Here is a 71,810-nt window from a genome sequence, read left to right on the forward strand (position 1 = left end):
AATAGGATCTGTAAGCGAGCACAGGACTGCTGCAGGATAGTGGGGAAATGTATTTATTTATTATTCAGAATGCACAGAAAATATATTTAAAGGAACATTTCAGGAGGCTCAAGATAATTCATGTTAATGCAGAGAACATAATTCATTGTTTTAATCAATTGGCAGCCATAAAACGTAGTAATAATCTGCATTTTCATGTATGTAGATGTGCTAAAAGCTGTGACAGGAAACTTCTGAGATGTAATAAGGAGAACGTGGAAGTATTTGTGCAAGTAGTCCAGTGGCACCTTTGTGTAACATGGAGATGTAAAAGATGCTGAAGAAGGCGAAGAAGACCACAAAAAGAAACCATTTACTGTAATTAATGTGTTGGGGTCAATTTTACCTACACTCTAATTTCAAACTGTTCAAAATACTGTTAAACTATTTCTTCTTGAAATGTTATGAATATTTATTATTTAGGGTCATACATGAATGTGCATGCAAAGTTTAAATGCATAGATGTGTTTTGGAAGGGCTGGACAGTGTGTGTGTGTTGGGGTGAAAAAGCAACGCCAAAAAAACAATATTCAAAATACTATTTTAAAACACTTTTTAAACACACATCACAGTCAGGTAAACTTTAAAATTAAAACAATATTTTTGGTTGTTAGGTTTATTTTTGGATCTCAATTACTAGACTGTTACAACACTGAAAAGAAGTGTGAGAAACCCGTTTTATCCTTACAAGCAGTGGCGGTTCTAGGGGGGTGGCCAGGGGGGCCGGTGCCCCCGTGTCAACAAGCCTGGCCCCCCCTCTGGCCCCCGTAAATTTGGAATCACATCGCACCAAACAATGTTCTGAAACTGGTTGCAATGTGCGTTTTTTGCTGTGGCGGTGTGTGATGAAAAGAGCACTTTATCGTGTCATAACCATAACCAATGCAGAGAAGCAATGAGGAGGCTGCGCGCTGTGGCGCGCAAGTGATGTCTGTTTATGAATGATTCGTCACTCAGTCTGCATTCGCTCAAATAGTTGTAAAACGCGGGCTATAGCGGTTGCTACGCTCTTGATTATAGATAAAATAAGCTCTCTTTATACACGTTGTGTTGAATGTAACTGCACCCTTACGCAGCAGTGATAGCTACTGGAGATTAATTTTACTGACTTGACGACTTTGAATTCCATTCAGTCATTTCGTTCATTTACTGGTAGTTAAAATATATTTTTTCAATGGCTAATTTCTCCGAACACGTCCACATATGTAATCTTTGATCATATTCCGAATTAGGAAGATGCAGCCAAAGATAAATTATGACCAACGCAATGAAAGAACCGTTCATGTGCGAATATGACAGAGATAGGCATACCCGAGAAAAGATACAGAATAATGTAATTTCAGTCTTGTTCACATATAGCGAGAAATAATATTATTTTATCCAATTGTCCAGTGTTGCTTATAGAGTATTAGATGTTTGTTTTGATGTCTATGCTAACTTTGCGAAGAGTCTGCTAACAGAGAGCAGGTAGGCTACAAAACATGTAAAATAAATGGTTTAGTTTTACTTTTATAAATTGAGCATGCATGATCATATTACAGATACATTACTTTTCAAATAAATAAATGAACTTGAAATGATTTTACTTCACGTGTAGAGACTGCAGATCGAGTGATACAGTACATGGCCAAATAAAAGACTTTCAATAATCTGGGAATAAAATAAAGGGTTAGTTCCCCCTAAAAGAAAATAAAAACACCTAATGTCACCCTCGTGTTGTTCCAAAACCTGTATTGTTAGAATGTCGTTAACCAAACCATTTCAGTGCCAGAATGTCCATAAAATTCAAGATATGCGGCAGAAATGCCCCTGTTTGAGTTTTAGACTCAGAGCGTTTTTACACTGGGCACGTTTGTTGTGGTCCGCGTCAGAGCGCGTTCTACACCGCGAATACACCGCAGGCTCCCTCTCGCTCGTATCCAAGGTAAATCATCAACACTATCATCCCTTACACATGTGTTGTATTGAACTAAATACACCGTCATCTGATAAAATGCATGCGCAGGTTACTTTTCTTGCGCACCCGAGTCTTAAGGCCTGTACACACCGGGACGAATATCGCGCGCGCTTATCGCCAGCGTTTTTCGTGCCGTTTTTCGGCGCGTCTTGAGTGTTCACACCCAAGCGATTTTCACTGGCGCTGCGCCGAGTGAACGTGCACATTCAGTCAATGCGTTCCCGGTACACAAGATGGTGCTGCGGCACTTTAAGCCTCTGACACTCGCTTGTCACACAGAAGGAGAAGAGAGACAGTATTTACGTGCTTGCCAAAACCATAGACATATTATGTATATGGACAAAACCATTCACACACTTTTTGCTAACTGGCAAGCAGCATTAGCAGTTCATCTTCTTTGTCTACTTACTACTTCTTCGTCGTATCAATGTGTGCTCGGCAAGACCGTTTTGTGCTTGAGCGCCACCAAGTCGTGTTTTACTGTCACTTCAGCAGCTCCAGGCACGTGAACAAAAGCGCCGATCTCATTGGTCGGACAGTTTTTTACGCGCCGCGTCAAAATAAAAAAACAAACCCGAGGCGTTTTTTTTAAAATGACGCTTTTACGCCTGGCGTTTTGCGCGTCGGTGTGAACACTCACATTGGCGCCCATTGTTTAGTCCCGAGGCGTTAAACGTCGGCGATAAACGCGTGCGAAAATCGTCCCGGTGTGAACAGGCCTTTAATCTTATAATATATAATACAGTCTTATGTATCCTGTTTATATATATATATATATATATATATATATATATATATATATATATATATATATATATATATATATATATATATATATATATATATATATATATATATATTAACAAAAGTACATATTTTGAATAGGCTATCATAATGTTTATAGTTATTTTATGTTTATTTCCATTTGTTTAGCTACGCATTTGTGTTGCCTCTATCCAAAAAAATACATATAGGCCTACAATGGTTATTAGCAGTTGTGTACTTTGTTTTTGATTCATTATTGCATTAAATATTATTATATTGGATCTAACTATAATTAGCGGACCACTGTCGGAAAAGTGGTGGCTGCCGCCGGTGGTCCGCTAGGAAAACAATGAGCAAAATGCCAGCGGGCCGCCGGTGGGCCGCCAACTTTGCCTCCAGTGGTCCGCCACAGGCCCGCTAGTCGTATTAGCTTGTTGCTTTCAAATACCCATGAATCGCAGCACAGCTCGAGCGCAATTTGCGCAACCGAGCTCAGACTACCTCCTTCAGGCAGTCTCGAATTCAGTTCCCCTGAGCTCAGCTCACCCGGGTCCGCATGACAACTTTCACATTACCAATTATTCAAACTAAACTGCCAGTGTGAAAACGCCCTCACATTTACATCATGATATAGACTAAGCAATATAACATGAGTAACGAGTGCAATATCACACAAGTTCTGTTTTTCTACCAGAATAGCATGAGTGCAAATGCGATAGGCCTACTGATCTTATACAACAGTTTAATAAAATAAATAAGTTAATATTGTGTTCAACATAAGAAAGTCCTATTTGGAACGACATGGGGGTGAGTAAATGGTGATAGAATTTTCAGGTGAACTACCTAATTATCTACTGGTTAAGATAAATGTCAACGTGTGCACCCTAAAAGCACAAGTGGCCCCTGCCTGGCCCCCATAGTTACCGTGGTCTAGAACCGCCACTGCTTACAAGGGTTTGAGAACTACAAAATGGCAGAGGAAGTAAATAGCAATAAATACATACAGTAAGTACAAATAATGTTAGATACTGTTTACACTTTACACTTGTTATTTGCACCTCAGTGTGTACAGCTAATTTTGAACATAAAATATGAGGGTCAACTCCTAACACAATAAAAAAATATGGGAATTATTGCATTTTTCACGTGTGTGTGTGTGTGTGTGTGTGTGTGTGTGTGTGTGTGTGTGTGTGTGTGTGTGTGTGTGTGTGTGTGTGTGTGTGTGTGTGTGTGTGTGTGTGTGTGTGTGTGTGTGTGTGTGTGTGTGTGTGTGTGTGTGTGCGCGTGTGCGTTTTATGTTATTACTTGAAAAACATACAGCATGGGAGAAAAACTACTGTACTGCAAATCACAAATCCAACCACTACCAGTGGAGCTTTGCTGGCATCTAATGGGGAAAATCTTACACTGTAAAATAATGAATCATGGGTCTTGTAATTTTCACAAAATAAATTGTTTATATTTTCTTAATAAAATTGTGGTTCAGTGTTGTATAGAACATTTTGAGAACATTTCACTAATAAAAGAGATACATTTTCCAATTTTTTTAAAGAAAATGTTAACAATTTTGAGGCTTGAATTGAGGAACCGATTAAGCTGATAAAAGGAAGGGAAAAGGCTACCTATTTATTTTAAGAGAATTAGCTCAATTGTGCCATTGTTAGTTCCCAGCATGCTTTGCATATGGCTGGAAATGGAGAGTTAATATTGAAATTAAGTGTTATTTCATGTGTTTTTGAGTGAAGGGAAACATCTGTTAATGTTTAATGTTCAGTTATGTTTGACATTTGAAAGAGTTTCTGTTATGTTGAAGTTTTGACCGTTACCATTGTGCAGAAGAGTAGAGCTTATAGTTAGATTGTGGATAACTGTATGTGCTACTAGTATAAAGCATGTTGCTTTGTTCAATGAGTAAAGGGTTTGCTAATGCCAGAGTAGTAACAAGTTTGTTTGTGCTGTGCTTGTGCTGTGTTGGTTGTGATTAGTTTATTAATTGTATAATGTAAGTAAAATATGAACAGCTTATTTTTCTAATTTATACCTTTTTTTAAAGTCAACTTAAAATGAATAAGCACATTTCACTAAAAATATTAAATTAATTGTTTCAAAGACTAAATAATTAAGGAGATTTTACAGGATTTATTCAGGTAAATTCCAAGTAAATAGCACATAAAAAATTTTTTTACAGTGTACTAAAAGCTAATTTTTTTGAGAGATCAACCTCAAATTTGGAACAATCTGTTCTAGCAGATTGTTAAAAAATATTTCATAAACTTTAAAATAACTCTAACTTTTTTTGTTTCACTTTTTAAACTTTAGTTTTTTTTACTTCAAAATCAGCCAAGGGTCTTCTTTAAAATGAGGCCAAAGTTACGTGCTCCAAAGCTTCAAATTTGTAGGTAACTTTTTTAAATTGATGCACAAGGCATGCATTTACAAATTACTACTATTGCAAATTATCAACGTGTTAATGTGCTATTTTAATGTCCTGTTTCTTATTCATCATAAATGATTGCTCTGTTCACATGAGGCATTTAGATTAGTTGTGTGTTTTGTGTAAGACTCATTACAGTTTTTTACAATCGCTATGACAATTTTTTCAATACTTTTAACAAATTTCCTAAACTCTTAACGCACCAACACACCTACATCACACAATTGCCAAAACGATTACTTTCATGCTCAAAATCACACATTGTAGCCTAAACTAATCTCCAAAACTAATATTCAAAATACAATAAAACACTAACACAATACACTATGTCTACCAAAACCCTAACACGTGTTCTCTTCCACAACCCATTCTCACTCCCAAGGCGTCAAATTCCGAAGCATGGTCAAGTGCCTTCCGCGTCACATCGAAGACGCTAAAGTCACCCTTAGGCATCACTATATCGACGCGCTGAGTGCTCCATTCATTTCAGTTGTTTACCCAATGCGTCAGATCAAGACGCATGTTATTCTTTGCATTTGTAAAAGCAGACATGATTTTATTAATATTTTATTCATATTTAAAGGTTACTTTTATATTTTGGAGCTGCTAACACAACTCCTACCCTAAACCTACCCACTTCTAAACAATATAAAACACATAACAGGCAAATACAAGTACAGTCACATCTATTTATTGCAAAAACTGACCCAAAACAGTATAAAAGTATTAACTCATGTTGCATTCCAAGTCTTCTGAAGTCCCACGATGTCTTTATGTAAAGAACAGAGTTGATCTTAATGTTTTAATCGCTGAGATGATGATCCCGCCGCTCCGTTAAAGGGTTAGTTCACCCAAAAATGAAAATTCTGTCATTAATTACTCACCCTCATGTCGTTGGACACCCGTAAGACCTCCGTTCATATTCGGAACACAAATGAAGATATTTTAGTTGAAAGCTGATGGCTGAGAAAGGCTTCAGATAGGCCTCCATTGGCATTCAGTACATTGACACTTCCAAGATCCATGAAAGGCACTTAAAACGTCGTTACAAAGTCCATCTCACCACAGTGGCTCTACAATAACTTTACGATGCGACGACAATAGTTTTTGTGCGCAAAAAAAAATCAAAATAACACCTTTAACCAACTTGTTCTCGACTTCCGTGTATGCCTCCACGACGCATGCGCGAGAATATGACGTAGCGCCGGCGTTCGGGAATCCATGAAATACACACTTTAACTCCATTTTGAGAACTACGCCGAGACCTAAAGCACGATCAATGTAGAATCCAACAGCTTAGACACGCGCGTCTTCCTCTGCTCGTAAACAAATCGCTTCTGGGTCATATGTCCGAACGCCGGATCTGCGTCATATTCTCGCACATGCGTCGTGGAGGCATACACGGAAGTCGAGAACAAGCTGGTTAAAGGTGTTATTTTGATTTTTTTTGCGCACAAAAACTATTGTCGTCGCATCGTGAAGTTATTGTAGAGCCACTGTGGTGAGATAGACTTTGTAACGACGTTTTAAGTGCCTTTCATGGATCTTGGAAGTGTCAATGTACTGAATGCCAATGGAGGCCTGTCTGAAGCCTTTCTCAGCCATCAGCTTTCAACTAAAATATCTTCATTTGTGTTCCGAATATGAACGGAGGTCTTACGGGTGTCCAACGACATGAGGGTGAGTCATTAATGACAGAATTTTCATTTTTGGGTGAACTAACCCTTTAACGCACTCATTCATATCTTATTCAAATAATACACACACGCCTCTTTAGCATGACGCATTAGGTCACAAGACACATGAGAACCAATGACATTTTACAATCAAAGCTGACGTAATGACGCAATTGGTCATGAGACTTACGAGAGCCAATGCAATTTCACCATGAAAACTGAGGCAATATTTGAAATTTAATGTGTTCGTGATCTTCTGTGGATGGAGACGCTGATAGCTTTTGGGGATTTCCTTTACACAAATCAATCGCTTGGCCTCGGAATATTTGGAATATTTGTACTTTTTGAATAAATTGTGCATGCAGTCGACTCTGCCTGTTATATCTGCGTTTTATACCACACAAATGGGTAGGTTTAGGGATGGAATGGGGTTGGGTTACATGTTAAAACGTGTCTAGATAGCGTAAATAAAATGATGCTGGCTGATTAAATTGAGAATCACAGTCCAACATGTCATAATGGCAAAATCATAACCCAATATATGATCATCATGACGATAACTTTCCCATGCCCAACGCGTCTGTTTCTGACGCCAAAGGTTTCTCATTGAAATGAATGGAGCACTCAGCGCGTCGATATAGTGACGCCTAGGGGTGCCTTTAGCGTCTTTATTGTGACGCAAAAAGCACTTGACCATGCGTCGGAATTTGACGCCTTGGGAGTGAGAACGGGTTGTCTTCCAACAGGAACATTTAGTCAATCATAGCACAATGTCACAAAAACAGATTACAGAAACTGCATTATTTTATGTGTCAGGTCTGCCCTTATAGACAGTACATTTTATTGATCATAGATGATGTATCTTTTGAAGACTCTCCACATTTTTGTTTTGTTGGGTTTAGTAAATGTATGTATTTTGTTTCTTTTGCTGCAGAAATTCAATACAAAAAATGAATGACCCATCTCAGAGTAGCTTTATAGAATGCCCTTCAGTTTTATTTCATTATCAGCTATCACTGTGTTGACAATAGCAAGTTCCTATGCTTCATTTGGGAGCTTTCCTCTGCCCCCTGAGAGAGGTAGATGTTGAATCCTTAGATAGACACAAAATACAGTTAAGGACCAGAGGCATACAGTCACTGTAATATATGGTAAAAGTATTTACACTTTGCAGTAGGAGAAGCCCTTATACAGAAACCGTTTTCCTCGAAAATTCTGGATAATGGATAATTCTGAGATTTGGCTGTACTCATTCACCAGCCTCTCTGTGTGATAGCCTGTGGTTTATGACATGGTCTATGATAGTAGCTCTTATTTCATCAGTTACCCTAATTCTGGCCCTTCTTTGAGCACCACCATGCATTCTAACTCCTCAATCCCTACCTTGCCCTTGTCCAGGCATTCCTCTCCCTTGCCCTGGTACTCGTCTTCCTCTCCCTCATGCAGGCCTTTTTCTGACTTTCTTTGTGTTGCTCTATATTGTTCCCTTTTCACACAAGATCAGCCCAAAGATGTCCTCTTTTACTGTATACCATATGGTCATGTGAAAGAACATCAACACCTGAACAATTCCTAGATGGGAATCAGCTGTGATTTATATATTTGCACAAATTCAATCAGCTGTTTATCAGTAGCAGTGGGCATAAAATACAGGGGATATATTTGTGTTTCAATTCTCAATATATACAGCTGTTCATTGGTGTTGGTTGAGCTTGTGTGTATAAGAAGTTAAAGCATTTTAAATTTGTGTTAACTGTATGCATTTTGTGTAAAAGCAACAATAAATGTGTTAATTGTATAGCCTACACAGACAGATGCTGTGCTAACTGCGTTAAGAGTTTAAGAAATTTGTTAAAAGTATTGAAAAAATTGTCATAGCGATTGTAAAAAAATGTATGCTCCAAGTATTACATATATGCAGTTTTCATTCATGTTTTAATAGATAAAGTGATGGAAGCTAATACCAAGAGCATGTTTTTAAAAAGTAATTAATTATGATTTCATGTTGACTTTGTCGTCTTCATCAAGAAGCTAATGAGCCAGGGATTGCAATGCTTTATTTAGTTCAGAAACAATGATCATACACCACATCAGACAGTTGAGAATGTGTTTCAACGACACACCGATCAGTAATTGACATTGTATGCCATTTTCCATGCAGCAAATGTGTGTTTATAAATTATTGGACATTACAGGTGTATTATTTCCAGCTTGTTGTTTATTTCATATTTAATTAATTATTTATTAAATATTTCTATTTGGTGAAAATTGGTGAAAATAATGAATCATCAATTAAACTTGTTGAGATGTTTTGCCCATGCCTAATTGTTTTTTGGAGTTCACCCAAAAATATATTTTTTGTCATCATTTACTCATACTAATGTTGTTCTAAATAAGACAACAAAGAATTCTTATATTAGTGAAATAACATAACACACATGAAATATTGATTATATCATTTGCCCATTAAAAAAAATCCCAATTATCTGATGAAAGCAACGAGAACATTAATTTCTTGATAAACCCACTAACTGAAAAATCTTAGGTAGGCGTATTGAATTTGATGATCATTTGAATCAAGTTAAAGCCTGGAAAGTCCATGGCTATGATCCCAAAACAAGGCTTGGGATTCTTTTCAAATTCCGTTGCAAGATGATCATACAACCAAGGATTGATTTCCTCTGCCAATGATTTTGGCAATAAACAAAACCTCTTATATGTACCTAAGCTCGTGCCACTTGAGTAGATCAGACTCGGACCAGCACCTGTTCTACAGTTCTCAGCAGCTTTTTCCAGATGCTTTTGAATCTTTTCCTCTTTGACTGTAACTTTAGTTACTTTATAGTCTCCTTTTTCGTCAGTTTCAGACAAAGGAATGCCCAGCTTAAAGCTGTCTTTCTGAACAAAAACGATCTTTCCTCTTACTTCACCAATCGTCGGAATTGTTGACTGATCCCAGATATCTTCCGCATTTGTAATCAAGTTTTTAACTAAATTCGGAACACTTCCCTCTTTAAGTTTAACGGGCTTAATTCTGACAAGCACTACCTCATCTTTGAAATCAGTTAAAAATTCCCTGATTGTTCTGAGAACTTTTGATAATGATATCCATTGGATCGTCGGCCCATGCATAATTATTAATCCAATGCCAGACACTCTCAAGTCGAAGTAGCGTATCCCGGCCTTTAACTGGTCCTCTAGTGACCATGCCTGACATTCTGCAAATGGTCCTCCATGACGAGCCAAGGAGTCATGGGTACCAGGAATAGTGATGTCAGAGATTAACTTTTCATCATTCAGAGTTTTCATCCAATTTGTATTAGTGTCAGGTGGCTCTGTCTTGCATCCATTAAATGTTTGTTTTTTGTCTTTGCATTCTTCAGATTCCTGAATCCGAATGACAGAATCTTCACTTTCTTCTGTTTGTTGTAGTTCATCTATTTCTCCTTCTTTTCCTCCTGATTGAACACTACTCTTGAGCAGTCTGTGGAACAAAACCCAATTATCAAGTTAACAATGCCCATGGTAAAAAGGATCATTATTAAACTGCACAAAAACTATTAAAACCTTTTTCAGGCTCAAATTCATTTTTGTAAGCAACAATGGTCCAACATATTCAGTCCCTGCCATGATAGACTGACCCTCCGTTGTTCTTCAGGTGATAACGTGCAAAAAATAAGACAGAGACGCCTGCAATTAAAAGGCATTTGAATGTGACAGAAATAATATTTTATGGTGTTCTTTTATCAGTGTTTGGTAAAGATTAAAGAAGAACCCAAACGTTTTTACATTCGAAAGTGCGTTTCTTAGACTAAATATTCATGTAGCCTATATAGGGTACAACGGGGCTAAAGACACACCTTAAGAAAAATGTGCTTTTCACTACTCCTATAATGTATGATATGCAGAAAAATATATGTTTGTATTGAACATTTATGGAGCAACAGATTTTGCGTGAAAATAAATCATAAAAGTGGTTTATTTTATTTAAAGATCTATGGGGTGTCGAGGGGGGCTTTTTTTTTACTTTTTTTTAAGTATTGATACAAATACTTTAGCTAAAATAATGTTTTTAATAATGTCTAAGTTAATACTTGTTCAAAATAACCACTTTAGCAAAGTTTGAACTATTTTCTGTTTATTTTGATCAATAAAATAATTCATTTTTGATCAATAAATATGCTGTCATCAAAATATGTTGAAATATAGAAACAAATTTATTTAAAAAAGTAAAGATTCTGAAAGCATTGAGATCCCATAATAATTTAATATAGATTTATATAGCCTAAGTAACAATACATTTTATTTTATTATATGATTAATATCACATTTTTAAATATGATAGTTTCATTATAAATATGGTGATTATCTCAACTTGATATATGATATTTACAATCTGAATCTAACCATGTCATGTCAACAACTGGAAAAGTCAGCCAGCTGTTTTTTATCATGCTAAATATGGTGCCTTTTACCCCAAATACAATACTTTTACATATTCTTCCGTTATTGAAAAACTGTTGCTTTAATTACCTTGAACAAAACTGACAAACATTAACAAGACCTTCGTTTCAAAATATGAAATAATTTTCAGCGATTCTTATTTGCTACTTAAATCTTCAACATTTTTAAAAACATCAAATATTAGATCAAATGAGCGCTGAATCAACTTTGCGCTGCTGCCTAATCACCTAAAAAATCAGACAAATTTCCACGTGCATCTTGAAAAGCCGTTGTTTTGGAAAGTGCTGAGGCAGGTTTTTGTGCCATCTAGTGGTTTAGAGGAAAATAAAATCAAAGGAGCCTTTTACCCTGTGGAGCCTTTAGCCCCGTTGTACCCTATACTAAAGGGATAGGGGTCAAGTCAGCTAAAATGGGCTATCATGCAGGTAAAACAGGCAAAATAAGATTTTAGCATCACATCTCTTAATTTTGACAGCCAACACTTGTTGACATGTAACAATATTTTTGATTGGTCTGAGTTTTTTATGTTGGGCAGAGCAGAGTGTTGAAGCTTGTCAGAGAAATAGTAAGATAAGTGAGCCTGCATACATTTCATCCATCATTAATAAGAGTACTAAAGCAATTATAAGCTTACCAACAAAGCAAAGGTTTATGAACAATGTTTTGACATGCTCTATAAAATAAAAATAAAAAGTTTAATTTAAAAATAATTTTTTTGTGAAAAGTGTGGTAGAATTGGCTGGTTAAGCTAAAATGGGCCACCGTTTTCAGCTAAAATGGGCCGCATACACACACACACTTTTACACAGATTTTTTGTTTAGTTTTTTTGTCAAAGATATTTTAATCTTTAACAAAATGTTTGACAAATATTTGACAAGCATGCATGCACACAAAAGACACCAATGCACAGAAACACAAACCTATACAACATGATCAATTCATTTTTAGTTGGATTTTTTTAATGAAATATTCGTTCAACTTTCTGTTTAATGAAATCGATTTATGGTGTTGTTGTGGCACACTAAAGACAACAGTGCCACTTTACTGTTAAAACTAAAATGATTTCAGTCGAAATGACCTGTGTTGTTTTCTTTTTATATTGGCCCATTTTACCTGAATGTTATGCCGTGGTTCAAGAAGGTACCTGCTTATACTCTAACTCTCATAATTTTAAAACAATTATACTTTTTTCACATTTAAAATGTATATAAATGTTTAAGAGACCAATGGCAATGTATAAAAATATCATTAGATATCATGCATAGCTTATTTGATGGTATGAATTTACCAAAACATGGCCCATTTTAGCTGACTTCACCCTCTAGTTCACCCAAAAATGAAAAATCAAACAAAGAAACTCATACAGGTTTGGAGCAACTTCAGGGTGAGTAAATGATGACAGATTTTTTTTTGGTGAACTCTCCCTTTAATAATAAAAACACAAACCTTAGTTCTTGTTCATAAACTGTTTCTGTTTGTTAGACAAACCAATTTTCTAACTTCTGTGATTTCAACAAGTCATCATGAAGCAGACTCCTATTTGATATTTTTTCCTACTTACAGCAGCATCAGAATAAACAGAGTTTTCCCAGTAATTGTCTTCATCTTTACCTGTGGTTAGCAGAGAAAAAAACAATACATTAGCAAACTAGCGTTTAAACAGAAAAGTGAGTTTAGATGGTTCCACAGACAACAAAAAGCAAATGACAAAAAAAGAACAAACATGAGATTCTGCTGCGGTGATCACTGCCTTTAATCCCATTGTGACCCAAAATCCGGTGTGTTATTTTTTTTGGTTTATTTTGATGGTCCACATTCTACTAACTATAAGTAACTTTGCAACTAAATGTCAACTAACTCTTTAGTAGACTGCTAGGTTCGGGTTAGGAGAATAAGCTGACTTGTGTTGCAATAGAATGTCTGTTGGAGGAGCATCAAACTAAAGTGTTATCAGATATTAAGCAGACAGTCAATAAAACTCTAATGAGAATTATTGACATGAAGGGGCAAAGTTACTTATAGTTATATGTACTGATAGTAGAATGTCTAAAGTGGACTATAAGAATAGTCACCCCTTTTTCTTTTTAACAGAATTTGGTTTTCCAACTCACCTCAATTCATCAAGTGCTATATTTAGCTCTGTTTTTAAATATCTATTTATTGGAATGAGTTACCATCAGAGTAAAATGTTAAATGTAAAAAGTAAAAACTCACACTTCCAGATGGATAACCAGAAACCCCTTTGAACTTGTTGAGCACGGTTCTGATACTTATATAGTTCTGCATAAAGGACTTATCAGAACTTGATCATTTTATTCAAACATTTGGACATCCCATTGGCTGTTATCTTTGATCTTTTGCATGTTTCATATTCCATCTGATGAATGAGTTCACTCCGTTCTAGCTTAACAGAGTCAACATTTTCATATTATGCATACACTTTTCATTATATCTCACTGTCTGCTCAACCATGTTTTTATTTAAGCTATTTTATTTATTGTAGTAGTTGTGCTATTTAGTTTTTTTCCCATATATACAGTGTACTGTATACTGTATATATCCCCCTTTTGCTGCCAAAACAGCCCTGACCCGTCGAGGCATGGACTCCACTAGACCCCTGAAGGTGTGCTGTGGTATCTGGCACCAAGATGCTAGCAGCAGATCGTTTAAGTCCTGTAAGTTACGAGGTGGGGCCTCCATGGATCGGACTTGTTTGTTTAAGTTGCTAAACTATTTTACTGAGAATATAGGCCTATGTGCTTTCCATAAAATGCTGGGTTAAAAACAACGCAAGTTGGGCTGAAAAAGGACAAACCAAGGACAAAAGCCAATCAGATTGAATCATTCAACAGCCCTGAAGTATAGGGACTTTAATCAGCAGATGGAACAGCAAGTTCCGCAACGGCCACCGGAAGTAAACTGTTTCCTGCCGACGCCAAAGAACGCAAAAATCTCTAAGCAACAATAAAGAGGACAGCGTAATGGATCATTTAATCTTTTAACAAAATACAAATAAAATGTAATTTTAAAAAAAGTAAGAGAAGGGTTGCTTTTGGCATTAAATTAGATACTAATTAAATACTAACAACTAATTTCCTTTTTATTTAAAAAAAGGAACTATGCGCTATGGCAAATAAAAGGGCAGGCTTTAAGGTAGCCAAATGATGTGCTGTTTTTAAGAGAAACGGCATTTGAATGTCCCTCCAAAACTTTCTTTCCCCCAGTCACCCTCACACTGAAGACACCTGAAGTGCTCCAGAAATTGCTCTATAACCCTCATTTCTAAACATCTCTTTTTGCATCATCTTTGATAAGGAAATTAGATATTTTTATTCATAAATTAACCTCCATAGCTGGGGCGATTTGGCCTCCCCAAATTGAAAAGTTTTGCATATGTCATTTTACAGGAAACCCTTTGAAGTTACATAAAACACTGCTAAAAGTGATAAACATTTAAGTGTATGTTGTCTGAAACCCCCACCCCTCCCAAAATGTTTTTGGTTATAAATTTATTTTTGAAAGTGTATAACTCAGGCCCTGTGCATGGGCTCTAGCACCCTGCAGACACTTTTGGCCAGGGGCTTTCAAACTGGGGTCCGGGGACCCCCAGGGGTCCTCCAGAAGGTTCTAATGGGTCCCCAGAAAATTTCAGAGAATAAAAAGATAAAGCAAAAATGGATAAAGTCTACCGAACATTCTAACTGTTTCATTTCTAAATGTCTCTTCACTTTCTTGTAGTATACATACTTTCCAGAATTCCATGTTTGCTTTGTATCTTTAGTGAGTTTCTCTCACTATAGTCCCCTTTATCTCGCTCACTGGGGTTGTAAGGCGGTTTTCTTCCCGCAGGACCGACGCTACTTATATACATTTATTGTGAAAGTTGCTTAAACAAATAATTTTTTATTGAAAATGTTCTTCTTCAGGTTTATACATCCAACTTTAAGTATAGTTAATTTAAGTTGGGAAACAATATTATATTTATAATGTCACACTATTTATCTAGTTTAAAAGTTTTTTCATGCATAAAAATAGACGGATTTTAGGAAAGGGGTCCCTCATAAAGAATCATCATATTTGGGGGTCCTTGTCATCATAAAGTTTGAAAACCCCTGCTTTTGGCTGTTTCCTCCACAGACATTTACAATTTAAAGTATATACTTGACAATGTCATTCCTTATCAGGGTCCTTGGGGTTTAAGAAGTTAACTTTGTCTATCATAGTTTTACTGTAAATTGAGAAAATATCAATGTTTCCATATGGCAACGCTACATTGAGGTGATGTATTTCCCCATTGGGATTTTTTAAGATAGTAGCATCAACAATATGATTACAGCTAGGCCTTTGTGTTTATTGTTGTATAGTTGTGTTTATGTGTCGAAGTATCAAAATTATTTCTTCTTTCCAGAAAATGAATACAGCAATATTTTATGGAAAGGGCAATAGGAAGAGTGCAGAGTTAGAGGATGAGGATGAGTTAGCCAAATTATAGGGAACGATAGGGATTATATGATGGGGATCTACTTATTTTTGGTTTTTAAAAATCTTTTTTGGTTTGTATGATTGTGATAAAAACTTTTTGAAAAAATATTTCATGGTTAGATATAATGCGTCCCTTAGACGTCACCCTGCTGTTGTTCCAGTGCCCTATGTCCTTCTAACCTTTTCGGACCTCAAAAGCAGAAATTAAAAAAAAATAGTCCTGCACATGCTCATTCCTAGGCTATAACATTACAAAAAATATACAAAAGTATCACGCAATGATACAGTGAGACACGCGCCACATATGGAAAGTGTTCAGGAGGCATAAGGTTTTGCGAGAAAGAAACCATATTATTCAGCCAAAATACTGAGCTCAGCCGTTACTCTTTGCACGTTCCTGTGAGTGCGTGCGAGCCGTCAGCAGGCATGCTTACTATAACCCGCACTGTTGTCATGGTACCCAGGATAAACACACATACGTGCACACACACAGCATTTTGAGAAATCCAGCTCAATAGAAACAAACGCGACTCTCGTCTTTTCTATAAGGTATTTGATAAGAAATAATACAATAATACTAATAATAAAACCTCCTGAAGTGAATGTTGTGTACCGGTTGTCATGACAACATGGCGTGAGCACCTGCTGATGGCTCACACTTACTCACAGGAACTCTCACTCTCAGTAACAGCTGAGCTCAGTGTTTTGGCTGAATAATACAGTTTCTTTCTCGCAAAACCTTATAGTATGCCTCCTGAACACTTTCCATATGTCGGCCGCGTCTCACTGTATCATTGTGTGATACTTTTGTATAATTTTTTGTAATGTTTTAGCCTGGTCGCTATTCACTGCCATTATAGGAAGGAGCACGTGCAGGACTATTTTAAAATATCTGCTTTTGAGGTCCAAAAAGGATAGAAGGACATAGGGCACTGGAACAACAGCAGGGTGAGTAAAAGATGGCTTTATTTTCATTCCAGGGTGAACTATCCCTTTAAAGCTGCAGTCCATAACTTTTTGTGCTCTAGCGGTCAATAAACAGAACTGCAGCCGGAGCTACTTCTCTCTGTTTATGTCTATGGCGAGTCACGCAGGGACTGTGCTCCTCCGCAGCAGTTCCTACCAGACCGGCCTGAAATAGTCCCAATATAAACACTTATTATAAGTGTACCATAATGATTCAGGGTAAGACAAAAACGCGGTTTGGAAAATGGATTCATGTTGTACATTCTCATTATATAATATTTGTAAATCTTGAACACAAAAAAAGTTACGGACAGCAGCTTTAAAGTCCATAATAATAACAACGTAATGGGGTATTTTCAGAAACAGTACAACAAAAATATTTTAAATGCCACCTATCAATTTATAATAATAAGTGTAGCCTACATAAATTGAAATGGCTTTAAAGCTTTTATTTGAACTGGATGTCACATTGTCAATGCTCAAAAGCCTGCGGTCCCCTCCATGATAAACGGCATAATAAAAGCACACACCTGCTCTTCGGGTGATAACATGCAAAATTTAAAAGGCAGAAATGCCACATGCTCAGATAATGTTTTATGATGTTCTTTTATCAGTGTTTGGTACCACAGTTATTGAAATTAAATTTGAACTGTCACTCGCCACCATAATATCAATGGGGGAAAAATGGAAACCAGTGAATTATAGAAACCAGAGCAAAATATTAAGGTGAAATATTGTTCTTGAAGCTGTTTTTCCTTTAATAAAAGACTGATCCTTGTGTACAACTACATTTTTATGCAGAAGCTATAACACACATTACGGTTAAAAATTGTATATGGTTACTGAATACGTTTTCTGCTACTGGATTGCAATTAGTTGTATTATTATTATTATTTAAATGTTTTAACCTCTTAAACTCTGCGGACCCTGTACAGAATGACATCATCATTTACGCAGAGTCTCTATACTTTCTGGAGACATGCATCACTTTGACATTTGTTTTACACAAAGTAACTTATTTACAGTAAATTACTCTGGGACCATTTCCACCTGGATTTGGCCTACCCAAATTGAAAAGCTTCCTATACTCACAGAGGCGCTTTTTGATTTTTTTTTGGTTATAAATTCAGTTTTGAAAGTGTGTAACTCAGGCCCTGGGGGGGGGGGGGGGGGGTCTGCAGGGTGCTAGAGCACACAGGGCCTTAGTTACACACTTTCAAAAATGGATTTATGACCAAAAAATCAAAAACGGCTATTTTGTTCGGGGGCTTGGGATATTAAAGCTCAGACAACATATTTATCACGTTTATCACTTTTATCAGTGGTTTATGTAACTTCAAAGGGTTTCCTGTAAAATTACATTTGATAAACCACTGATAAAAGTAATAAACGTGATCAATATGTTGTCTGAGCTTTAATATTATTTAAATTATAAATTTAATTAAATTATAAATATATATTAAATAATAAATGTATATATATATATATATATATATATATATATATATATATATATATATATATATATATATATATATATGTATGTATATAACAGGAAACCCGAGAAGTCTACTAACCTTTGGGTAGTCTCGGGTATAATAAGGAAATAACTGTACAAATAATTATTTTATTTATTTATTTATTGCTTTTCTATGTATATTTGTGTATATCTTTTTTTTATTAGTGCTTTTTTACATTTCTTTGTATATGTATATATTTATTTTTAATATTGGCAGCTTTGGAATTCCATACTCTATGCCCATGTATAATGTTTTCAATTATGAAAAAAAAGTTTTAAATATGATTAAAATATGGTTAAAATCGCACACACAAAAAAATGTATATATATATATATATATTTTTTTTTTTTTTTGCTAAAGTGCAGAAAGGGACGTCGATGACACGCCACACCACCAGAGGGCGCTGTGGAACAGGCGGCGTTTGCAGCACTTTTCCCCGCTGCTTGTTGGTGCGATGATGTAATGAAGTAAAAGAAGAGTAAAGATGGCGGAGAATAGCGGCACGGATCCGGCCGTGGAGACGAACACTGAAGAAAATGCCGCTGCTAGCGCGACTATCATTAAGGTTACCGTAAAAACACCGAAGGATAAAGAAGAAATAGCCATCGCCGAGGATTCATCTGTCGCACAGGTGATTTTTTTCGCGATTTCGTGTTGTTTGTGTCACCCGGGCGTTCGTTACAACAGCGGCTAGCAGCTTTAGCCGGCGAGCTAACGATTGACGACGAACACCCAGAGCCGAAAATCTTCGCAGTGGATATTTAGAATGACTTTCGCTTTTGTTATTACTTAAATAGGGTTATTCTGAGCATCTCATTCATTGTATTTTGTTTTTTATAACGTATGTAAAGTGTGAGTTTCTAACTCGCGGTTGTCGTTAAAGAAACGGCCTGCTCATGTAGAAGGTTCTAGTCTGTCATCTTTGGTCGCGCTCTTTCTGTTTTGCTTTGTATTTTTGACTTTAAAATGTTGTGGATAAACTAAATAGCATGTTAAATGACTTTTCCTTTAGATGTGGTGCTATGCTGCAATGTTTGTGCCAGTTTATTTGACGAATTGCTGTTTTATGCTGCTGTTTACGAGCTCAGGCTTGATAAAAGGGACTGTTAATGTTATCCAGAAGTGAGATTGTATTGATTTGATCTAATGTATAGCATCATAACCCGCATGTTTTGACCTCTTAACAGTTTAAAGAAGAAATCTCCAAAAGATTCAAGGCGAAGCAAGACCAGTTGGTTTTGATTTTTGCCGGGAAGATCCTGAAGGATGGAGACACGCTCGGTCAGCATGGCATTAAAGACGGACTCACGGTTCACCTGGTCATTAAAACCGCACAAAAGTAAGACGACCTGCTTTTAGGTTCACAACAGAACCGGTATTTTCATATGCAAAGCCATATTGTGTGGTTAGATAAGGCCTATGCAGTTTGAACGGCTCACTTTTAAGAGTGTTTTGTGTTTGTAGGACTTCAGGTGGTGGTAGTTCGCAGACCTCTGCTTCTTCTGGCCCTGGACCATCAGAGGGCAACAATGGCGGAACTGCTAACCCAAGCCCGGCCGGCAACCTGGGCACACCCCAGGGCATTGGGACGGCCACGACCCCTTCACAGCCAGCCAATATTCTAGGTGAATTATACTTTTAAATTTGTGTTCATTGGCGGTTTTTAATGTAATTCCACAGTAATGTTGTGGTGTTGTGACTATTGATGTTAACTAAACTGTTAAAAATGTGTTAATTCAAATATAAATGTGTAAAACTTGAACTTAAATGAAAATTAGAAATCTTTCATTGGCAGCTGATTGAAAAATTGGAAAAAGTTCAGGTACTAAAATCACTAAAACTGAGATATAAATTGAAGCTTTTTAAAAAATATATTTAAAAAACAAAAATGTAATAGTACATAAATAATACAAAGTACCACTTTTTGCAACATACAAGAGAGAGTATTTGTTCAGTATGCACCACCCCTCCCTAATTTTGTTAATTTCATACAAATAATAGTGTGAACACTGTGACTTGTAAGATAATTCTGCATTTTCTTATTGCTTTTGTTATACTCTGGCTCTCCTTGTGTGTTTTCAGCTGGTTTTGGTGACCTGTCGGGCCTGTCTAATCTCGGTATGGGATCTGCCAACTTCATGGAGCTTCAGCAACAGATGCAGCGGCAGCTCATGTCCAACCCCGAGATGCTGTCTCAGATCATGGAGAACCCCCTTGTGCAGAGCATGATGTCCAACCCTGACCTGATGAGGCAGATGATAGTGGCCAATCCACAGATGCAGCAACTAATGGAGCGCAACCCAGAGATTTCACACATGCTTAACAACCCAGAGCTCATGAGACAGGCACGTTATTGGTCATGTACTACAGCGTGAAAATGGACGTGTTGATTTTGCTTGATATTGATTTTTAACCACACTCTTTTTTGATCTTTAAGACAATGGAGTTGGCAAGGAACCCAGCTATGATGCAAGAGATGATGCGTAACCAGGACCGGGCGCTTAGCAACCTAGAGAGTATTCCCGGGGGTTACAATGCTCTTCGGAGGATGTACACAGACATTCAAGAGCCCATGTTTAGCGCTGCACGTGAACAGGTCAGATTTATGTAATCTAAAATATTGTTGAATAGCAATACTGAATTGAACTGTCTTAACTCTAATTTGATATGACAACAGTAAATGTTGAATTGCATTATCTTCTTTTGAATAGTTTGGAAATAACCCCTTCTCGGCATTGGGTGGAAATGGTGAGAACTCCGGAACACAGCCCTCCAGGACAGAAAACCGAGAGCCCCTACCAAATCCCTGGGGCCCTCCAGACACCACCGGCGCCGCCACCACCACCACCTCTGGGACGGCTACCACGACCAGCTCCACCACAAGCTCAACCACACCCAGTGTGTCCAACCCCCTGGGCATTGGCTCCTCTAGCCTAGGAAACGGTAATAGTATTTTATGTAAACATTTGCCTTTTAACTGTAAAGCAAGCTGCATGAATTGGTTTGAGGATATGTTGCGGAGAATTTGCAAGCAGATAATTTAAGTGCACATATTATTATTTTCAATAACTGGCTACTGGAGTGGGATGAGTGTTTAAACAACAAACTACATGAAATAAATCTTGGTGTAGGAAAAAAAAAAAAAAAATGTTACATTTTGGGATCAAGTCTTTTACACAAGATGCAAGATTACACTTTTACAGTGTTCATCTTGTCTGAATCCACTGTCCATTAAACATATGTTGCTGGGCTGTAATACTTCTACCCCTTTGAGAAACTTGTTTTATTGTATTGATCGGTGTGAAAATGTTTTTAAGTAAATCCAAATTTGGTTTTTAGAAGGGAAATTAATCTTAAACTTCTTTTGTTTTATTTTTGAATAACTAAACCTGGCTCTTGCCATGAACATAGCCATAGAAGCTGGAATGATGTTCAAGGAAAGAAAGAAGAAAAATATTTTTGCAATAATAAATCAAATTTATTCTAGTCAAATACTGCATAAAAGGGTGAAATTTACATTGCCGTGTAGAATTACAAAGGATCTCAAATGAATTGATTTCATGTTAAACTTTTTGTGTGTGTGTGTGTGTGGTTCACTGTTAGGCATGTTCAACAGTCCTGGCATGCAAAGCCTAATGCAACAGATCTCTGAGAACCCTCAGCTTATGCAGAACATGCTTTCTGCTCCTTATATGCGCACTATGATGCAGTCCCTGGCCCAGAATCCTGATGTCGCCTCACAGGTAGCAAGACCATAAATTGCTAGTTCTCCAAAAGTTTTGATTTGCTATGGTTGTTCTCGTTCTAATAAAAAACCTTCTTTTTTTTCAGGTATTGATGAACAACCCTCTCTTTGCGGGAAATCCACAGCTGCAGGATCAAATGAGACAGCAGCTTCCTGTATTTCTACAGCAGGTGTGTCCAGTTTGTGTCTTTGGGATATGTGACTGGATTTGGGTTTCATGTGCTAACTGACTTGATTTCTGGCTCGCTTGCAGATGCAGAACCCAGAAGCCCTTTCTGTAATGACAAATCCTCGAGCCATGCGAGCCCTAATGCAGATCCAGGAAGGACTGCAAACCCTTCAAACCGAAGCCCCTGGTCTCATGCCCAGGTGCAGTTCCATTTGTCAACCACCATAAAAAAACATGCTCTTTTGAAACTATTTTTGAATGATAATCCAAATTAAACCCTGAATTGGATTTTTAAATTGATATATTTAATAGGATAGTTTGAAGTATACTTTTTTGATTGCCCACTAGTACTTCATTCTCTACAGCGTGAGAAACCTAGGAGAACACATCCTCTTTTTACAAGTAATTTCCCTCTTGGCTTTGTCGCCAAGTAAATGCAGCTTCCTCCAGATTACAGCACGCATGTTTGCCTATTAAACAAGTTTATGTAAACAATTAGTTGTCGGATCCAACAATTATACAAGCACCATGTCAATATCTGCTCTTTCCCTATTAAATGTCTTGTCTCTTTGTAGTCTGGTCCCTGGTGGGATGCCTGCGGGGTTGCCTACTGGGTTGCCTACTGGGTTGCCTACTGGGTTGCCTACTGGGTTGCCTACTGGGTTGCCTACTGGGTTGCCTACTGGGATTCCTGCTGCCCCACTGCCCACAGGTGTGAATGTGACTCCTGAGAATCCTCCGCCCTCAGGCCAGGGCCCCGCTCCCACCCCCGCTGCCGGAGCTAGTCCCGCCCAGCAGCAGCTCATGCAACAGATGTTACAGATGTTTGCTGGAGGGAGTGGATCGGTACTCTTGTTTCTTTGTTGTTGCTGTTAATTACACATCTTAAAGTTAGTGTGGTTGATTGTACTCACTTTCTTTTGCTTCGCAGACTCAGACTCCAGAAGTGCGTTTCCAGCAACAGCTGGAGCAGCTGAGTGCCATGGGCTTCATCAACAGGGAAGCTAACCTGCAGGCCCTCATCGCCACCGGGGGCGACATCAATGCCGCCATCGAAAGACTGCTCGGCTCCCAGCCTTCTTAATTCCATCAGCTGAGAGCGTGCGAAGGGAGACAAGAAGCAACCATAGTCCTTCATCACATAAAATCTGACAAGCCCTACATAGACAGAATTCCAATTACTCCAATCTTGTTTTTTTTTTCTTGTTTTTTTTTTGTTGCTTCGATCAGTTGATCTCTGAATCAAAAGCAAAGAGGTTTCAAATTTGTTTCCTTGAACAAAAAACCAAACCAGAATCGCTGTGGAATGACGTCACACTAACCCCTCATCACTAGTAAGATGGGACAAAGCTTACATTTGCTGAACCAAGTTTAAGTTACCATTCCTTACATTTAGATCATGCTCACCTGAGGCACTACTCGGTGGTTAGGGGAATAAAATCCATCCGCTTGAATTCCGAGGCCAGAGAGATTCTTGTCTTCTGTGAGAATGCTTGGTTTCCTTAATTTCTCTATTTCTCCTAATTCATGCCTGATCAAACCAGTATTTATTGCAGAAATGTAGAGCTTACCCTTTACTCCCTTTCCACCTTCCTCAGTTGACGTTGATTTGAGCGTTCCTTGACATTTGATGTGTTAATCGAAATCTAATAGACATGAAAATGTTGGAGCACTATAACACCTTGACTCTGATTGCTTACACTTCAGCTATTTTAGAAAAAAAGGAATGAGTTTTGGAGGGGAGATTTGGAAAAGATGTTCAGTCATCTCTTTAGTCGTTTGCCTTTTGTGAGGAGTGTACCTCAATTGACCGTAAAGGCTTGTCTTGGGTAAGGCTGTAACAAAGCATCAATAAAATATTTCTCAGCTTAACAAGCCGTGGAGAACGCAAAAGCCATTTGTTTTGATCATATCTTTATGCTTTGACATAGGAGTATTCTAGTGCCTGGAACACACTTGTATTGTATACTGGATCCATCATCCTCAAGTTTCTCTGGCAAAAGAAAAACTGGTTACAGCATGATAGTGATGCTAGCTTCTCTCAGTGCTAACCAACGGCTATCTACTAACAGTTTTGATGTGAATTAAAATGTTCGACTCTTTTTGCTGCACATCCATAATCCACTCTTTATTCTACTTGAATTACAATGCGGAAACCAACATTAATTGGGCTTTGTTGTTCCTTTAAGCCGACATCTGATTTTTGTCTTCAATTCAATGTGAATCACTCTCTGCAATGCTTTTATAATGATTTTAGAAGTATTGCGTGATCATATTCTCTAATAACCACCTGAGGGTTACAGGAATTGTCAAATTAGCGGAGGTCACACAAAAGTCATTTGTCCGTCTTGATACATTGTACATGCATTTATTTCTGCTATCACAAAGCTTTAAGCATTAAGATTGCTTTGGCGGGATACCTTAAATAACACATCTTGGTAATGTACTTTGGCACACAATATGATGAGAAGTTGGCCTTTTGAAAACCTGGAATTTTCAAATTGTGATTTCCGGGATTGGAAACGTTATGGTGAATTCAGATTCTGTTATGCTAAGCTGTAAAAATTGTTCTTTGTGGGTGCAGTTACTATAAAAATTATTTTTAAAAGATTATTTAAAAATTATGGAAATTCATTGGTCCGAGTCTCGAAACCAGGCACTCTTGAAAATAAAGGTTCAAAAGGGTAATGACATTGAAGAACTATTTTGGGTTCCACAAAGAACATTTCATTAAACATTTCTTTTTTTTTTTTGGTGTGAAGAATATTTTAATTATCTAACATACAGTTCCCCAACACAATAAATAACCTTTAGTGCATTGGAAATGTTCTGTGGATGTTAAAGGTTCTCCATAGATGGCAATAAATAACCTTTATGTTTAAGAATGTACAGGTTATGAATTGGGGCGAGATTTTGCAACAAACCTCTGAAGCTAAATCCGTTTTTGATATATTACCCATACAGTTTTAACTAAAGGCTGTACTTGAAGCTCTACCCTAAAGCCCTCACCCCCCAAAGGAACTCCAGACCAAAGGTTGGGAGGTCTTAAAAGTATATAATGTGTTTACACGCAAGTAAAACAGCGTTAGAAACTAGACTTTTAAAGCACAAAGCAACACGGTATAATCCTTATCAGACCGACAAAAGAACTGACATTATTTGTGATTTTATAACACTATATATATATATATATATTTATTTATTTATTAAAGGGTAACTAAACCCCTGCTCAGAGCTTAACTCCACCCACTGGCAATTTTCAAAAAATGCTGGAAAAGTGGGCAGAGCCCGGCGGACACAGAGGGGATGAACCGAGGGCGGGGCTGAGCGGAGGGTGTGCACCTGAGACCCGCAGTGACGGATTGACTGACAGCTGTCAGACTCGCGAGTTGCAAAGATGGAGAATGACTGGAGTGACGCCAGCTTTGCAACAGAGCGGTCATTTCTCCTACCTTCACCTGAAGTGGAGGAGGGTGGATTGTCTGTAACAGACACAAACCCGGAGCCTTATCAATGCGAGCCGCTGCTCAAACTGCGTTAACTCCCGATGCCGACGATGCTAGTGAAGCAGCCGCGCAAGAGAACTGACCTAATCTATCTGCGTCCGCGGCAAACACTTGCGTGTCAGGGTTTGAAAGCGCGTCTCATGTATGAAAATTATCTGTACACATGACGGGCGGCAATAATATCGCAAGAAAAGCCTGACGTGTACTGACAACTGCATTATTTAACCGTATTTTCTTCAATACAATGTTAAAGCAAGTGTCAAGTGAGTTTCATTCATAATGTTTACTTCATGTAATATGACAGTTCATACTGGAGTGAAGCCGTTCTCATCGTGTGATTGGGGGAAACATTTCTGAGGGCGTGGTGAGCTCATGCTAGGGGCGCGGATAGAGAGCCGTTGGAGGTACCATCCTACGTCACGATGTACCACAACGTCCAATAGGAAAATTCAACTGCAGTAGCCACCGTTCAACCTTAAGAGGGCAGCACTTTGGCGGTTTTACACCATATTTTATAGAATTAAAACACTTTATACTCAAATGTCAAAACATTTACTCGAATCAATGAACAGCATTAATAAAGCCCCATTATTACAGATCATTAACTAAAAAAAGTTGGTTTAGGGTTTAGTTACCCTTTAAGCGCCAATATATAAGAAAAGTTGTATAATTTGCCAAAACATGACTAGAAATTCCCTTAAAATAACCATTTCATTGTTTCCTTTATTTTAATAATGCCCCGAAAACAAGTAAATAAATCATTATTGTTTCATTTTTTTAAACAAGCGATCTCTAGGCCACCGTTTTGCAGTTTGTATGCATTACCATGACACTACATTTCCCATGAACCATCAGCACGGAAGTAAGAAGTCAGCTGATGTTCTTGTTGTGCTGCTGGAAGTTGTTGCTATAATCTCGCGTACATTTTAATCGTTTATTGGTATTTTTGGCTCTTTTCATTTAAATTATGTTGCGTCCTAAAGCATTAACACAAGTACTTAGTCAAGCAAACACCAGTGGAGTACAAAGCACACTGTAAGTATATGAATTTCAATCTTTGTTTGTACATATTACTAGCTTTAGCTGGCAGATACACTGATATGAAACAATAATGTTGTATATTTATGTTATTCCCTTGAGGTATCTTGTATTTTGTTGCCTTGGGTATTGTTGGATAGTGTTGTCTTGCATGTTAAATCATTAACAAATGTCATATTCGCATTAGCAATTCGTGCATTAGCTCTAAATACTTAATACGTACAAATATCGGAAACATGTATTTGCATTAGATTAAATATCAAATTAAATACCATTTATTTAAAACCTATATATACTTTTCAAGCAAACCATGTTAAAAAATGAAGTTTTATGTTTATCTGTGTGAACTCAAAGAGAACTAAGTGACATACATCCATTAAAAACCACCTAAACAACAGCTACAAAAAAAAGTCACTGAGAAAAAATTTAGTTCGGAGAAATGTTGGTTCCTGATGTCATTTGGTGTTCATGTAATTTTTAGCCACTTTACAAGTCAAAGTCATATAACAAAGTGTTTTTGTGGTGTGTTTTGTTTTATTTTAGGTTATTGAACAACGAAGGCTCCCTCTTGGCGTATTCTGGATACGGAGACACCGATGCAAGAGTCACTGCGGCTATTGCCAGCAACATCTGGGCGGCTTACGACAAAAACGGACACCAGGCCTTTAATGAGGACAAACTGAAATTCATTCTGATGGATTGTATGGTAGGAATGAAATTGCACAGTTGGGTTATAGCAAATGATTGTGAATGCTGATCTCTGAGAGATGCAAAAATGTGCACACCTTTAGCACAGCAGCTGCTATAGGTTATAATCTGTTTTTAGAAATTAAACCATGCCAGAAATAATACTAACATGATGAGCTACTGCAAGTGTTGGCGTTTATTGTTGTACGATAGTTTTTCTTTATTATGTGGCGCATTTTCTCTGTCATTACAGGAGGGAAGGGTGGCCATTACACGTGTTGCAAACTTGTTGCTTTGCATGTATGCCAAGGAGACAGTCGGCTTTGGGATGCTTAAAGCCAAGGTGAGAGATGTGGTGTATATAAACCCTCAAAGGCACACGTTTACGTCTCATGTTTTTTCTTGAACAATCATAAATAACTGTTTTTCCTGTTCACAGGCTGAGGCTTTAGTGCAGTACCTTGAGGAACCACTAACACAAGTGGCAGCGTCGTAGGATGTACTTTTAGGTGGATTTGTTCAAGCTCTTGGCCTTCACACAACATATCTATGGCTTTATTTATTTGCATACTCAAGTTGATTGCTGTATCAAATTGTGTGGTTATTAAACCCAAAATAAGTATTTGCATAAACATGAATAACAATTAATACAGTTGAATTGCATTTTCCTTTTTTTTTTTTGTTTATGTCTCAGGACTTTTTTACAGTCAGTGCTCAAGCTGTCTAATGGAAACGTGCTTCTGCCAAATCTCACAATTCGGACTTATTTTCATGCAATTGTGAGTTTATATCTCACAATTCTAACTTTATAACTTGCAATTGCGAGTTAATAACTCAAAATACTAAGAAGAAAGTGAGAATTGTGAAAGATAAATTCACAATAGTGAGGAAAAAAGTCGGAACTCAGGGTTTATATCTTGCATTTCTAACGTTTTTTTCCCCCCTCTCATATAAACTTGCAATTGCAAGGGGAAAAAATCAGAATTGTGAAATAAAAAGTCGCAATTACCTCTTTTATTCCGTGGCTAAAACAAGCTTCCATAGAGTTGAGTGTCAACAATATGAAATAAATCAGTTTTTGGTTATATTTTGTTGTTTATCCTTCTTTAAAACAATATTAATTTAAACAAAACCGTACAGAATCGGGAATATTTTATATGTACTTTATTCCCCCGAATATTGCATATGTTGCAATGTATCTAAAGATGAAATATTATAACATTTCTGTTTCAAGCAATGATGTTTCAGCCATGTACCATGGGAGGGGCTCTTCCATGGCAAATGTCTTCCTGATCTCGGGACAGACTGCTTAAAAGAAAATGATTGGTTGTGAATGGTGTGTATGTCGTCTTTTCATTGGCTGAGCAGGTGCACTATTGCGCCCAGTTTCATATGACTGCACCTGTTCTCGCCTTACCTGTTTGACCTGACTTGAGCGCAACTAAAGTCACGCCCACCTTCCCCCAGGTACGGCACATCTCATAGCGGAACTGCCAGGCTAAATAACAGAGCTAGTTCCTTGTACAAACAAGTGAACTGACCACCATAAACAGTGGGATTTCATTTACGTTTAGCACTGTTGTTCTGCTCTTTTAGGTCAACCGCTGTAGCATAGTTTGGTTAGCATAGTTCTTGATTCTCCTTGGGATTTTGACTCATGCAGCATTAATCTAGATTAGTGGAGATAGATCTGCTTACAAGAGTGACAATATGGGGTCTGATGAGGCCTACAACTTTGTTTTCAAAGGTAAGATTGGACACTTCTGTATAGTAACGGTTGCAATGCATGACAAACAGAATCTAATGTAACCATGTTGATGTTTGATGAGTTTCATTATCAGTTAGCATTCATCTAACTGTTTTTGCAGCGCTTGTAGAGAATGTCATTTACTTTGCACATTGTTGTATTCTACAAAAAAACAGTGTATTGTTAGAAATACCTGCAGTTGAATTCCTCCTTTATGTAAAGCTCTGAGGGTTGGTTTACCAGAGAACAAATGTAGTCCTATAGGTTGGTTGAAATCTGATTTCCATGACAACAAGGGTTTGTTTACACAAGATTATTGAGTTCTGTTACTCAATAAAGGAGGGGAAATAGTTGTACCTGTTAAAGCCCATTGTAAAACTGTGATCTGCAAGAGCAAAGCACAAACCACACTTAAAATGACCTGCGTTGTGTGCTGGTTTCATTACGGTTAAACTGAAGCAGCGAGAACAGGAAGAAACCATTTAATAGAAGCAAGATCGTGATCTTTCACCTGTCCTGATGGTTTAATCAAAAATGACATGTAAATATCAAACACTTTAAATACACACAGGTATTTGTGCATGGGAGAATTCTTCTTATAGGGTACTACATGCTTAAACCTTAAACACATTTTCCTTTTCATGTCTATCATTGTCCCATTTCCTGACATGATGTGATAAATGATTAATGTCATAATAGTCCTACATGGGTGGAGTGTTGACTTTACTCCTGACAGGTTTGAGTCATTCTTGTTTGCACCTACAATTAAAAGGGTTTTCATAAAGTGTTATACTGGTACACACTCTTCATCCAGTGTGGGTTTGTTGCGGCAGACTAATGCAAGGATTAGATCTACTTCTGTCTCAAGTTTTAATGAACAACAAGCCTGAACAATTTCTTCATAAGGATGTAGATGTGTGATTGCATAAGACATGTTTTAAAAGCAGGTTTGGTGATTTGTTCCAGAACATATTTTTGTTATGCTATTTGAAAGTCTATTCACGTCCTGAAAGCAATCACTAAGTTAAGTGGTCTAAATGCATTTATATGTCTATATATATATATATATCGTCCATGGAAGGCATAGGACCATAAAATGTTCATTCAATCATTGAATTCGATATGACTACCAGTACCTTGCTGTCAACTTATGTATTTCCATACCTTTGCGCGCCGTTCGCACAGACAACACACGTCAACACTGCGTTTCATGCTAGGGACCGTTCACACAGTTCACAGGCGTTTTCCATTCCAATGAGCCACATTTCCATTGTTTTTTTTAATGTAAACACGCGATAGGCGGACGTGTATATCGCGTCTTTTGCAATGACTCGCGCATAAGTCATGACACAGCATTGCTCAAGTTAAAATCTGTTCAACTTTAGTTCTCTAGACCTGGTGTTTTTTTCCCTCATTCCACTTCCTGCATCTCGTGTTTTTCAAAGCAAAAACGCTTTCTGTGTGAAAGACACCGAGCATCGCAAGTGAAACAGCAGCCACTTTTTACAGTTCCTCCTGAACCAAAACAACGAGCTTACACTGCGTTCACGCCATAACTACTGTAATTTGGAAGAGATGGAAACCTGTGGCTTTATACTCGGAGCGTTTCGTGTCTCGAAATTATGCGTTTCAATGGCAACACCATCAACGCTGAAATGAATCTGCAGCAGTCAGGCAGTACAGGTCAGTGCTCTTTAAGTTGTTTATGTTCATTATTATTGTAATGTTATGTGCTTTGAGACATGAGGTAGTTTAGCGCCATCTCTCATGAGCTCTCTGCTGTGTGCGGTGTGTTTTGAAGGAGGGTTGGCTTTGGAGACGCTCTTAAGAGAGGGTGGGATCTTATGTTTTCAAAGCTAGCTCGCTATTGCTAGCCTCTCCGAAAATTGCCTACCCTACCTTTAATGTTGCACTTTAAAAAGGCAGTGTGTAGTATTTATGAGGATCCATTGACAGAAATGCAATATAATATACATAACTATGTTTTCAGTGGTGTGTAAGACCTTACATAATGTACCGTTATGTGTATATTACCTTAGAATGAGACATTTCTATCTCCATACACCACAGGTCCCCTTACAGTGAAATCGCCATTTTGCGCCACGCCATGTCTCTCCAGTAGCCCTAAATGGACAAACTGCTCCACAGAGCGCTAGTCACGCTCTGCTCTCTCCGACGACGACATTTTTGTCCTGTGTCAGCCACCGTAGATTCTCAATGTGCTTTGAAAGGGAGGGGTGAGCGGTGGACGATTGCAATTCGCAATCTCACCTGCTAAAATGTACACACTGCACCTTTAAAAGAATAATAATTACATTGAAACATGCCCTACTTGGAGTAAAATGGTGGAACATTGTAGAGATAAATAACCCCTGCTTTATTTTCTCTCTTTATAAATGGCGGAAATAAATGTATGACATTAGGGAGAAGTGGTGTTAGAGTTTCTCACTGGATAAAGGGGCATTTATGCATTTGGCAGAAGCTTTTATCCAAAGCATCTTATCAATTTGTGTGTTCTCTGGGACTTGAACCCATGATCTTGCACACGTTAATTCTGTAAAAATAGTCTCGGTGTGTTTCTGTGTGCATTTATCCTGGCATTTATGCAGCTTAAACAGTAGTATATGGCACCTGCAATGCCAACGTCATGAGTTTGATTCCAAGAGAATGGATGAAACGATAACATTGAATTCAATGTAAGTCGCTTTGGATAAAACTGTCTGCCAAATAGAAATGTTTGGAATGTGGCTTATCCAATCAGAATTTAAAGTCAGATTCACTCCTTATTATCAAATTATTTCTCAATTTTTTAAACTGCAAAAAAAATCCAAGACAACAAACATTACATTGTAGACGATTGCATCACGAGTCCGTAAATGGCTGGTTCTTTAACCCGCAACTGATTTTACACAAACAGTGTTGCTAAGTAGTTTAGACACAAACAGTGTTGCTAAAGACTGTAGAAATGCAACCAAAACTTGGTGTCATGACTGTATAGTGTTCTCTTGGCATAGGGCCCTCATTGAACCCACCCATGAAAAATTTGCGATGAACCCCATGATTGTTTTGCAGTGTTAAAGAGTTTACCAAGCAGTGTTTGTGCAAAAAGGCTTTTGTCAGGCACTTCATAGAACCTTTTTAAGGGTTCCTTCCATCATAGGATCATTTTATGGATTTAGTGGATTTTGATTAAATTAACTCATAAACATACTTTATCACAAAAAAATTCAGTTAACCTGGTTTTAATATTATGCAATCATTTAAGAACTTCTAAATCTTTTTCTCCAAGAGTGTAGACTCTGTAACTCATATGCACCTCTCTGTTTTGTTGCAGTGGTTCTTATTGGAGAATCTGGTGTTGGCAAGAGCAACTTGCTGTCGCGGTTCACCAAGAATGAATTTAATCATGACAGCCGGACGACAATCGGAGTGGAGTTCAGCACAAGAACTGTGAAGCTAAATAGTCTCACCATCAAAGCTCAGATCTGGGACACTGCCGGACTGGAGCGGTACCGGGCCATCACTTCTGCGTGAGTTTTGCATGGTATAATATCTAAGGAACTTACAAATGCTGCGGCCAAACAAGCAAATATGCCCCTAATTCATAATTTACTCTGCATCATGCCACACTTTTTTATACATAAATGTGGATGTTGACCACAGCTGTGCAGCTCACATAAAATGTATCAAAAAATATATTATTTTTCTTCAAAATTTAAATTTTTGGAGTGGGTAAGATTTCATTTAAAGTCTCACATGCTTATTTATTGGATAAAAAAATACAGTAAACATTTTCCATTGTAATATACACTGATCAGGCATAACATCATGACCTAATATTGTGTTGGTCCCCCTTTTGCTGATTCATCAGACCAGGCCAACTTCTTCCATTGCTCCGTGGTCCAGTTCTGATGCTCACGTGCCACTGTTGGTGCTTTCGGTGGTGGACAGGGGTCAGCATGGGCACCCTGAATGGTCTGCAGCTATGCAACCCCATACGCAACAATGTGATGCACTGTGTATTCTGACACCTTTCTATCAGAACCAGCATTAACTTCTTGAGCAATTTGAGCTCCAGTAGCTCGTCTGTTTGATCGGACCACAGGGGCCAGCCTTCTCTCCTCACGTGCATCAATGAGCCTTGGCCGCCCATGAGCCTGTCGCCGGTTAACCACTGTTCCTTCCTTGGAGCACTTTTGATAGACACTGGCCACTGCAGACCGGGAACACCACAGGAGCTGCAGTTTTGGAGATGCTCTGATCCGGTCGTCTAGCCCAGTGGTTTTCAAACCTGTCCTGGAGGACCCCCAGCCCTGAACATTTTGTATGTCTCCCATATTTGACACACCCACTTCAGGTCTTGCAGTCTCTAATAATGAGCTCATGAGTTGAATCAGGTGTGTTAGATGAGGGAGACATACAAAATGTGCAGTGTTGGGGGTCCTCCAGGACAGGTTTGAAAACCCCTGGTCTAGCCATCACAATTTGGCCCTTTTCAAACTCGCTCAAATCCTTACGCTTGCCCATTTTTCCTGCTTCTAACACATCAACTTTGAGGACAAAATGTGCACTTGCTGCCTAATATATCCCACCCACTAACAGGTGCCGCGATGAAGAGAAAATCAGTGTTATTCACTTCACCTGTGAGTGGTCATAATGTTATGCCAAAAAATCACGGGCTATTAAAGTTACTTAAAGGGATAGTTCACCCAAAAATGAAAATTCTGTCATCATTTACTCACCCTCAAGTTGTTCCAAACCTGTATGAGTCTCTTTGTTCTGCTGAACACAAAAGAAGATATTTTGAAGAATGCTGGTAACCAAGCAGAGAGAGCAACTATTGACTACCATAGTAGGGGAAAAAATACTATGGTCTGCTTTGTTTCAAACATTCTTTAAAATATCTTCTTTTGTGTTCAGCAGAACAAAGAAACTCATACAGGTTTGGAACAACTTGAGGGTGAGTAAACGATGACAGAATTTTCATTTTTGGGTGAACTATCCCTTCAAGGTGTTCCAACTGTACTCAGTCAACATATTTACTTTGCTATGTAATTCTTCTGAAGCCATACAATAACTTTTGTGAAAGTTATTCTCTCTACAATCATGGTCACATCCACTTTCATTGTATGGAACAGAGCAGCGAGGAGATGATCACAGAATTTTAGGTGCACTGTCCCTTTAAGTAGTTCACTCGTACTTTGAATATGTGTATATGCAAATACAGTATTGACTGTATGTTCGTTGTCATTCAGCTATTCTTTAATAAACTGAGAAAAATGTAGCATAGCATATTTCACCACCGGTTGCGATGATTCATTTCTCACCTCTAAATAATGTTCTGTTGTCATTCTGCTATGGCGTAATGTTTTATGACAGTGTTCTATTCACTCAAAAAAGGAAGTAAATCCAGTCGCCTGACCTGATACGATCTGGCTTCCTATGCTTCAGATATTATCGAGGAGCAGTTGGAGCGCTACTAATCTACGACATTTCAAAGCACTTGACGTATGAAAGTGCCGAGCGCTGGTTGAAGGAACTCTACGATCACGCAGATGCTCACATCGTAGTGATGCTTGTGGGCAATAAATCGGACCTGGCAGAAGTGCGGTCCGTTCCAACAGAGGACGCAAAGGACTTTGCAGGTCATCATCGAAGACTGCTTTATTTTATTCATATAATATATAAAACATGTATAGTCCAGCAACCCCAAGTCAGTTTTTATTAATATCTTTTTTTCCTCTCTCTCTCTCTCTCTCTTTAGAAAAGAATGGTCTTCTGTTTATGGAAACATCGGCTTTGGAATCAATAAATGTTGAGGCGGCATTCAACACTGTGCTTTCAGGTGTGTGTATTCTGAACACATCAGACCTTATTTACATGTACTTTACATGTGTTCCTTGCCCTCTGGATTTCAGTCAGGCTTGAAATAGTGTAGGCAAGCACTTGGCTTCATTATCATAATCATGTTGTTATTACCGTTTCTCTCAGAAATCCATAAAAAGGTGAGCAGCAAGGAAGTGACACGAGGCTCTATCAATGCTGTGACGTTGTCCCAAAGTAATGCTCCAGCAGACGGCGCTCAGGAGGAGAAGAGGGCCTGCTGCAAGAACATGTGAAAGAACATTCTGGACGGGAAGGGTCCTAATGAAGTTGTTCATTCAGCTTGTGCAGTAGAGCTATCATTAAGAAAGAACCAGAATAGCAAAAAGCAAAAGGAAATTCATTTCATTGACTGACATAGCCATATTTGTATTCCTAAATATTATGCATGTTTGACAAGGATTCGTGTAAATTATACATTTTAATTAAAAAATATTTTCCCTATATGTTTCCTCTTAGTAGGAGATTTTTGTTTGTATTATTTTAGAAAAGTCAAGCCAAACTTTTTTTTTCCATTTTATTTTTACTAGACGCTTTTATCCAAGATGATTTATAAATGATGAATATAACAAGCAGTTCATCTTACTCGACATATTGATAACAATACATGCTGGAGATTTAAACTTTATCACTTTAATTAGTAAGTAAGTTTGAGGAAAGAACATATTTTTCCATTTACACATGTATTCACATTAGTTTTTTTAATTTGATTAATTTAACACGCCTAATGAAGATCGTTGCAAAATAACCAGACTAACTTATTATTATTTAAGACGAATCAGCACTAAATCAATATTTTTTGCAATTATAAAAATATAATATAAAGCTAAGTGCTGATTTTTATCTTCATTAATCTTAATGAATGCTTGACATTTTGGCATGTTATATTGTCATTATCATTATGATAATCCGATTGCTGATGCTGGGGGTGTTATCAATTGCTTTTGTTAAAGCAAAAAAGAAAATAAATCCAGTATGTCATTTTCAAATAATAATTAAAGCAACATTATGTAAGAAAAATGTCTGAATAGTTTTTTTTTATCACAATGAATTTCAAGTGCAGTTTGAAAAATGTGTAAAGTAACAACATATGTGTATATATACACACACACACACACACACACACACACACACACACACACACACACACACACACACACACACACACACATATATATATAGTCGGGGGAAGGTGCCCAAACCCACCCCCCTTAATTTTTTCTCCTGATCATAGATGACACAAAATTTCATCTCAGCACTTTTAATGACTGGCTACAATATTTTTATCATATATCAATATTTTTGTAATTTCATCTGAATTTCAACATTTGTGAGATTTAGTCAGACGAAACAGTTTTGAGGTTAATTGATCTAATTTTGTGTTTCTGTAAAATAGTGATCTATGACACCACATTGGGTCTCACTTTATATTAGGTGGCCTTAACTACTATGTACTTTCATCAAAAAATAAGTACAATGTTCTTTTTGTGTTCATTTTGTATTACAAAACACTTTTGCTGATATTGATGTGGATACAGGTAAAGTTATGGACAGGTGTGGTGGCATGGGTAAGTTTAAGGGTAGGGTTAGGTGTAAGGGAAGAGTCAACAGTGCAATTAAAAATGTAACAAAAAAATTAAGTAGATGTAATTACATGCAGGGCATTTTTTTCAAATGTAAGTAATATTGTCAAAACACGTATGTACACAATAAGTGCATTGTATCAAATGATTCATTTAAATGTCAGTACATAGTAGTTAAGTTGAATTTGTACACAAGGTCCCGAGTGACATGTTTCTATAGTGTTATTATTTTTAAATGTAATAATTACTGTAATTAATGGGGTTATTATTCAGTATTCCATAAATTAGATGTACATTTCAGACATCTTCGCTTTCATTAAAAACCTATAATTTAGTTGAGTGAAATCGTTCAATTTGCATTCATAGTGTTGCTATTATGACATATCAAATAAACAAATATGGGCAATTAAATATGTAAATATTCATATGTCTATATAAATCACAGAATAATTTTACCTGTCAGATAAATCTATTTTGTTGGGATTCTGCTTTTTTCATCGATTATTTAATTATTGAACTGAATCGTTATAATTACATTTTAAATAAAATAGTTTATTTAGTATTTTACATTAATGAAACGTAGAAAAATATATAAGAATTATATATCAAAGTCATTTATACATGCTGTTAAAGTTTAGCCGGGGGCTTCTTACCCCAGTAGTGAGGTAAAATAGCCTCTTTGAATAATTTTACATTTGCTAAATTAGCAAATATTTCAATTTATTTCCTATAATAACACATTGGCTGATGCATTATCATTCTGCACGTGCTAAACGTATATATCTAAATATGTTATAGATTAAAAGTAAATGCATATTGTTCTTATGGGGGGCATATATATAAATTACACCCATAAAAAACAAGATACTACCTTAATGCAATTATAATAAATGAATTGTAAATTAAAAGTCACTGAATGGTGTTGCGCAGCCCTGCCTCCTCATTACCTCCTACGTGGCATGTTCAGGCCCCATCATCCTCTGAGTGAAGTCACGCTGTGGAATGTGGAAGAGCTCACCTTACATACACCTGCGACCCTCTGCTTTCTTTTAAGCTGTTTTTCTACTGTACTGACAGTCTGCCTCGTGTGTTTTTGATCAAACATGTATATTTATTGTATTTTAATCCTTATACGTTGTGTTTATACCTCCTGACAACTATAAAAGACACACCTGTGACGTTACACACCTGTGCGGAAGCCCCGTCAAGCATTTCATTGGGTGACAGAGGCACACTCGTGTGATTGAAAGTGTTTCTGGCCAATCGGATCGCCGGAAAGGCGGGGCTATAATCGCAGCACAATGACGTAAGTGTTTGCCTTAAGATGAGACAGCAGGGCGAAACTTGGTTGACGTAGCACAGCAACATCGTATCAAAGTGTAATTTAGAGTCATTCGGGACCTATTTTGTTTAACGATTACATTATATATAACGGTCGAAAGGAAGGAGATATATATTATATGTTTTTGTTTTTGATTCTTTAACGTATGAAGTGCGCGCGTAATGAAGTGCTCGTGATCAGCTGATGCGTCTCATAAACAAAGTTTTTTTAAGCTTTGTATTACATGTAAGAGCACCTTGTGGTTCTCCGGAAGAGCATAACGTCTTAATATTTAAAAACACGGAGTTCTTATTAAGCCGGTAAGAAGATTAAAGTCATGACGGGTAGAGAGGACGAGTATGACTATCTCTTTAAAGGTGAGTACCACGTTACTACACTTCCTGAACAGCTGACTTTCAGATGAGCTCCTGCATGTCGTCTTCGTATGCGGCATATCTCGGTTTTGTTATAGTATGTATATTCTAAAACACAGGTTAGCATATTCAACCTGTGGTTTGCAACATGGTAACTGTTTCAAACTGGTCCAAGTCGTTCAATAGAGACCACCTTGGATCAGCTGGTCATACCAGCTTAAGGTGGACAAGCTGGTTTTTGGGATATGGTGGCAGGTCAACCAGCTAATGTTCATCTTAGAGCAGGTAGAAGCAAGTTAGCTGTTCCACTATCATGTTAAAATGGATATTCAGGGCAAATACATAAACATATGAATCATTTAATCAAGTGTCGTTTTTTTACTTGATTATATAACCTGTCCACATACAAGGACATTATTTAGTGAATTTCTCTGACACCATACATGACACATTCAGGGCTTTTCAGAGATGCCATTTGTTTTGAGGTTTCACCAGGACAACCACGTCTCCTTGGTCTTTAAAAATGACTGGATGAATCAATTTAGCACTCTTATGGAAATATATTTTGTAATTTTCTAATTGTTTGTTATAAATCAACATCTCAGGAAAATGTTATGGGGTTTCCAATCAAAATATGTCTGTCTGTTACAAAACAGGGCTTTCTGTTTCATACATGTCCTCTGTAGAGGGCACCAGGACCTAAATCATGTTTATCAGGCATTTTAGGAGACACAACAAGTGAATAGGGAAGGAAATTACACATCAATATTCCTATAAAATATTATGAAAATGTTATTTTCCCGGTATTACACTTCTCATTCATTACATGTTGCTCCAAGAACACATTAATATGCAAATTAGAGACAGTATAGATATATTGCATAATATATTGCTTAAAGTAAAATGGTATATCAGTTCATTCTGTTATACATTACATAACATAGTTGAGAATCATCTTTAAACAAAGTGTGGTTAAAAAATCCTGAAACCTACAAATTGATTGGTGAATACAAAATTTGTTATTTTATTTGAGTCGTGGTGTCCACTTATGAGGACATAGCATAACATATGAATAGAATATAATTTTTCAAAAGGTTTTTATTCCCCCATTTGTTTCTTATGCTCCAAACAATGTAATGACATGAAAAAATACTAAATTCAAACAAATTTTCCTGGATCTTAGGAGGATAATACACAACATGATTGGCTTCTCGTAACGTGTCTTGTTTTATATTTAATATAAATCAGACTTTTGATGATATGGAAACAGACAATTTGAACATTTAAAGCACAAGTGTCACATGGAAAAGGAAAAAAAAACATTTTGTCCTTTTGTGTAAAACTGATTTTGAAGTTTCATTCAATAGTGTCTGCAATAAAAGCACAGTTAAACTGGTAGGACCTGTATAAATCAGGTCTTTCTCAGGCTGGGTTTGCATTCAGGAGGTTTTTAAAACTCACTGAGGTCATGGCCTATTTGTTTCCTAATGCAGGAGAAATCTGGAAGATTAGATCACACGGATCATCCGTTTGTCTTGTTTAAGAATTTCTCCTAAAGTGACAGACTAATGTGAATACTAATGATGATTGTGACCTCGTTAATGTCTGTGGTGGTTATGTCCTTGGATTTGACACTTCCATTAGTCAAAGTTCTGCCCTCGACCTCCGTGTGTGTTTAAGATGTCCGGTCACCTTTTGCTGTTTGATCATGAATCAATCTGTGCTGTTCAATCACCGCTCTGCTCTTTAAACATGCCCTTCCACTAGCTTTAAAACAAGCAAAGTCTTTGTCAAAGTGCATTCCTGTGTGTTTAACTCAGACAATTATCATTACAACAAATAAAGCTGAGATGTGTGTTGGTGGAATGTATTCTTTCATGTTGATGAATTGACAGTATTAGCAGAGATTGTTTTAGATTTAGGTTAAATGAAAATGAAAATTTTCATTATTTAATCACCATTTAATCCCCTTCGTGTCATATTTAGGTCTTGTGATGTTATACGATAACGTTGTGTGAAGAACAGACTGAAATGCAAGTTGTTATTCACTGATAGTCCTTGCATCCACTGAAGCTTTGAAATCTCATTGACTTCCATGTTCAGATGTAAAAAAATTCGAATTCTAAATAAATTTTATTTGACACAAGGCAAAAACAATTGGTTCTCAAATGTCCAAACTGAACGGGACATGATAGTTTGAATATACAGATTTGAGAATGAGATTTATTGTGTGTGAGTGTGAGAGTCATTTTTGGTCGCCAGTCTTTAATAAGACTTAATAATAAGAAATAAGATTTTTAAGAATAAGAATCCTAATACTCTCTAATGCTCACCAAGGCTGCAAATATAATAACAAAATTGTAAAATATTATTACAATTTAAAATGAATCTTTTCTATTGTAATATAGTTTAAACTGTAATTTATTCCTGTGAATTTTAAGCATCATTACTCCAGTCTTCAGTGTCACATGATCCTTCAGAAATCATTCTAATATGATGATTTGCTGCTCAAGAAACATTTATAATCATTATTAATGTTGAAAACAGTTGCTTCATATTTTTTGTGGAAACTGTAACATGTTTTAACTGGATTCATTGATGAATAGGAAGTTCCAAAGGACAGCATTTATTTGAAAAATGTTATTAAAATGTACAAATCTACTGTCACTATTTTGATCTATTAAATGCAACCTTGCTAAATAACATCATTGGTCATCCAAAAATAAGTACAATGTACTGTTCATATTATATTGCAAAACACTTTTGCTGATATTGAGGTGGGATACGGGTAAAGTTATGGACAGGTGTGGTGGCATGGGTAGGGTTAGGTGTAAGGGAAGTGTCAAGTGTAATTATAAAATGTAACTACAGAAATTAATTACAGATGTAATTACATGCAAGTAATTTTTAAAATGTAAGTACAATGTAAAAAACAAATGTATGTACACAAGTGCATTGTATCAAATGATTAATTTTAGTAGTTAGTAATTGAGGCCACCTAATATAAAGTGGGTCCAAAGCATTAGTTTCTGTAAAAAAAATCGTAACTACCTGATATGTGTTCCATTTTTGCCTCTATCAGCGGAAGAGAGACATTCCTAGTATTTCATAACTCTGCCTGTGTGGGTGAAAAAGGGAGTTGCTCTTTGGTCTTGCCCTTTTCACTCATTGTTAAAAGCTTTGTGGAAACACACCCTCTGTGTGTGAAACATTCGACTGTAATTGCTATTGTGCGGTGGAAGGATGCCGGTTTTTGCCAGTGCACAAATGGAATATGCTTGAAAGAGCTCTCATAGTGTCACATGTGTCTCCAGGGTCAATAGCACACACAATAGCATATAAAAGCACCATAAAGTTGAACCAGTTGATCTCACGCACCGTTGTCCTTGTCATTCGCAGTGGTTCTGATTGGCGACTCTGGTGTGGGCAAGAGTAACCTGCTCTCTCGCTTCACCCGCAATGAGTTCAACCTGGAGAGCAAGAGCACCATCGGGGTGGAGTTTGCCACACGCAGTATCCATGTGGAGGGCAAGACCGTCAAGGCCCAGATCTGGGATACAGCCGGACAGGAGAGATACAGGGCGATCACATCAGCGTAAGTGTCTTAATAAAATCGATCAAGACATCAGCTCATTTATGTCCAGTTGTGTGTGTATATTAGAGATCTACTGATTATTTGCATGTTTATGTGCGCAACTTCACGAGATGAGCATAAACCGAGAGAGAGAGAAATAAATTCAGCGCTTTTATTTCCAACATGCTCTCATTCATGGCTGTTTTATGTAATTCATGTAAAGTTACGTCTTTATTGGGACAAAACGGATTACGTGACTCCTTGAGTTCGTCTATTTTTAGCGCATGTTTAAACTACATAACACAGCCTATTTTATTTGTGCATATCTCATTTGTGCATTACTGGCTGTAATGTTAAATAAAGTTTATTAATTAAGGGATTCAAGTTATTTTACTTTTGAACACCGTTGTTGACTCATCTCCCCTCAAACCCAGTGCTTTAAAGGGGTGATGAATTGAGAAATCAACTTTCCTTTGAGCCTTTGGTATATAAAAATTCATCGTGATATTAGAATATCCTGTCAATTTCAGAGCTGAAAACGTCCTTGTTAGTCAAGCTTTTATAGACACCAGGCCCAGAAAACGAGAGCTCTCACAATATGTCGACCACTGACATATTAGGACGCAGAAGCACTGCCTCAAGCCCGCCCACGACTCGTGGAGCTAAACGGGTCGAGCAATAAACATGATGGTTCCAGCTCACGTGTGTTAAGACATTGCACGTTTGTTTGCTTTATTTCACTGCGGAATCGATTGTAAACAAGATACAGGTCGTGACTGGATATGCAGACATATTGAGATTAAAACACAATGCTGTACCTCCTATATTGGATCTGACAGGAACGGTGCAACACACTTATGTTAGTAAACATGTTTTATATGTGTTAGTATTGCATTGTTACAGATCGTTTGATATCTATTGATTACACACCTTAGCACGCGGTCACAGGATGTAGAAGGTGTTATTGGTTCATTCGTGATCAGACTCGGACTTGTAACGCCAGCTCGCAAAACCCAAAGTCCCGGGGCTATGTGTTTTTCAGACGGGCTATGACCTTTCTTGTGTGTGTGTGTATGTGTGTGTGTGTACGGTTTGCTAATATATTCACTGATGATTGGGCGAAATGATACAGAAATAACATTCCAATCAATCGCAGGTGGATGAGAGATGAGAGTCCTGTGAGTGTTTCTCCAGACGCTTTCAAAACAATCCCCACATGTACTGAGGGGAGCTGAAGCTCATTAACTATGCAAATCATATCCAATCCTAGCCGTGGGTGTTTACTTCCAAGTCTTCAGTGCGGCACGCCCATCAAAACCGATCGTTTTTCAGAGAGCCTCAAAACCAGTGCAGAAAATAGCCTATTACTTATTCATTATGATGTTTCTGAATGTAAAAACCACGCAAACGTCATAAGTTGACCTCAGACAACAGTATAAAAAAATAAAAAAAGCCAGTTCATAACACCTTTAAAGGGATAGTTCACCCAAAAATGAAAGTTAGCCCATAATTTACTCACCCTCAAGTCATCCTTAGGTGTATATGACATTCTTCTTTCAGACTAATAAAATCTGAGGTATCTTACAAAAGTCCAGGCTAATCCAAGCATTAGAATTGGATTCATAATTGCTCTGTTTTTGAAGTCCATAAAAAGTGCATCTGTCCGTCAAATAACGTGCTCCACGCAGCTCTGGGGTGTTAATAAAGGCCTTCTGAAGCGAATTGACGCGTTTGTGTAAGAAAAATATTAATATTTAAAACTTTATCAAGTAGAGTTCCAGCCGATTGATTTCCTTGGAAAAGTGTTGAATGTTGAAAGTGAAACTCAAGATGCGTACATGACGTCGCGTTAGTATTTCGGTCGGCAGAGGAACTTTCAGCACTTTTCCCATAAATTGAACAGGGAAGGCGTCGGCCGAAAGAGTACTTGATAAAGTTTTAAATATGAATATTTTTCTTACACAAATGCGTCGATTCGCTTCAGAAGGCCTTTATTAACACCTCAGAGCTGCGTGGAGCAGTTATTTGATGGGCAGATGCACTTTTTATGGACTTCAAAAACAGAGCAACTATGAATCCAATTCTAATTCTAACGTCTAAAGACCTATCTTTTCCAGCAACACCTGACCGATCGAGAATAGCACTTATCATTCTGTTCATTGTCTGTCTGTCTAATTTATTTATTAATAAAAATAAATTCTGTTCTGTTCTGTGCTAGATTAATTGAGAATTGTAACAGCACTTGCATATTGTTGATATTGTTGCCCTTAGACTGCTCTAGCTGCTGCTATTTCCCTCATTTGTAAGTCGCTTTGGATAAAAGCGTCTGCTAAATGACTAAATGTAAATGTCTAATGCTTGGATTAGCCTGGACTTTTGTAATATACCTCAGATTTTATTCGTCTGAAAGAAGAATGTCATATACACCTAGGATGAATTGAGGGTGAGTAAATTATGGACTAAATTTCATTTTTGGATGAACTATCCCTTTAATGGCGGGCATGTACGCAATTCTCAACGTCCACAAGATGGCGCCATTTATCAGTGAATCTTATATTACAAAACCGATACCCAATTATGGGAAAATGTTTAAATATCGGGAAACCGATATATCGGTCGATCTCTAATATATATATTTTGTTTCTAGCATGTTATATGTTTGGCAACAGTTCTTCTAACCCTAATTGATGGAGTGTGTAGTTTTTCCTTTCATAAACAACCATGTAGGAAGACCTATCATGGCCATATTCCAGGATGACAATGTCAAGATTCATCAGGCTCAAACTGTGAAAGAAGGGTTGGGAGGGAAGCATGAAGAATGTATTGGCTGAGACCTTATGATGAATTGGTCCAGACCATAAATTAATTGAAAGTTTGTGGGATGTGCTGAAGGAGACTTTACAGAGTGCTGGACTCTTGCAATGTCAATACAAGATATTGACCAAAAATTGAGAACTTCAATAGAGCAGCGAAAGCGGCGAACAAGTTCGTAAGCGCTGTGCATGAGACGATCCAGCTGCTCTTGCTGGATGCGCGCGCGGTTTAATCAGGTAGCGTCGTTTCTTCTCCTGGCTTTTGAAGTTCCCATGCACCCGCAGCACTCTAGAAGCCTAAATAACAGCGCTTATGTGTGGGGGCGTGGTGGGGTTTGGCGGGCGGCCCAATAGGAAAAGTTTAGATGCTCCTGATCGACTGTCAATCATTTCCTCGGCCAATCACGGCCCCCTCCGTGCTCGGGCCCTGGAGCCCCACCTAGCCCTTACGTTAATCCGGCCCTGGTATATATACAGTGGCATGAAAAAGGATGTGAACCGCTTGCAGAATCTGTGAAAATGGGAATAATTTTAACTATATTAGAGGGATCATACAAAATGCATGTTATTTTTTATTTAGTACTGTCCTGAATAAGATATTTTACATAAAATGTTAACATATAGTCCACAAGACAAAAAAATAGCTGAATTTATTAAAATAACCCTGATAAAAAGTTTATGAACCATTGATTCTCAGTGCTGTGTGTCGTTCCCTGGATGATCCATGGCTTTTTTGTTTTGTGATGGTTGTTCATGAGTCCCTTGTTTGTCCTGAGCGGTTAAACTGCCCAATGTTCTTCAGAAAAATCCTCCAGGTCCTGCACATTCTTCAGTTTTCCAGCCTCTTTTTCATATTTGAACCCTCTCCAGCAATGACTGTATGATTTTAAGATCCATCTTTTCACACTGAGGACAATTGAGGGACTCAAACACAACTACTAAAAAAGGTTGAAACATTCACTGATGCTCCAGAAGGAAACACAATGCATTAAGAGCCAGAGGGTGAAAACCTATTGAATTTGAAAATCAAGGTAAATTGTACTTAATTTGTCTTCCGGGAAACATGCAAGTATCTTCTGTTGCTTCTGAAGGGCAGTACTAAATGAAAAAAAATTATATTTAAACAAAATAAGAAAAATTTGGACATCCTGTTCAAAAGTTTTCACCCCCCGGCTCTTAATGTATTGTGTTTTAATTACTTAAATTAAAAGTAATTTTTTAAAGCCTAATACATGTTGAAATTGATATAGCTTTCAGTTATGTTGAATGTCTATCATTAATGTTTCATCAGTATCAGTGATACTGGCCTTCATTCATAAAAAGGTGCCATTACAACAAATATTTAAAATATACGGTCTTTAAGTTGTTTCTACATTAATTTGGAGAGTAACTGTGAAATTATTACAATATAAAAATATTAAAAACTCAGATGTTTTTAATCGCGATTAATTACAGAAACAATGTGCGATTGAATTAGTATTTTTTTTTAAATAATAATAATATTTTTATATATATGTATATATGTATGTATATATGTATGTGTGTGTGTGTGTATATGTGTATATATATAGAGAGAGATATCTCGAAATGTATTGTCCTAAAAAAATACACCTGACTAAAATCTGTGGGAATGTGTGTGCCGAACCTTAAAGATTTGATATAACATTCAGGAAGTATATACAAATATTTGGAGACCAAAAGCAAGTTTCAAGTTTTAATGATTTATACCCATTTTTGTGGCGCTTTTTATCATCTATAAAGATACAACGTTATTTCCCATTTGGCATCCTTGATGTCAAATTCTTTTGTGTGCTATATGAATAATTTTGAGTCCAGTTTCTAGGCCTTTCAGTTAATAAAAAAAAAAGCTATAAATATATACATGGCATTTCAGGGCCTGCCATGTCCACCTTATTTTCTGTGTCTGTACAAGATTTCCGATTATATGTACGAACAACAAAGTGCAGTAAATAAAATCATTTAAATTTAATTTAACAAATGCCACTTTGCAACATCGAGCAGCATAAGAGACTGAGACTAAAATAACTGTAAGCGACTAACACCAAAGGCCTTGCACATTCAAGGTAAAAACAGCTGTCCCACTCTTACCGTATTCTACTATAGGATGCCATTGAATCCCAAGTAATTAAGGGCAGCTGAATGAGCTTGTAATAATCACATGACCATACACACTATTATTGAGCACTTTAGGTTGCGTAATAAGTTGTGTAAATTTCAAAATCGCATTTAATAAATGCATCTTTTTAAATGTGTGTATTCAAAGGTATTACAGAGGTGCCGTAGGAGCCCTGCTGGTGTATGACATCGCCAAGCATCTGACCTATGAAAACGCCGAGCGCTGGCTGAAGGAGCTGCAGGATCATGCTGACAGCAATATTGTCATCATGTTAGTAGGGAACAAAAGCGACTTGCGCCATCTGAGGGCTGTTCCTATGGATGAAGCCAAGGCGTTTGCAGGTTAGTGTTGGGGAAGCTAGTTTGAACTTTAATTCTCATGCTACTCATATTAAGAGTTTCTGTTGAGTCATTTTTTTCTGGCAAATCAAAGGCATCATTTATTAAGTTACACCTCAGAATAAAACTACACCCAAAATTAATTCTAATGAATGGTAGACTTTAATTAAATATTAACCACCGTTCAAAAGTTTGGGGTCAGTAAGAATTTTTGACAGTAGAGACATTTATAAAGACAAAAGTGTCACAGTAAATACACAAAAGATAACTAAAGTTAACTCTCCATCCTTTAAAAAATGCATCACAGTTTCCACAAAAATGATGAAGCAGCACAACTGTTTTCAACATTGATAATAATAAATGTTTCTTGAGCTAATCAGCATATTAGAATGACTTCTGAAGGATCATGTGACACTGAAGACAGGTGCTGTTGTATTAACTTCATTTATTTTCAAATACTTGTGTTGCGAGGAATTGAATCCATGAAATTGGTGTTGCTAGCTCCATGCTCTTAAACTCTCAACCTCTAGTAATGATTTAAACATGTTGCATGCTACTTGTTTATCTCAGAATTAGTGTGTGTTTTCTTTGATAATGTATTTGAGAAGCTAGATATAAAGTAAAACATGTATATTTTTGTGTGCGTTTAGGAGATGTCAAGTGCTCTGTTGAATTGTGTGTGTGTGTGTGTGTGTGTGTGTGTGTGTGTGTGTGTGTGTGTGTGTTTTACAGAGAAGCATGGACTTTCCTTCCTGGAGACCTCAGCGCTGGACTCTTCTAATGTTGAACTTGCCTTTCAGACCATTCTTACAGGTCAGTCCTGAGCAAATCATCCAAAATGGTGAATCTCATTAAAGCTGCCATGTTTCTTTAAGACATTCTCATTACTGTAATGCGAAAAGTAGTATTTAAATAGAAGCGTATTAATGCATCGTTTTTTTGTGCTGACTTTTAATTTAAGCTGATTTAAAAACAAAAAAAGTTACAGTAATTTGTACTGTATTACAGAATTTTTCAAAGAAACACCATGAATAATGGGCATTAAAAAAACTCAAAAGGGAAACATCCAGATGCATTGCCATAATGAGAATTTGGGGGTATTTTCAAATGTCGTAATTTTTATTATTATTATTATTAATTTTAGGGTGAAATGTGGCATAGATGTATTGTCATTACCGTGTGAGGAAAACCATTTGTGGAGAAAAAAAAATACAATTCTCATTGTTGTAGTACAGAAATGAAAATCATCCTGAAATTTACAAATGTAATTTATGTTTTAAATAATATTATTATTCTGTCACATTACAGTAATGAGAATTTGGGGTTGAGGGAATCTGTTTAGTTAAAAATTTCGGTAACACTTTACAACAAGGTCTCATTTTTTAACATTAGTTAACTAACATTAACTAACCACAAGCATTACATTTGTTACTGTATTTATTATTCTATGTTAATGTCAGTTAATAAAAATAGTCCTTCATCTTAGTTCACATTACATTAACCAATGTTAACCAATACAGATACTTTCTGCTTAGTCATGTTTTTTTTTTTTTTTGTAATAAAAATAAAATCAAAAATCAAAAAAACAAACGGGGAACATTTTTCTTTATTTAAAATAAGGAGGGGGGTGTATTTATTTGGCAGTTTATGTAATATTCAGATGTAGTATGCAATTCAAAACTAGAGCGCTTGTGTATGTTATCAAGTATTGCCTCTAGATGGCGGCAAACTCCAAGCCACAGAAATACTCTGATTTTCCTGTGAATGAGTGAAACTGTGTTTTGAGGTCAAACTTTAAAAGTTTGACCTCACAGAAATAGTGGTTTGCTTTTTTGCAGTTTTTCTTTTGTTTATGTTGATTTTTTTGGCTTGCCTGGGAAATGCCTCTTCAGCCACACAGTGTTTCACAGGTGCACTGTTCATTTCTGTGTGACATTGAACCGCAGCTGAACTGTCAGTAGCATACCTGAATGATGACTTTTATCAGGTAACCCTCCGTAATGCCGGAATCTCTGCCCGACTCTCTCTCACACAGAAATCTACCGTATCGTGTCCCAGAGGCAGATGTCAGGGCGTGGCGAAGACAGCTTCTCCCCCAGCTCCAAAGTGGTTCCCATTACTGTACAGCCTACACAGAATTCTGGCAAGCAGGGCGTCTGCTGTCAGAATAACTGAGCTGCCACAGCGCCACCGTGGGATCCGGGGAAAATCAACAACTTTGTTGGGCCGGGCTGCGATGTTGATGACCGTGACCGTCCGACTGCGTTGTATTCCCTGTGCGTGGTGTGGTTAATGTATGTAACGGACTTACTTAGTTATGCCCAGAATCAGTAATCTTAAAAATAGGACAATAAGAGATGTTGAAATTCAATGGATCAAGCATTTTCTCAGAACCAAGAGGCCATGCTTCTTGTTTCAGACTAATTAGAAATGAGCAGTTAGCTGGGGCGCTCAGACGTGGCTGCTCTTTTTTTGTTTATTTCCCGCACTTTTTGCCTGCTTACAAACAATGGGCAGGAAGAACGAGGAAAAAGTGCTTAGAATGTGTAACGCTACCTTTAAATAACTCTTGAATGCTTTCCGATCACAATAGGGATTCACTTGTGAAATTATATATTTTTATTCCCCTTTAGTGTGCAACCGCAGAAGTAGTCTGACAACTTTGTGATCATCATAGCCGCCTGTTCGGTCAATTCTTACACTGTAACGGCTCTTTTGTATTTATTGAATGCAAATATGATCTTGTTATACTGTGGTATTTTTGCTCTCTTTTGTCATGCTTCTGTGAACCGTTTTTTTCCATCACTTGATTATTGATCAGAAGGGTTTCTCCTTCTAGTCATGGCGCTGGGAGTGTTTTCTGTGGATCAGAGCAATCTTAATAGGTTGAGCTAATAGGCAGATGCACGTGATGTAGTGTTTGAGTGTAAGAGTATCGTCTATTCTGATTTAGGGTTGGGAATTATCTGGTTTTCTAAAAAACAAAACTTACCAAATTATATTTATGATGTCTGTTATCAATGCATAAAATATACATTATGTGCACCATGCATTAAACTTGTCCGATGGCATGGCGGTCATTATCCATCTCATTTCTTGTCAGCTGTGCATTAAAATCAGCATAACTTTCAGGCACATGATTTTTGTTTCCTACGTTTTTTAGAAAAAGTTTGGAAACTCACCTTTTGTGGTATATTAAAAAATAATTTTATTACTGTTCAGCTGAAATTCTCATAATTTCACAACAGACTTGTTATGACGGTAAAGAATGGAATATGATTTTCCCAAATATTGTCCATTCTTTGATTTTCCTCAGAATTACTAAAAAAAAAAAGAACCAGAATCAGAAGGAAGAGTTCATCTATAAATGAAAATTGTTCTCAAATTATGATACAATTTTTGATTTTGTGAACTATTCCTTCATATACCTACCCCTACTCAGAGAACAGATGCGGGTCAGACATTTTTTTTCCTGCTTTATATCGTTTTGTTGTACTTTCTGTGGCACATTTGCATGATTGCTTTTGCTTTAGCTGGTTTCTGGGTGTTGTCTTTGACCTAATAGTGTTTTTTTCTGCTTGCAAAATGAGCGGCAGGTGGGATTCGGTTCTCTAAGAGGAGCTTCTATCATTGGGTACATTGACCATATTATATTGCAAGGCAGGGGAACTGATGGCTTGTGATGTACTGCTGAGGTTTTCTTACTGGAAGCGAATTCCTCTCTGGCCACCCCTTGTTATCTGCTACGTGTAACCCGAAGAGCAGCAGGTCTCTTGAGATCTCACTCACTGTCCCAGCTTTTCTGTCTTCTACGCTTTTTGGTGTGGTTTTATCTTTGCGTACGTTTGCTGTGACGTTCAGATTCTCCTCGCCTCAGGACGGGCAGGCCGGGGTTGTGCTATTGGCTTTATTTTTTATAGTAGTGTTGTAATTTGTTTAAATACACGACACGAGGTGTTTCCCTAAATGCCTTGCATGAAAGATTTATGCTAATGCCATCAATCTGTTATGCTGAATATCAGCCATTTAGCTGGAGTCGTTGATAATTACTGCTTTGGGAAGATTCTGTCATCGTGCCTGTTCTTTTCCCAGTGGGACTTCTGAACAAAGGCTCTGAATACTGCAAATACATTTATACATTTTCAATGAACATGGATGTTTATCAGCTGTCGGGTTTTTTAACTTGGGTTTACATAGACACTGTTTTTTTTTTTTTTTTTTTTTTTTTAGGGTTCCCACATCTTTTGACCAGTGACTTCCGCATGACCTTTCCAGTCATTCCTGAATACTGGATAAGGCAAATCATGGTATAGAGAGATTGCACTCACAAGGAGCAATTTCTAGCTGATGAAATATTTATGAGCTTTTTTTTGAAACGTTATTAATTTCAATGACTTTTCCAGGTGATTTTTAAAATTCCCTGATATTTCCATGAACACGTGGGAACGCACTTTTATTTTTTAAATATTTGGTGATTTCTTTTCTTTTTTGCAGTTTTCTGTGTATTTAAATGACATTCATGAATAAAATCAGTTTTGTTTCAAATCATCAGGTGTATGACCAACAGAATTCAGGGTAGCAGTGATTATTCAGTTTGTTTTATTAGAAACATTTACAATACAATTTCTTGAAAATAACCAAAAAATCCAAACTAGTATGGCATAGATACATTGATCAAATATCAAAAATGAACGTCACAAAGAACATGTTCTAAGGAAATAACCTGCAGTTTGCGTGCCCCGTGTAGACACGACACTGAATTATGAAATTAAAACGACTCGTGGAGTATCGGCTAGCCTCGTCTATGATATGGCAAACCCCTCGCTTATCAACAATAAATTGAACACTAGTACCAGGAGATGCTTGACCAAACTAATGCACTAAGACCACTATGAGAGCTGTATGAAACACTTCTACTGTGCTGGAAGCTACCAAATACAGACTGTCGGACTGGAGTAACTCATCCCAAGCGAGGTCACGTCAATGACCATCCTAACCCCCCCCTCCCCATGTTCCTGTCTGACTGAAATTGAAACCACTACACAACTATCATTGCCACCACAGAGCCAAAACAAAGTCGAGATGCGTGTTCACCATGAAGTAAGTATTGAGAGACTATGCTTCTCCGTGTAATCTTGTAAACAATAGTTCACCGCTTTGACATGTTTGAGACACTCTCGGTAATAATGAAACGTAATCATCAGCCCTTGAGTGTGCTTTGTACATAAGCCTCATTTGTATGTGACAAAACAGGTTGCCAGTTAAGAGATGATACAAGTTACATGCAAATAACGGTATTACTGTGAGTGTGCTCGAAACCTGCATTCCGTTCACATAATCTGGAAACAAATATGATAACGGAATGTCTGATTTGCAGAAAAAAAGTGATTTGATTTTTTTTTTTGTTTTCTTTTTTTTCAAGTTTTGTCATGCATATTTTGAAACGATTGGAAATTGGAACATTGTTACATGTAGTTGATTTTTGCTCGTATTACTATGCACAATCGTTTTTCAGTTTCACCCTGTTATACTTCAGCCTGTTATCGCTTCGTAACAATTGCATTTAAAAACAAAGCAATTTAATAATAAAAAAAAGGAAGGGACCCTTTATTCACTCAGCTATGGACGAGTACACAACACTTCTGAGTGCTTCTAGTATGCAAAAACGCGGTATTGAGGCACAAAGTTGAAGTGACTAAAATTCCCCGAATGCTATAAAATATTTCTGCCGTTAATGCGCACGTTAGAACGGCACGTTTTAAAATATAAGCCTTTGAAACCCCACGCCACTCGTTTTATGCTGTCAGAAGTGTGAAGGATTTTTCTAACTTTCATAAATAAAAATTCTATAGTTTTAATCATTTTAGTAGAAATCAACTTCATGCGTTTTAGAAATATATTAACTTTTTTAATTTATTAATTAAAAAACAAAACGTCTTGAAGTTACTTATAAATATGTTTGCTTCATTAAAGATATTCATAAATAACATCCAGATACTGACCTCTTCCTCTGTCTATGAAATAATAATGCATGTTAGCAAAATAGAATCTTACGAAACAGCTATAAGACTTTTATTTTTTTTTTCCCTTTTAAGTTGCTTTGTATAAATGCTGTGAGGAAGAACCTAAACAGATATGGTGGTATTTCTCTAGCCATGAATTTCAACTTAAAGCTCACTTTTTGATCAACAAACAAAAGGCAAAATTAGACATTGGTTGGGTGGCCTTTTTTTACATTCAAATACATTATTTGCCCTTTGTACTATACTGAAAGGCATTATAATTGCTTAAGTGCATCATGTATATGTTCTCTGGTGATTCTATGGAACGGACGCTGCAGCGGTTACAGATAAATACATGCAGCTTCGCTATCTGCTATGTAAGAACATATGAGAGTATATACTGTTCGCCTCGTCGGGCGTATAGAAAACCGTTATGGGAATGCAGGTACAGTTCAGCTCATACATTTGCAAACCCCTTGCTGAAATGTTGACATTGCATTTGATTCGATTTTTTTTCTAGCACATCCCCAATGCAGATATTTCAAAATATTCCACAAGACAAAATTGTCTGCATGCCTTTTGTATAGCATCAATGAGTGTTTGTAATCTCAAGTGATCGTTTCGAGTCTCTGGTTTGTCCTGAGCGGAGACTCAGCCCACTGTTCTTGACAAACATCCCCCAAGTTCTTTGGTTTCCCAGCATGCTCTGCACGTTTGAATTTTCCCCCACAGCGGCTATACGATGTTGCTCTTCAGCTTTGACACTCGGGACAATCGAGGGACCCGTGCAGCTTTCACAAAAGGCTGCAAGCAATCATTGATGCTCGAGGAGAAATGATTCAGAACGGAATATTAGTGCGAATACATTTTTGTATATGGCATCATCAGGGCAGTACTAAATAAAAAAATCTTATCTGTAAAATGCACCTAAACAGATTCTGCCAGGGGTGTGTAAACGCGAGCAAATTCGGGTATTTGTGCATTAGATACTTCAGAAATATGTTTGGAAAAATAAACAGCATTACGTAGTCCTCACTAAAGTTCTCTGTAGTAGTGGCTCTGTTATATTTTATCTACACAGGCTGTTCAAAGGTAAATAATGCTCTGTAAAATAATTTTCCAGCATGCACAACCAAAGAGAAGCTGTTGAATTGCAACTATTTAACAACACCACGTAGAGGAAAAAAAAGCAGAAAGGATTCACAGTGGTTCTTAAAGTTAAGCTTCACGTTAGACAACACATTCTTGTTAAACCTGTCCGACTCTGAACGGGACCACTTTTCCTTGTGAATCTGTTGTCGTACGTTGTGACCACTCCCCCCTCTCAATCAGAATGGCTTGTTGCATGAGCAGTTATTATTTTGGATTAGGCATAACAGTAGTGCCCTTGTCATTGTAAAACTACGATGGATCGTTCTGATGTGCATTTTAAATAGAATTTGTATTTCTTCTGATCTGCTCTTACATGGCAGTATATCCTGTCAATAGGGTGTGAGAGATTTTGATATTGTCATAACCGTATGCATTCAGTATAGGCAAAGCAAATGCTGTACAAACTAAACTATATATCAATTAATTCCCCTATTGATTGTGATAACCCTATTTTTTTGGCTATGCGTTTTCTGAAGAGCGTTCAGATTTTGGGCCATCATAACCGTCACACTTAATTTGTATTTATTTAATTTCTATTGGGATGATGCCTTACGTAATAATATTACAAACTAGCAAGTAGGCTATTAGAGACTATTACAATTGCTTATATAGTGAAATATATTTAACGATATGCCTATGGTAGTCAGTCTTTATTATATATCTCCCTAAATGTCAATAAATATAGTCTTATTCCTATCAAATAAATAATACTCAAAAAAGGTTTAGCTGTGATTGGCTGTATAAAGTCTTTAACAGTTAAAATGTCTCCTTTTTCAAAGCCTGCATTGAATAATATCTGGCTCTGAATACTTAAACAGCACCTTCTCCGTTGATTCAGGCTACATTCTTTGAACAATATCATCACTCTGAAGTTGCAACGTTTGATTAAGAAACTAAACTTTTGAAGTGCTGCATTTTCAAATCGGGAAAGTCTTTACTGCTTTTGTTTCGCTCTCAAAAAGGGTATTTTATTGTGTAGATACAACGTGCATGGCTTTAAACGATTCTTAGGGTTATCAACCACTGCAAAGCATTTTTGTAACAGTGCATTTTTCCATAAAGATTAACTGATATCTTGTTTTATTAGGTATTAAGACAGTTATTGCTGTTTCCTGCGTACGCTGACCTGGTGACCTTAAAAGAGGCAGGAGAACAAAATGTGGTTTATAGACAGACAAATGTTCTCAATCAGATTTACGGTTTGCATAATCAATTGTTATTTTCAAAATGGTTTTGGTTTTTATATATATATATATAGTATAAATGACCGAAATGCACAATCATACATTCCTTCAATGGACGAGCGTCTGTCCCTGATCAGTGCTGGGGATATGAAGAACCAGAAAAGAAGGTAGGAAAAACCTCTATTCAATACCGTCGTATCGTGTCCTTTCATTTTAAAGGAAATTAAGATGCCATTTCTAAAGACTGCGATATTTAGAAATAACGTGACTTGTTCAAAATGCGCTATCCGTGCAAATACAACCGACTAACCCAAAGTATAACCGAAGTGCAATAATAACGATAATATTTGCCATTTGAGTTTGCTTTTCGATTGCAAATGCTGTTCGAGTTCTTAACAATAAGGTGCTTTTAAGAGCTTTCATTTAAGTTTGTTTCTCAAATCTGAGAGTTACTTAAAGGGACTTGAAATATATTTCGATTAAAGAAAGTACCTTATTACATTGACACTTATAGAAAGTACTTATTCTCTTAAACAAAAACACTGTCAGGCGCTAATGCGGCCGTAATACATAAAATCATGAGGCAAAAAACTACTGTAACAGTCAACTAAGCGTCAGAACTAATATTTAAGATGCTAATGGCTCAAAGGTAAATCATTATAGTAAGTTAAATACAATCACAAGCTTACCCTAGCATATCTTCTAACACCGCGCACATGTGGCAATGGCGCAGAGAGGCTTGATAGGGGGAAAAAGCGACCCATTTCAAACAGAGTACATTTTCAGTGGCTCCACTCTTTTGTAGTGGCCTTCTAGCGAGAGGGGGGAAAAAAAAGACAGTTTCCCAACCTCCGAATGCTCTAATCCCCTATCCCGAAATCCCCTAGCCTGCAATGAGACAGGCAGTGGGTGTGTAATTTGATTCAGCATGAGCGGCCACCAAATTGGGCGTTTCCCCCCCCTGCTTTCTTGTCAATTACAATTGTCTGATTTCATTGTGGAGTTCAAGGTTGTTCTCCGATTGGCTGCTTGTGACCATGCACTGGCAGGGCTGTCTCGAGGGGGTCACGGCAGGATGTCCCGCTCATGAAGGAAGACTCCATGGAAACTTCAACGGCCTGCCTCTCGTGCACATTAAACGAGGAATTCGGCAAGTTGAATTCAAAAATGCTCTGGGTCTATCTCATCACTCTCTACCCAGAACGGCAGGATTTCTCTTTGAAATAAAATCTGCTCTTGAATTTTTTTTTTTTCCACCCCGTGGCAGGACAAAAGAGGCCCCCTTTCTTCCCATTGGGAATAGCAGAACGGGAGAGAGCGATCGACAGGAGGGGCCCCAGCTGCACCTAGTTTAGCCCCCTGCGCGGCGTCTCGTCCATCCTCATTCACGCCACTGTACGCCGCCCCTCCTTCCTACAGCAGTTGCTTTGCACCTGGACTCTGATGTATGGCTAATTATCAGCTCCTCCTAGGGCAGGCCATGTCGGGGCGCTCCGGGGATTGTACCACCACTGCGACAAAACAATATACTCTCTGGGAGGAGCTCCGGAGCTCTGTAGTCTTTACAGCGTATGCACGGAGCAGTGAGTAGAATTAGAGCATAATCGCCCCCCCTGACAGCCCGACCCTTTAGAGGAGAAAAAAAACTTAATCTAAAGTACGATATGCAACACCTGCCTCAGTACAGACAGCTTTGCAACTCGAATGCAGGACCTCGGGAGTGGGTGATTTACATTGTACTGTAGCTCGGAGTCTTGCTTGCTTTTGTCTATTTGGTCTATTCAGGATCAGATTACAGGCCCCCTCCCCTCAATCGCCCCCTCAGCTTTTTTTTCCCTTTTTTTTGTACTTCATCTCATGCCCCATGCTCATAATCAGCGTTTTACTACATAAATGTGTGGAAATTGAAAAAATCATAAGGAAACGAGAATAAAAACGTTATTCAAAGGAACCTGGGAAAGACCTTTTGAACAACAGAATGCTGGATGAATTCCAAGGTTTTTTACGCTGACCAATCAATGTGTTTTTTCTTTTCTTGTATTGTACCTAACAAGACCTTTTTAGATGCATCACATAATAGGCTGACTGGTGCAGAAACAAAACCAAACCCAAAAAGAGAGACTCCCTGTTTTACTCGTCAATTACCCGTTCAAATATTGATTAGCAAAGCAGATACTAATTGTGTAATTGTGTCGTTTAGAACATGATCCAAATTTAAAGCCACAACGACATCAGGTCGTGTATATATATCAGCCCACATCGGCCATTTCTATACCATCTATTTCGCATAGACATCTAGCAATGTAATGTTTTTTTGACAATCACTTTACATCAATTTTAAGGTGCAAAGATTTAAGATTCTAGTTTGCCTTAAAAAAAAGAATACAAGCTCATTTGCAGAAGATGCTGGGATGAAAAACTATACTCCAATCTTAGGAAATAAATCTTAGGAAGTAATGCTATTTTTTTTTTAATACCTCCCCAGCAAAGGAAAAGTGTAAAATGTTCACATTATTTCTCCTGCTGCTGTCCACACAGCATGTGGAAAAAACAGCACCAGTAAAAAAATTAAATAAAATAAAGAAAAAACTCAAATGAACATGCTAAGAACTACGTTCTTTCCATTTTTAAAAAAACTTTTATAAAATATATATGTATATATGTGTACATATAAAAGAAAAATCTGAAAATACTTCTTCCTCTTTTTTTAGTAAAGCAAGCAGTGTGTTCTAAAATAGCTGCTTGTTTTGGTTTTGTGTTTTCTGAAAAATAAAAAAGTGAATACTGGCCAAATAAAAAAAGATTAAAAGTAAACTGATTCTACAGAGTAAAAACAAAGCACAAAATAAAGAAAAACAACTCTTTAAGAGAATATTCGGATGGCCTGTGTGACCAGGGTGTGGCAGACAGGGCACTCTGGATGGTTTAGCTCACAAATTCGGATGGCGCACTCCATGCAGAAGAGGTTATGACCGCACGGGACCAGAGCGGCCGTCACTTTGCTCTCAAAACAGGTCATGCAGTCCCGAGCCACGGCGGGCGGTGAATCCGGCACGGGGAGACGTCCGGTGAACGTGACCGTGGTGGCGGTGGGCTCGCTGTGGGCGCGGCGCGCCTGGGCGTGAGGAGACCCGACGGCGTTGGAGTTGCTGGTGCCGCACGGTTCGGGCAGACCCGGCGACAGTCTGGTCAGAGGGAGAGGCAGGCCTCCGAAGCTTTTGGAGCGCTGCTGGGCATAGTAAGCCACCTGTTTGGGATAGTCGGGATCGCCCCAGCTTTGAGTGCCCTCCGAGCCGAAGTACGAGCACGGCTTGTCTCCGTTGCCGTGGTTGGTAAAGTCACCTTTACTGTAAATCCCACCTCCTCCTCCTCCACTTCCGACCATGGTGTCTGAGAAATTCTGGCGGTAGCTGCTGGCGAGCGGCTTGCGCGGGGCCCCCTGTAGCCCCCACACCTGCTGCAGGCGGCTCTCCAGACCCCCGTTGCCGCTGTCGGGGCCCAAGCAGTCGTTCTCATTGTTGTGGTCGTGCAGGCCACCCGTGCGGAAAGCAATGTGCGCCTCGATTTCCTCCCGAGCCCGTTCGGCGTTCCCGGGGGAGCCGGTGATCTCGAAGACGGGGTCGCGGTCACGGCTCGGGGTCACGATGTAAGTGCACGTTTGCTGCTGGATGCGTTTTATAGTCGAGCCTTTCGGTCCGACCACCAAACCCACCACGCGGTAGGGCACCCGCACCTGTATGGTGGTCTGGCCAGGTAGCGGTGCAGGAGGCGAGCCGCTGAATGAGACGCCCAACTTGTTCCTGGAGGCCCGCAGCATGGAGAAGTGCTCCGCGGCTGAGATGATTTCGCGTCTGGCCAGGGCCACGTCCTCCTTGCGGCCTGTGATGAGGAAGACTGGTTCTTCGCCTCTGACGGGGGTTTTGATGTAGGTGTTTGTCTTTGCACGCAAAGCTTTGATTTTGCAACCTGTTGAGTGGAGAAGCAGTATTATAGTAGTGGTATTACCAATATCTGTCAGTTAACACTTCATTTGCTTGTTTGTTTCCAGGTCAAAAGGTCACCCATGCTCAGAATCTGCAGCAGAACTCAATCACACACAGTTCTTCATGTTCTCCATCTCTTGAGTGTAATCTATTTAAACATTTTGGATAGTTTGATTGGGTTTTCAGTTCTCAATAAAAGTATAGTCCTCTTTACTCTGTTTAACGCAATTTATGGACCATGTTTTATCATTTTACCATGCTTGAATATACAAAAGTCAGCCCTTGCTTTTTCTATTGTAACCATTATACTAAATATACCAATTTTTAACAAATTCTTTTTTTGGTACACTATATATTAACATTTTAGTGATAAAAATGAGCATCTCCATTTTTCTAAGTAAAAAGAGGATTGTCTCGTTGTATTAGATTAAATCCACTGGACCTTATTCATAAACAGAATAAAAAAAAATGTCTGCTTATTGATTAAACAATGTGCACTGAAATTTCTTCTGCTCGTGTTTAATGAATGAGGCCTAAAGTGAATTTAGAAATTGCTGTTCGCTGTTGTGGTAAACGTACAAATCGATTAAAACAATGACTTTGTTTTTTGCTGCATTACGGTCTGTCTCAGTAATATTTTTGCTGTTTTCAAAATATAGAAAGAGATGTGCTGGCTCTAAATGTATTTACCATAATAAATCCCATTTAGCATATTCAAAAATTCCAGTCTGTGTTGACGTACCCTATTAGAATGCAGAAATAACAAACCTGTGCTCGCAATAGCTCTTAAAAATCCCTGATCTCTGAATGACGTCTCCTCTGCAAGAGTGCCATGTGCTAACTGACAGTTACAGGTACTACGATATCCAGCGCTGAAACACAAATTGTAAAATGTGTTTTCAGATGTAAATTCCACAACTATTCTCTCGCATCTAAAGATGGAGTTCACTCGAGGACAAAGCAAGCAAGCTGAATCCCCCATAAAGTTATTGTTGAGATACGAATTCATAACAAGGTGTGGTGCTCCACAGCATCTGCCTCGTGTACAGCACCAGGGCATTTATTAGCACCTCAGTGGTGTCTTATCAAGAGTGAGGTGGCTTTCTCCGCCCAGGGGCCTGTTCAGTGGATAGATCTCTGCACACTGGTTTCATGCCTCATTGTGTAGAGCAGAAGCTAAAAAAATAACCTGGATGGACTGTCTAGCACTGACAGCGGGGAGCACAGAATCCCTCCCGCCGCTGAATCGTCCCTCTCGCTGCAGGAGTGCATCTCCTAACAGGCATGGCAGCCACTGCAGGTGAACAAAGCACTGGAACCTTACAGCTTAAATTCCAGCTAATGGCGATAACAAGAATACATAAGTGTGCTGCTTTTTTCGTCATCACTCTCGCTTGTTATAATCAGGCCGAATGCACCTATCCATTCATAGAATTAACCTAATAAGGGCCAAACAAATGTCCCGTTATTCAGCACAGGATGTGGCCGTAATATCAGTAACTAATGAGGTAAAGACCCCATTTCAGATCCTCTTAATCAGCAACTTCCAATCCACGCGCTCACTGCATCCCAAGTTGGATTTGAGTGTTCACTTCAGACACACGCAGGCCACTTTACAACTAGACAAAGTCGGAGTGTGGACGTTTATCAGTGCATATCTCATCTGGGTAAGATATTAGGCTCTTAATGAATGGACAGTGTGCTCCATGGAGGCTTCCTGACCCCCTGCTTTGAGTGCAGGGCTGCTGTACTGGTAGACGGGGCGTGACTCCAATACAGTCTTTATAGTCTGTCTCTCCAGGACCAAATGCAACATGGCTTTCCAGAATACTGCATACTGTGCTTTCAACGTATCATGAAGTGACTTGGGGTCAACAACACGAGATTGCCTCCTCAACTTAATCCAAATATCATCACACATTCAAAATACAACTTTTCCGCCAAGTCACGTTTGTAGCTATCTTCTCATTCCCCCCACCCCGCACGAGCTTTGCCCTCAACGCACACAAGGACTTTCACTTCTTTGTCTGACAACGCTGTCAGAATTTCAGCACTTTTAGGTGTTCACGAGACCCACTTTTATGAGCATCGCGATACTGTGGACATAAGCGGTGGACTTAAGTTACCCGACAAGTCCTCTTTGTCTGGGGTTGCCTAACAAAAACAACGTGGTGGTGGTGCTGCTGCTGCATATGAAAGCCCCCAGGAACTACAGAGGCGCGCGAAGGAGCGAATGACACAATGTATCCAGTCAACAAAGACCGTTGACTGTTACATTGTATCCAGCGAGCGCACACGCGTTCCATTTTCTGTTTCAAAAAAACAGAATTACGCGCCCTCAGACGACAAAGGGAAAGCAGCGTGCTGACATTGAAGGCGTGGATGTGGAATAACGCCTTTGTTCTCGTACCCGCTGGTAACTTTGCTCAAAGCTAAGAGGAAATGCCCATGTATATGGCATCTATGCGCTGAAATAGTGGCACAGTTTGGCCAAAACAGACACGTTAAAAAGCATTACCACTCCCTTTTTCTTTGTTAAGACAGCTCCACACTTAGTTTGAGCCGCACACCCTGGAGAACGAGTTTGAAAGCATGTGAAAGTGCGCATCGTTGTATTTACCTTGCCTCCCCACTATTTCGGCCACATGTTCGGAGCTTGGCACGGGGACGCACTCCGTTATGTTGCAGCCCCGTCCTTTGGTTTCGGTCGGCGAGCTCTCGTACAGGGCGCACAACTTGTTTTTCCCTTGTAACATCCCTGATTCCGACGGGATGTGATTGTGGTGGTTATTGTTACTCCTGTCTTGAACTCCTCCACCACCACCCGCAGGAGCCCCGTCCTCGCCCTCTCCAAGACCCAGCAGCGACAGTTGGCCCAGCGCAACTCTAAGGGCACGGGAATCATCCTCCTCCTCCTCGGGTGGCACTAGGAGACCTTCGCTGCCGAAGCCGGAGCCGGCCAAATCCCCGCCGTAGCCCCCATTTTTCTCCATGATCCCTGCTAGAACCAGCAAGCTAGGCATGGCTAACAAAAGAGTGTGAGACAAAGACACTGGTAAGAGACTGGAGGAACAGCACCCTAGCCGCCACCCCGCCCCCTCCTGGTCCAAGTCCCCCCTTTGCGCTAGTCCCTCCCACAGACCAGCCCCCTCTCCGGTTCCGATACGCAGAAGGCGAACGGGACACAAGGATGTCTGCGCCGAGAAGGGCCAGGCTAACTGATGCTCCACCCCGTCTGGTTCACTCAGTCCCCGCCTATGGCAAGCCGGTGTAGCATTTATTCCCCAGAATCAATCTATTTTTATAACACTTGTCCTAAGACTGAGACATGTTATTTTATTGTTTTATTTCTTTGGCAAACCCCATGCACTAAATATTTACCTCTAAAATGATGCACCATTTATGATCTGTAATAATATGGCGTAACCACTAGATGGCTGTATAACCTGTGTATAAATACATAAACATAGCTGTGTATTCCCTAGTTGCTGGGAACATTGGATTCAGACATAATTACATAATAGTGCATTTGGCTATATTTAGCCAAATATTGTATATTTTATTGTATATTATATAATATAATATTGTATTATATAATATTGTATATTTAGACATTATTAAGGGCTACTTTTTGTCACAAGATCATTTTTTGTTGTTGTTTTGTTCATTTGTTAAGTTAGTTCGGGCTAATTTCAAAATATATAATTGAGTGTTTACATATACTTTACTTGTCAACTTATTTACTTATCTATTTAATAATTTACTTAATTTTATTATCATTGGAATGACACATGCGAAATGTGAATCGTTGTCCATCATTTTGCAAGCAATTGGTGATAAAGAAAAACGTCATGTCGAAATATTGGAAATATTTCTGTTTTCACTGTCAGCAAAACAGAAGCATAGCCGAATGCATGATGTCATGCAATATCTTATATCATAACCAATCATACGTGACTTTCCCACACTCATTCTCAATTACCTATATGACTAAACCCAGTATGGGGTCTGTTTTAAGTCAATAGGCTCATTTATTTATTAAAAAGTAGCCTAGAATTAAAACAGTAATTGCAATTTTGTTTATTGTTACTTAAACAAAAATATTGTTTGTAAAAAAATATATATATATATATTTTAACAATAAAGACAATATACATTATACATATTTTGTATTATTATTTTACTTCTTACATTTTTTGTTAGTAGTCATACAATTTATCCATATATATATATATATATATATATATATATATATATATATATATATATATATATATATATATATATTTTTTTTTTTTTTTTTTTTTTTTTTTTTTTTGTGCATGTGTAATATAATTATTATTATAATCAAAGCTCAACAATTATCTTCCCAGCAAGTGAGTCACCATCATTCTACACAAATATTAATGTGAACATCGTAGGATTGCAGCATTACACATAAAAGATTAAGTTTGTTCTATGAAAAAGGTTTGTTAAATATAAATTAGTTTAGACCTATGTATAGATTTATACAATTGTGTTAGGATTTCTAGCGCATTGTGATGCAGCTTGAGAAATATAAATAAATGTTCATTCAGCTTGCCATGCTCTGCCTCGCTGAGACAGTCACCATCCATCCATCTATCCATCCACCCATCCATCCATCCCGTTGCATTTCAGACTCCTTTGTAGCAACCCACAACTCACTCCTAATGAATAATCCAAAACATAATTTTATGCGTAAATATTAGGCTTCCACATCACAGTTCATCGTATTGTGTTGTGAGGAGAGGCGTGACGGAATGATAACACATGTGCGCCTGAAAACAACACCGTCCAGCTGCTTTCTACATTTCCAACAACATCAGTTCTGTTATGATTCTCGATCAATGGACTGTCTTAACATGACCGAGATTTCGCGGTGAATATTAGTGGTTTTTAAGCAGAGGAACTGATACATCTGTCCCCAATATTTCCCCAAACCGAAAGAGTTAAACTGACATAATTTGGGGGTCCGCCCACCCTGTTTGCCGTTGGTTGCAGCGGGTCACTGAGTTGTTGTTTGGACTACCGTTGCGCATGGAGTGCTGTTACACTGAGAGGAAGAGCACGCGGGCAGCGAGAAGAAGAGACATGGGGAGAGTTATCAGACAGACGTTGCAGGATCTGCACTGCACATTTATGGTTGAGAGAGAGAGAGAGAGAGAGAGAGAGAGAGAGAGAGCGAGCGAGCACGTGTCTAGCAACATCGCAGGCAAACCTTGAACAAAGACCGTTCGTGTTTCCACCTCAGACGCCACTGTCCTCATGATGCCACGCCTGGCGGCAAAGATGAAATCTGGAACAACAACAACAGCCACAACAGCAGCAGCTATAATAATAATAATAATTATATTATTTTGTAAATTTTAATAAAAAAAAATTTGTATCAGTTCTACAATTCAAGCTACTATAATATTGATAACACTTTGTATATCCCAGTGAATATTTTCAGGGTGTTTTATTTATGAAATTCAGTCCTGTACTGACACATATTTATACAACAAAAGCTTTTGGACATAAAATACAAAAAATATATAGTTTTGAAAAATACATGTGCATATATATATAAAAACAATTCATTTAACATATGTTGACCTTAAAGTGGGGCACGTTATCACATATGGGGTAAGATGTCAGTTGAACCTATCAAATATTATTTATATGTAATAGGGTAACACAGTTCAAACACTAATAACACACCAATGTTTTGGTCAACAGAAGTTATAATTAACACATGCTGTAAAATTGCAACACACACACACACACACACATATATATATAATGCATCAGCTGTGAACACAATTGTAGTTGTAGTGACAACATGAGGCTGTGGTGTAGTTTGCAAAATCTTGCAGCTCATTTACATGTGTATTGACTACACAATCACAGAATTCCATATTTCTTTATTATATACTCAACTAATTTCTTATAAAATATGCAGCTCTAGACATTGTCTGCCCTCTATCTCTCATCCTTTGCATCAACAGTTTTCCAGTATTTTTAATTGGCCAGTCAAACAGTTTTGCTGCACAAAGTTTCCAAGGAGATCATTTCAGCATCAGTCGATCAGATGGTAAGACTAATATGAGATGTACAGGACGGGTCTTTCTCACACATTCTGGATCAGTGCCAGCACCATATAGTGACAGTCAGTGTGTCCAAAAGGTCATTTGCCTCCATTAATGGTGTCTACTGGGAGCCCAAGGCCTAAATCAATATCAACTATGGATAACAGATCATGTTTCCCTGCCTGCCCAGTCTGTCTGTGGGCCTGGGTCTTTTGTTTATAAAGTCCCCCCTTTGTCTTTAAACTCACAACCTGTAGTCATTAGAAATGTCTTTTGAAGTCTACGCTGAAGATTATGTCTCCTCACAGAAGCAATATGTTTGCATGTACTCATATTGTGCTTACTACACCCACATACTGTAAGTGATGACTTAATATGACATCATCCAGTAGAGCATTTGTCAGTACACATGCCATGCCGTAATGTGGTGTCACATGACAACGAAATGAATCAGTCAGCATTAATCCCTTAAACTTAATTTATACATAATAGAAAACACACACACATACACAAATTTTTCTTGAACTCCTGTCCATGAAACTGTACTTTTAAGTAGAAAAAATGAATGTATTGTGAACTAATTATGATTTCATATTATATTAGTTTCATATATTATATTAGTTTATATTATATTATATCAGTTTAGAGCCGATACTGAAATTCTGCTCCCATTATTATTTTTCATGATCTTTTTAGAATAATGCAAGCATGTGGAATAAGAATTTCAGCATCTGATATTACATTATAGCATGTAATTGTAATATTAATTAATAAATCACACTTAATATGGATTATGTGATTTGTGTTTATATATCTGTAAATAATAATAAATAGCAATGAATAATAATAAATAGTAATATTTTTTTCTAAGAGATTCTAACCCCATTTATGCCCTTTTATTCCTTTATTTTGCAATTGCTTACTTTATCATGTATATTTCAAGAGGTATTACTATGCACTCAGGTCTTCCTGCTATTGAACGCAATGACTGACCCTTCCCCCTCTCCTTTCTCTTTCTCTCTCTCTCTCTCTCTCTCTCTTTCTCTCTCTCTCTCTCTCTCTCTCACACATAAACACTTGGGCTTTACATTGAGTGTAAATGCTTCTCTGAGCTGGGAATATGAGTCAGGTGAGCATGAGCTCATCTCTTTTTCCTCTGCTATGAGGTAATGTATCTCTCTGGCACTCTTTCTCCTCTGTGAGCCAATCATTAGAGGTGCTTCACCGCTGACACACCCCAGTGATGATTCAGATTCTCACTGTCACATGATGCTCACACCCTCAGGTGATCTCACTGCACTGATGGAAACCACTGCCCACTGCATGCAATACATGTGTGTGGTCCATTCTTTAAACAGTTTAGGTTGAATTGATTCATATTATTTTATAATTACATCATATTTGTATGTATTATTATGTGTTTTAAAATACGTTTAAGCAGAAGCCTTAATATCAAAAGTTTTTTTTTAAGATTGCGAGAAACATGTGTCCAAATGTTTGACTGGTACAAATAAATGATTTTTGTCGCACAGGAAAAACAGGAAAACACATATTGTCCGATTTACTTAATCTTATTATTTGCGATCTACACAACAAAATTGTGTTTCTCTTCTAAACATGATTTCTTTGCTTTCGATTAATGTAATGTCCAATATATTAAATTGTTTGGGGTAAATGTGAACCGATTAAGAACTCGAAAATGATTTTTTGCTGAAACTATTGTTCCCAGCATGCTTTGCTTGGGACTTGACGAGTAGAGTAAAATTGTTGAAATTAAGTGTTACTTTTAGTGCTGGGAATCGATAAAAAAAATTAACTAATTAATCAAATTTTTTCTGTAATTAATCGTGATTAATCACAAGTTTTTAATATTTTTGGAGTTTTTAATATTTTTATATTGTAATAATTTCAGTTACTCTCCAAATTAATGTAGAAACAGTTTAAAGACAGCATATTTTAAATATGTGTTGTAATGGCATCTTTTTATGAATGAAGTCTCTATGAAACATCAATGACATTACATTACAGTATAACTGAAAGCTACCAATTTCAACATTTATTAGGCTTTAAAAAAACAACTTTTAATTTAAGTGAACTTAAAACGATCTTTACATAAACCCATTATAATAAATGTTATAGCCTATTTACCCATGGCCTTCCCTGCATGTTAGATATATACAATGTAATAGTTATCAAAGAAATGTAATAGTTATCAACACCTTTCTTAACTGCATAAATAATAAGTGAAATATAGATTAATCATCATTAAAGCTACACTTGTCTCTGTTCCCGTTGTTCTTTGATGAACATTAATGACAAGCATCATCAGTGCTCCTGTCACTTTAAGATCGGCCTGCCGAACATGACGCGGATCTGACGCTCATTTCCTCACAATTCTATACGTTCATTTAAGACGTCATTTAACTAATTTAAGACTTCTAATATGAGAATTTTAAATGATCTGTGGTGTTGTTATTTTTGGTTCCAGAGCGAAAGATAACTTGATGTGTGCACGAGGCGCTGGATGCGTCTGAAACCTGGAAAATGTTGCCTTCGGAGGACACATTCAAGGCAGGAAGGCACCAAGGCACATCCGAATCTAATATTAGCTTCACTTCCTCAGGAGACCTGAGATACCTTCATCTGATCGATTTTTAAAGGGTTAGTTCACCCAAAAATGAAAATTCTGTCATTAATTACTTACCCTCATGTCGTTCGACACCCGTCAGACCTCCGTTCATCTTCGGAACACAAATGAAGATATTTTAGTTGAAATCTGATGGCTCTGAAAGGCCTCCATTGGCACAATGGCACTTTACACTCTCAAGACCCTTAAAAGGTACTAAAGACGTCGTTACAAAGTCCATCTCACTACAGTGGTTCTAAAATAACTTTATCAATCGGAGAGAATAGTTTTTGTGCGCAAAAAAACCCTAAATAACGACTAGCATATGATGACGATTTCAAAACAAGGCCTCATGAAGCTTCGAAGCGTTATGAATCAGCGAGTCGAATCAGCGGTTTGAATCGCCAAATTTCAGCAGTTTGGTGGTTGGACACGCGATCCGAATCATGATTCGGCTCACTGATTCATAACGCTTCGAAGCTTCACGATGCCTTGGCTTGTTTTGAAATCGTCATCACTATGTAAGTCGTTATTTAGGGTTTTTTTGCGCACAAAAACTATTGTCGCCGATTCATAAAGTTATTTTAGAACCACTGTAGTGAGATGGACTTTGTAACGACGTCTTTAGTACCTTTTAAGGGTCTTGAGAGTGTAACGTGCCATTGTGCCAATGGAGGCCTTTCAGAGCCATCAGATTTCAACTAAAATATCTTCATTTCTGTTCCGAAGATGAACGGAGGTCTTACGGGTGTCGAACGACATGAGGGTAAGTAATTAATGACAGAATTTTCATTTTTGGGTGAACTAACCCTTTAAAGGCAGCTTATGTGTATCCTTCGCTGCCTTTGATATCCCACAATCCTGTGCTTTCCATTCTGTGACAGTTGAGCTGGAAAAAAAAGATGGCGTCCGAAAGTTGCGTTTGCTGGTCAGCTTTGTGTGTAAATGTAAATTTTTTACCAACATTTTCTGATGTAATTTCTAGCGAGAAATTACTAATGTAGTAATTAAATATTTGTTTAGTTCTCACCAAAGCTCTCTCTATTTTGCTGTAGATCATTAAACGGTTACATTGCCTAAGAAGTGAGTAAGTAAGTCAGCTGCCTAGGTTTTCGGACGCAGCCATAGAGCGCGTTCTCTTGTGTCTTGTCGCGCTTCCATGGTTTAAAAGCATTTACATGAATAAGAGCTTGATCATAGAATGTAACGCTGGGCAAAAATGTATATAAAAACGAACTCTGCGTTAATTTTGTGTTAAATAGTTTTAATGTGTTAAAGTTAAACTGAAAAAATTAATCGCCCGCTTTAATTTGCCCAGCACTTATTTTATGTGTTTTTGGGCAAAATTAGAAAAGAGTGAGATTTGATATGGTTTAATAGTGTTTAATGTTTAATTATGTTGGAATTATTAGAACCATTTAAATTACACTGGGTTACCATAGTGGAGAAGAGCGGAGCGATTGCTTGTGGACTGATACAGCACATACAAAGCATTTCATATTTAGCATTTGGCATGTTCATGATGTGCTATTGCTGACTAATAGAATGAACGCAGTTAGTACAGTCATATAAATTAGTCAGGTGACAACAAATATATACAAATATAAAATAAACTTGTGTTTTGTGATTTGATTAAAGAGGCAGGGTCTCAAGCCCCCCTGTGAACACCACTGTTGTTAGGGAGCCATATTAAAATCATTGTGAGACTACTCAATTCGGTTACTTAAGAATGACTTAATTTCATGATGTTGAAATTATGTGAACCAATTATGTTTGTTTAACTTAATTGATTCATGTGGAACCGATGTACATGATTAAATCGTGTAAATCCAACACACCTTTTTTCAGTGAAGGGTGGCTTATCGTTTTTTCGTAGGCAATTTGTTGTGCTAAATGTTCACATGATCACATTTATCAATCAATTTAGGTGAAATGATCATCAGCTATTCACACATAAATAGCTATACACTGTTAGCAACTGATGTAATTTTTACAATAAATTTTACAACAACGTATTGTATTCACGGTTTTCCTGTAAATGCAAATGCATGACGGGAAATTGTTGGTCAGTCCTGTAATATTATTGTAACTACACTGTAGAAGCGTTCTTTTACAGCAACCGCATAGCATTGTGGGATCGCTGCTGTTTGAATTTCGAAATTTACGCGGCCAGCCGGCCAACGGTACCAGCAGTATTCAACCATTTTTGGAAGAAGGAACATCTCAGGTATGTAACATGACATTTATTTTATAAGTCTATGGATATATTAATACCGGTGATCTGAGTGAGTGCTGTTTGTTTAGTTTGGTCAATTTCCGCGACATTAGCGTTAGGTCCCGTTACTAAAATTAGCTCGCCTCGACTCGCTCGCGGTAGAAACCTCCTGAACTAACTTCACCGTTAGTTAAGTTGGATAGAGTAAGACGCGAACTTCACCGCGGCCCTGAACGGTCAACACCGAAGGAATCATATACTAACGTAGACAAACTCAGCAGCAGCTGTAACACCGCCGCGGGAGTAAATTAACTGCACATCGGCTCCTAGCTGGATTAACGTTATTTCAGACACGGATTTGTTGTCAATTATATCAGAACCAGAGCCGTTGATCTGAACGTCATCTCATCGGCTCGCCTTGTTACCTCGACGGGTACAGTCACAGTTACCTTACAGCCACAAGGCACGAGATTTTCACAATGGAAAAGCAAACATGGGGAATACAGTTGAGGCAAGCTGAACTAGTAACTAATGGAAAACCACCACAATGACGATAGCTCAAAAAATGTTAGCATCATTAACATTGGCCCACTAGACTAACGTTAGACTGTAAAAATAAACATTAGTAGCCCGGTCAGCTTCCTTAGCTCAGGTTATTATTGCATTGATTACCAGTCAGGATATTGTAACGTTATTATGACTTCTGTTTTGCTGTCTTTTAATTGACAACAGGTGTGGGTGAAGTCTTGGATGTCTATTAAGTAAAGAATGGCAGCAAGACCATCTACATTATTAAGGCTCATGTGAGTATAACTTGCAAATACACACACACACACACACTTACTTTGGCTCGTTCTCTCTTCCAACAGTTATTTTGTAAATTGTTTGTGCAATACCATTGTGTTGATAATATAGCCTAGTCTTCACACAGACTATCTATTCAAAATTATTCTAATATTCCATAGACAGTCTGAACCGCTATAGGGAGTTGACTGGCTAACATCCTTTAACTGTTTTAGATGGTGTAGCATACATACAGTATATTACAAATATTTGCCTCTTTTTTTTTTCCTGTGTTTAGTGGACCATTTTCTTTGTCTCAAATTATATATGGCTGCCTGGCATACTGTATGAAATATTAAAATAATAGTAATTGGAATTTGCTGTGTAATTTACCTTTTGTAATGTTTACATTTTTATTCCCTAGCCCAATGCCACAGCTGCTGATATCCAGAGAGAGACCCTGCCCAGTACACCTTGCTTAATTGTGCAAGGTATATTCTTCCCTTTTTTGTTTAATAGCACTGTGCTGGAATTCTGCATGCCAACATCGCCACTTG

General features: G+C 37.8%; 6 protein-coding genes across 7 annotated transcripts; 4 read left to right on the top strand and 2 right to left on the bottom strand.

Annotated features, from left to right (window-relative positions):
- Positions 1 to 9,412: 9,412 nt before the first annotated feature.
- LOC307139239 (1-phosphatidylinositol phosphodiesterase-like) lies at positions 9,413 to 12,941 on the bottom strand (the record flags this gene model as incomplete). Its single annotated transcript, XM_079838128.1, has 2 exons — positions 9,413 to 10,355; positions 12,898 to 12,941. The coding sequence occupies 2 exons, from the start codon at positions 12,939 to 12,941 to the stop codon at positions 9,413 to 9,415; spliced, it is 987 nt and encodes a 328-aa protein (XP_079694254.1).
- A 5,811-nt stretch (positions 12,942 to 18,752) lies between these two features.
- ubqln4 (ubiquilin 4) lies at positions 18,753 to 25,098 on the top strand. The gene is made up of 11 exons (XM_079836539.1): positions 18,753 to 18,935; positions 19,492 to 19,643; positions 19,769 to 19,929; positions 20,387 to 20,649; positions 20,742 to 20,900; positions 21,016 to 21,247; positions 21,908 to 22,047; positions 22,136 to 22,219; positions 22,303 to 22,418; positions 22,794 to 23,064; positions 23,150 to 25,098. The coding sequence occupies exons 1-11, from the start codon at positions 18,789 to 18,791 to the stop codon at positions 23,300 to 23,302; spliced, it is 1,878 nt and encodes a 625-aa protein (XP_079692665.1). The 5' UTR covers positions 18,753 to 18,788; the 3' UTR covers positions 23,303 to 25,098.
- A 1,454-nt stretch (positions 25,099 to 26,552) lies between these two features.
- On the top strand, positions 26,553 to 28,536 carry lamtor2 (late endosomal/lysosomal adaptor, MAPK and MTOR activator 2). Its single transcript, XM_079837262.1, has 4 exons — positions 26,553 to 26,759; positions 27,306 to 27,468; positions 27,703 to 27,792; positions 27,889 to 28,536. The coding sequence occupies exons 1-4, from the start codon at positions 26,692 to 26,694 to the stop codon at positions 27,943 to 27,945; spliced, it is 378 nt and encodes a 125-aa protein (XP_079693388.1). The 5' UTR covers positions 26,553 to 26,691; the 3' UTR covers positions 27,946 to 28,536.
- Positions 28,537 to 28,866: 330 nt separating this feature from the next.
- rab25b (RAB25, member RAS oncogene family b) lies at positions 28,867 to 36,091 on the top strand. Of its 2 annotated transcripts, none has more exons than XM_079837260.1 (5): positions 28,867 to 29,196; positions 32,531 to 32,726; positions 34,648 to 34,841; positions 34,961 to 35,041; positions 35,188 to 36,091. In XM_079837260.1, exons 1-5 carry the CDS (start codon positions 29,160 to 29,162, stop codon positions 35,313 to 35,315), a joined length of 636 nt encoding a protein of 211 aa, XP_079693386.1. In that variant the 5' UTR covers positions 28,867 to 29,159; the 3' UTR covers positions 35,316 to 36,091. The 2 variants fall into 2 exon arrangements, with proteins under 2 accessions (XP_079693386.1, XP_079693387.1); XM_079837261.1 differs by lacking the exon at positions 28,867 to 29,196 and adding an exon at positions 29,547 to 29,737.
- Positions 36,092 to 37,935: 1,844 nt separating this feature from the next.
- On the top strand, positions 37,936 to 51,786 carry rab11al (RAB11a, member RAS oncogene family, like). Its single transcript, XM_079837259.1, has 5 exons — positions 37,936 to 38,360; positions 41,757 to 41,952; positions 47,029 to 47,222; positions 47,952 to 48,032; positions 49,255 to 51,786. Exons 1-5 carry the CDS (start codon positions 38,321 to 38,323, stop codon positions 49,392 to 49,394), a joined length of 651 nt encoding a protein of 216 aa, XP_079693385.1. The 5' UTR covers positions 37,936 to 38,320; the 3' UTR covers positions 49,395 to 51,786.
- A 5,616-nt stretch (positions 51,787 to 57,402) lies between these two features.
- mex3a (mex-3 RNA binding family member A) lies at positions 57,403 to 62,657 on the bottom strand. Its single transcript, XM_079837263.1, has 2 exons — positions 62,161 to 62,657; positions 57,403 to 59,523 (listed from the first exon to the last, which is right to left on the bottom strand). The coding sequence occupies exons 1-2, from the start codon at positions 62,561 to 62,563 to the stop codon at positions 58,421 to 58,423; spliced, it is 1,506 nt and encodes a 501-aa protein (XP_079693389.1). The 5' UTR covers positions 62,564 to 62,657; the 3' UTR covers positions 57,403 to 58,420.
- Positions 62,658 to 71,810: the final 9,153 nt, after the last annotated feature.

This window comes from Gobio gobio, assembly GCF_949357685.1.
Source record: "Gobio gobio genome assembly, chromosome: 15".
Classification (NCBI taxonomy): Eukaryota; Metazoa; Chordata; class Actinopteri; order Cypriniformes; family Gobionidae; genus Gobio; species Gobio gobio.

Bases quoted from the DNA above. Each gene is read 5' to 3' on its own strand.
- ubqln4 (XM_079836539.1), top strand. From the start codon at position 18,789: ATGGCGGAGAATAGCGGCACGGATCCGGCCGTGGAGACGAACACTGAA. The intron at 19,930-20,386 runs GTGAATTATACT...GTGTGTTTTCAG, and splicing joins ACAGCCAGCCAATATTCTAG to CTGGTTTTGGTGACCTGTCG. The intron at 20,650-20,741 runs GCACGTTATTGG...TTGATCTTTAAG, and splicing joins ACCCAGAGCTCATGAGACAG to ACAATGGAGTTGGCAAGGAA.
- lamtor2 (XM_079837262.1), top strand. From the start codon at position 26,692: ATGTTGCGTCCTAAAGCATTAACACAAGTACTTAGTCAAGCAAACACC. The intron at 27,469-27,702 runs GTAGGAATGAAA...CTGTCATTACAG, and splicing joins TCATTCTGATGGATTGTATG to GAGGGAAGGGTGGCCATTAC. The intron at 27,793-27,888 runs GTGAGAGATGTG...TCCTGTTCACAG, and splicing joins TTGGGATGCTTAAAGCCAAG to GCTGAGGCTTTAGTGCAGTA.
- rab25b (XM_079837260.1), top strand. From the start codon at position 29,160: ATGGGGTCTGATGAGGCCTACAACTTTGTTTTCAAAG. The intron at 32,727-34,647 runs GTGAGTTTTGCA...CCTATGCTTCAG, and splicing joins TACCGGGCCATCACTTCTGC to ATATTATCGAGGAGCAGTTG. The intron at 35,042-35,187 runs GTGTGTGTATTC...CGTTTCTCTCAG, and splicing joins ATTCAACACTGTGCTTTCAG to AAATCCATAAAAAGGTGAGC.
- rab11al (XM_079837259.1), top strand. From the start codon at position 38,321: ATGACGGGTAGAGAGGACGAGTATGACTATCTCTTTAAAG. The intron at 38,361-41,756 runs GTGAGTACCACG...TGTCATTCGCAG, and splicing joins GTATGACTATCTCTTTAAAG to TGGTTCTGATTGGCGACTCT. The intron at 48,033-49,254 runs GTCAGTCCTGAG...TCTCTCACACAG, and splicing joins CTTTCAGACCATTCTTACAG to AAATCTACCGTATCGTGTCC.
- mex3a (XM_079837263.1), bottom strand. From the start codon at position 62,563: ATGCCTAGCTTGCTGGTTCTAGCAGGGATCATGGAGAAAAATGGGGGC. The intron at 59,524-62,160 runs GTAAATACAACG...TCCACTCAACAG, and splicing joins CGAAATAGTGGGGAGGCAAG to GTTGCAAAATCAAAGCTTTG.